The sequence below is a fragment of the Pongo pygmaeus genome, chromosome 2, assembly GCF_028885625.2.
Source record: "Pongo pygmaeus isolate AG05252 chromosome 2, NHGRI_mPonPyg2-v2.0_pri, whole genome shotgun sequence".
Taxonomy (NCBI): Eukaryota; Metazoa; Chordata; class Mammalia; order Primates; family Hominidae; genus Pongo; species Pongo pygmaeus.
In genome coordinates this window covers 196332230-196404318 of record NC_085930.1, presented here as the reverse complement: position 1 = coordinate 196404318, position 72089 = coordinate 196332230, and the positions used below count along the sequence as shown (strand labels likewise).

Genomic DNA, 72089 nt, shown 5'->3' with positions numbered 1-72089 from the left:
CCTGCCTGTAAGTGTCCAGCCCTTGAAACCCCTCCTGTCAGCCGGTTTAGGAGCTTCACATTTTCATTCTCTTCTTGTTCACTCACATCTTTTGGGGACTGTTTCCTCCTCTCAGGAACCAGACTACAAAACCTGGATTGAAAAATGTCATAACTAGAGGGACCTGGAAATCAGCTAATTAATCTTTTGTTTTATGCTGAGACAAAGAGAGTGAGAGAGGCATCCATGTACACACAGCTAGAGGCAGAGCCGGCACCCAGCACAAAACAGGTGCCCAGTAATGTTTCCTGAATTGAAGTGAATTGGCTGAACCAGGGCAGGCAGGAAGGCCTTGCTTCTGACTTCCAGGCTGCACCACTCAGCCTCCCCATCTTACGTCTCAAAGGTAAGCCCCTACACTCTGGACCCATGAACAAGAGTGCTAGAAATTCATCTCAGATAGTTTTTACATACTAATCAGCTAGAACTCTTCTTGAAATCAGATTCTGATTCAGGTCTAAAAGGGGCCCAAGATTCTGCTTTCCTAACAAATTCCAGGTGATGCCGATCCTGCTGCTCTGTCGACCACAGGCTAACCTCTCACTGTACAAAAGGAGAAAGCCAGGTCCAAGAAGAAAATCGAGTTCCTCAAGAGCCATGGAGCCAATGGTAGAGCCAGTTTCTGGCACATCTCATGTATTCAATATTTTAAGTGAAATTAAGTTGAGTTAAATAGATTTAAACTGGTCCCAGGACCAGAGCACAGACGTCTCGACCCCCAGGGGGCCTCAAACCCTTCTTCTCTGGTTTTAAACAACTTTTTAAGAGATTGTTAAAATAGAAAATATGTAAAATGTCAGTGTGTAGGGCTCATACGTATATTCTATGTCTTTATTTTCCAGATGGAAAAATTGTGACTCAGAGAGTAGAAGAGCTGAAATCCAACTCAAGTGTCTTAGTTCCCAGTTAGGGACTCTTTCTCTGACTTCCAGTCTATGCCAGCCTAATAGTGAGATTGAAGCTAAACACTTGGGTTCTACGTAATCTTCCTCTCCTTGGAAGGTGCCCCAGAGCTAGGGACCTAGAGGCGGCCTGCAGGAATCCACCTTCCTGGGCTACTCACCTGCCTGAAGCATGCAACTCCAGGTACTGCTTCCAACCAGGGCTCAGCACATTGTGCTTGAGGTTGGGGTCTATGATGAGGTCCCAGCTGTCAGCCGGCTTTGCCTCCTCCATCTTCTCATAGAAGACTTTCTTCCACTCGTCTGTGGTCACACTTTTACACATGGTCTCGTCAGTAGTGAGGGAAGGCAATTTCCACCTTAGTGAGAACACGGAGAGTGAGGGTAGGTGCAGGGCAGGGCAGCGCAGTCTCCACGGTCTAAAAATCCTCATCGACAAGACCAGGAGGAAGCAGGACCCAGCTCCCTCCTTTGTCCGCAGTGGAACCTGTTTCCACGGCAACCAGGCAGGGCGCCAGAAGACAGAGCTTGGGGAGGAGGGAGTCTCTGAAGAGGTGTTTCAAGGCCCTGAACTGAGACTGCAGAGGCAGAGTTTGTGGGTCTAAATGATCCAAGACAGAGTGGGGGACCTGACCAGAGATTGAGCTTCAGACCATCTCACCCTGGCCTGGAAAGAGTATGGGGAGGTGAGGACTTGGGAACTGGCTCAGTTTCACCTTGCTGCCCCCTGGAGGCATCATCAGCATCTGGCTGCTATGGTAACCATGATGCCTTAGGCAGCCAAGGAGAAATGAGGGATGGGGAGATGTAAATTTGTTAGTAGATGGAGCAATAATAATAAACTCTCTCTCGGCTTCTCCAGCCATCTTGTGACCAGCACTTTGCCATTTTCAAAACACAATTGGAGGTCTCTTAAGTTATGATTACTATTGCTGCAGTACAGATCAGGAGCCTGGGACTCACCCAGCCTATAAATGGCAGAGCCTGTATACAAATAAATTCAAGCTGTTGACCCCAGACCAGTTCATTAATTCATTCATTTCAAACATATCCGAGCATGTGCGTAGGGTTTGCAGACATGTGCCAAGCTCTATGTCAGTGCTTGTAGCTGACTGTGTACTGAATAACTGTGCAATAGGATCCATGCTGCAATGGCCTTGTGCAAGAACAGTCACCTGTGCACAAAGGTAGGAGCATTGCATCAGCCAGGCAGGAGCAGACAAGATTATTTCCAAGCTGATTATAGAAGTGCAGAAGAGGAGCACCACCCACAGGCAAAACAGCCTTTACTATACATGCCTCTGCTGCTATGTTTAATAAATTATTTTTCCTTTTAAAAAATCATATGGGTTTATTCTAGAAAAAATACAAAATATAGATGAAAGAAAAGACTCTTCCATAATACCCCACCCGAGATGACTACTGTTAACATTATGATATGTACATCCGGCTTACCATTTTTCTGTACATGTACATGTGTATATGTGTGTGTATACACACACATTCTGCACACCACATATATTCTATATACCAATTTGTGACACTTTAAGAAAATAATATATCATGAATATTTTTCTAGGTCATGTTCCGTAATAGTACATTATAGGCTACCTATATTCTGTTATATGGATAGGCATAATTTATTTAGCCCATCCTGTCTTTTAGGACATTTTGGTTTTATTTCAGTTTCTCACATTACACTCTTGCCATCTATTTGTATAAAACTTGTTGACGAAGCTCATTGCAAGCATTAGAGACAACACTTCCTACAATTGGAAAACACATATCTTGACTCCACTCTCTCCAAAAGCTTGGTGTGGCTAGCAGAATCTGAGCAGGCTCTTCAAACAGTATGAATTTTGGACAGCCAGCAGATCTTGAAGTTTAGTGATGAAAAAGAAGGACCTAAAAATCACCCATCTGATACCAGAAACCATCTTCCAAGTGCTTCTCCTGCTGCTTCATGAATGTTTGATGCCTTGATTTACACTGTTTTAACCTCAGTTTATTCATCTTCTCAGTGGGATAATAACAAAACAGTATCTGCTGTGATTAAAAGCAGTGAGTGGCTTTAGAATGGCTTGCCTGGTTGTTTTGTTGTTGTTGTTGTTGTTGAGACAGAGTCTCGCTCTGTTGCCCAGGCTGGAGTGCAATGGCACAATCTCGACTCACGGCAACCTCCACCTCCCGGGTTCAAGTGATTCTCTTGCCTCAACCTCCCAAGTAACTGGGATTACAGGCATGCGTCACCACACCTGTCTGATTTTGTATTTTCAGTAGAGATGGGATTTCACCATGTTGGCCAGACTGATCTCAAACTCCTGACCTCAGGTGATCTGCCTGCCTTGGCATCCCAAAGTGCTGGGATTACAGACATGAGTCACCGTGCCTGGCCGCTTTTAAAAAAAAAATTTCCATATAGCCTCATAGGTAGCAATTCTAATATATGTAATCTGTATCTTTTCATCCTAGCAAAAATACATGTTAATGTTTTATGTGAATATATTTTTAATTTGCATAGTAACAGCAATCACTATACAGCACTTACTATATAGCAATCACTATATAGCACTTACCTGGTAAGTGCTTAGAAAGCATTGTTCTGGTGGTTTATAAATATTAACTTATTTCAGTCAGTAACAATCTTGACAGGTAGGTAATATCAGCAGCAGCTCCATTTTACAGATATGTAAGCTAAAGTCTAGAGGTTAGATAACTTGCGCAAGATTTAATAGCTAATAACTAGTTGAACTGGGACTTGAACCTATATGACTGTCTACAAAGCCCCAGCTTTGACCATTGTGATGCTCCGCATGGAATCTAGAACATAACATCTGCTAACTAAATGTGTGTTTCATCATTTACATGGCCATTACAGACCCGAAGAATTGCAAATGAAGTTTATATCATTTCAGCAAATGGTTCACTGGGCCCCCCCACACTGAGGCCACATCTCCCCAGAAGAGGAGTGAGTTGTACTTGACCCACCAGGCTCCCTGCTACTGCTGGGGATGCTGCCTCTGCTGCCAAACTTAATGAAGCAATGGTGTCCACAGGCCCCTGATACTCAGTGTAAATATTTTAGAGCTGAGAGAGATATTTAGCTTGAAATCTTACCAAAGAAAATATGGTACAGAAAGTCATCTCTAGGCACAGCAACGCTGTAAAGCCTCAATCATTTAATGCCAGGCATCTTGGCTCAATGGAGAGAGCACTGAACTGGGAGTCAGAAGACACATAGCCCAGCTCTGCTCCTGGCTAACATTGTGACCTTGGGCAAGTCACTAATTTCCCTTGGCCTCAGTTTGTCCGTCTGTTCAATGAATAATTAGGGTAGATGACAAAGGTAAGGTCCCCTCTAACTTTAGTCATATATGGTTTCAAACAGCTTTATACTTAGAAAACTGAATCCTGGGAGGGCAGGAGGTAGGATGGAGGCCACTGGTTGGAAGAGGGAAGCTTCTAAAGAGGCATGGCAGGTAATGCCTGGAGCCAGACTCTGTCTCTTGGGACCTGCTATATAGTTGATGATCTCTGGGGAGGTGCCTCTACTAGATTTGTACTGAACACAGCAAGAAGGACAGAAATTAAATATGTCAAGCCACTGAACATTAACATTGGAAAACCCATTTTTTATGTAGAGACGGGGTCTTGCTGTGTTGCCCAGGCTGGTCTCAAACTCCTGGGCTTAAGCAAACCTCCTGCCTCCGCCTCCCAAAGTGCTAAGATCACAGGCATGAGCCATCTCACCTGGCTGGCATTGGGAAAAACTTTTAAGTTCTTCAGGACCCTTCATTAAACTTTTAGTCCTTCAAGTCAGTATTCTTACCTCTGAATTAAGGCAACCAACACCTAAATAAGTAAACTCGTTTAACTAACCTCACAGATATGATGGGAACTGCCACAGGTGGGAGCTACTGGCCAAAATGAGAATGGGGGCTGTGGACCTTCCCAGAAAATACGTGAAGCTGAGAGGAGCTTATAACAAACAGTGCTACCCAGAACAAATCCTCTAGAAGTATTTTGCAGGTGTTGCTACAATAAACACTATGATGACAGAAGACAAAGTAAGAATCACCAGAGGGGTGTGTGTGTGTGTGTGTGTGTGTGTGTGTGTAACCAGCTGATGCAATCCCCATTGGCACAAATTAAGTTTTATTTAGAACCCAAGCTTGCTGTGCAGAGGCCAATATAATGCATCCTTCTGGATAGCAGAGTATTTTCTCTAATAAAAATTTCTATCAAGACAGAAAAAAATACTGTGGTATTGCAATTTGCTCTCTATCAAATGATCTCTGACACCATGGAATCTACAATTTAGAGAATGCCAATTCAGACATCTCTAAAGCTGTTGGCCTCACCCTGACCAATTTCTTAAAGTTTGTGATCATGTTTTAAGTGGATAAAATGCTTTAAATTAAGTTCCCAACTAGAAAATAGAGCGATGAAAAGAAAAAACAAGCCTCTAATTTTTTTTCTTGAAATGATGCACTCATGAAAAATTCTCAGCTATGTGCAATTTTCTATCCCTAAATGGCATTTGAGAAGAAGGAGGGGTGTGTTTTAGGGCTGGACCCATGATTGGAAGTTTCTACTGGTATCCTGTACCAAAGATCTAAATGTGCCTCACAGTCCCAAAACAAAGACTGTTTCTTTCCAGAATGCCCCAACATTGCTGGGCCAGAACAGTAAGCCCCTCCATCTGTTGATTTCATGATATTAAGAGCCCATGTAGTGGTCTCAACTTTAAAGGAATTTTTAATTTTCTTCTCTAACAGAAACATTTTTTTTCCTTGGGAACTAAGATTTCTAAAATAGCAGAGCTCAAAGTTGTGGGTATAGAAAGAAAAGAAAACAAAACTAGTTTACCATTAGGGGTAATTTTGAGAGAGCCACTCCATTCTACCCTTTAATTCTTAGAACTAAACACTATATCATCGTGGTTGCTAATTTTGAGCATATACCACATCCTGGAGAACATTATCCTAGCCCTGCAAGGTCCTGTCCCCCAGCTGTTTCTATAACTGAGTCTTCCAAAGATCACCACATTGTTCAATCAGGCCAACTGCTTCAGGATTATGGGTGATATAGTTAAGACTAATGAATTTCATGAGTGTGAGCTCATTGCCAGATTTCCTTTATGTTGAAATGAGTTGCCAGGCAAAAGCAATGCTATATGGAATATCACAATGGTATATAAGGAATTCTCTAAATCCACTGCTGAGGGTCTGATATGCTTTGGATTTGTGTCCCCACCCAAATCTCATGTCGAATTGTAATCCCCAATGTTGGAAGAGGGTCCTGGTGGGAGGTGATTGGATTATAGGGGCGGATTTCCCCCTTGCTGTTCTGGTGATAGTGAGTTCTCATGAAATCTTGTTGTTTAAATGAGTGTAGCACCTCCCGCTTCACTCTCTCTTCCTCCTGCTCCGGCCACGTAAGACAAGCCTGCTTTGCTTCACCTTCCATCATGATTGTAAGTTTCCTAAGGCCTCCTCAGCTATGCTACCTGTACAGCCTATGGAACCCTGAGCCAATTAAACCTCTTTTCTTTATATTAATAAATTACCCAGTCTCAGGTATTTCTTTTCAGCAGTGCAAGAATGGACTAATACAATGCTCAAATTCCAAGAACAGAGAGAGATCAACACTGAACCATTGATTGGGGCATGATTCCTTGGGGAACCAACCAATGACCTGGTGGCAAGTTGATTACACTGGACAATTTCCATCAAGGAAGGGGTAGACTTTTGTTTTCACTGGAAGAAACAATTACCGTGAATATGGACTTCCCTTCCCTCTCCACAATGCCTCTGCCATTTGTGAACTTTCATAATGCCTTATTCACTATTATGGTATTTCTCCACTTGGGTCTTTCCTTTTAGCTGCTTAGGCTTCTTCACTACATGGTAGTTTGTTTCCAAGAAGATTCATTCTAGGAAGAATAAATGGAAGCTTCCAGTCCTCCTTAAGGCTAGCATCAGAAGTCCCAGAACATCACTCCTGTCATATTCTGTTGATGAAAGCAATCACAGGGCCAGCCTGACTTCAGGGAATGGGAAATAAACTTCAGCTCTTGGTGGGGAAATTGCCTGTGCCTATAGGAAGGGAAGTAATTTGTGGCAGTCATCTTTGGAGACTTTCTACCACAGTACCTGATTATTTTTCTTCATCCTTCAAAGAGCTTAGTGCCTTGAGAACGCTATGTCAAATTCTGTGATGTAGATAGAGGTAGACATTATATTGCAAAAAAAAAAAAAAAAAAAAAAAGCAAACTAAGGATCAAAAAGTCAAAGTAGCCAAAGAGTAAACTAATCCAGCAAGTCCAATCCGAAAACATAGCCAGATAGGAACAGCAGGGCTGCTCCCTTTGGAACAAAGCAAAGGAAAGCATTACAGGTACCCAGCCTGCCAGTACCACCCACCTCTGCATGCCCAGTCATGATTTATAAGAATCTCTTCCTCTGATTCCCCTCCACCCCGACAGCAACCATTGAACTTCTTTTCCAAGCTCCTGCTCAATTTTGTGAGGCATATGTGCCTGTCATCAGCGAGGGCCCTTCAGAGATATACAACCCAAAATCCAAAGTCCCCCAATCTTCATTCTCTTGAAGTTTTATCCCCATAAAACTCTGTGCTTTTTTTTCAGAGATGGGGTCTCTCTGTGTTGCCCAGGTAACTCTTGAACTCTCAGGCTCAAGCAATCCTCCTTTTCAGCCTCCTGAGTAGCTGGAATTACGGGCACACACCACTGTGCCCAGTCTATGTGCTTTGTTTTTTCTATGTTTTTTGAGACAGGTTCTCACTCTGTCACTCAGACTGGAGTGCAGTGGTTCAATCATGGTTCACTGCAGCCTTGATCCCCTGGGCTCAAGTGATCCTCCCAAGTCAGCCTCCCAAATAACTGGGACTACAGGCATGCACCATCATGATCAGCTGATTATTTATTTATTTATTTATTTATTTATTTATTTTTGTAGAGGTAGGGTCTCACTATGTTGCCTAGGCTGGTCTCAAACTCCTGGGCTCACGTGATCTTCCCACCTCAGCCTCCCAAAGTTCTAAGACTACAGGCATGCACCACTGTGCCCAGTCTCTGTGCTTTTTTTTTTTTTTTCAAGTGCAAGATCTTGTCTTTGAGAAAAGCGTTCATCAGAAAATGGTCTGTGGATATTACCAAGGGAACAGTGCCATGGTCCAGGAAGTGAAGAAGGGCACACTTGAGAGAAATCATCAAGTCCTCAAAAACTAATTTCCCTATTTTCAGGATATTTGATCTAAAATAAAAGACAGCTCCCTTCCCCTTATTCTGAAGAAGGGGCAAGGCAACGTTACATGTGGGGAAGCAAAAATTTTATTCATTTATTTGTTTTTTAAAAAACTCTGAATTATCAACTACCATGTGCCAGGCTCTATACTGTACACATGGGATATAGAGATAAATAAGTCTCACTCATTTCATATCCAGTGAATGTCAATAACCAGGTGACCCACACTAACCCCGAGCCTTTGGCTTAGGACATGAAGACTGAGCCTTAAGCATGTTCCTGTTGCCAAGCAGCCACTACTATGGGAATGTATCTTCAGATTATACCCCCAAGAGATTCTTCCTGAAGCAGTTTTGGAAAGATATGCAACTGTTCAACCCTAATAACAGTTCATGGAAGGTCTAGTAGGAAATGAAGTCACCGTACATTATCAGACCATCTTACTGTAGTTGAATGGCATACTCATGGAGTTCAGAGGACAGGATACAACTTTCCTTTACTCTTCCATCAAGTCTCTAATAGGTCCACTGAGAGTCCACCTAGAATGCATGTCCAGAACTTCCCATTATTTTTCTGGTCTCCTTTCTAGGTCTTCTCTTTGATCTCTTCTGCTCTTCTACTTTCTCTTCAGGACTTTGCTTCAACCTTCAGTGTAGAGTATCTGTAAGCTAATAACCTTTCTCCCACTAACACTGACCACATTCCATTGCATAGCTGTCACTTCTTACTATGCTAACAAAGTTTATGTCCCTTCATTCTATTATATCAAAGACCTCTACTCACTAGGGTAAAAAGGAAGAAAGAAAGTAGAGGAAGGAGGAGAAAAAAAAAATCCATTCTGATATACACTTGCCCTCCCTCTGAGCGTGACCTTTCCAAGAAAAGCAATAAAACAAGACAACTTAGTCCTCTGTTTTGGAAATGAGAGGAAACTGCTCTGGACAGCAGATGTGTATTTCACAGTGGCCACAGAATAAACCTGAATCATATTTGCACTCAGTCACTTTGGCTGAGTCTCTACCACATGACCTGAAAATACAAAGATGTATAGAACAGAATTATGGAGTAAAAGGAATCTTGGAAATTATCTAGTCTAGTCCTGATCAGATGTGCCATTGACTCTGACACATTTCATGTGAAGACATAAATAGGCATAAAATAATCAGATTTTAATTTAGTGAGAAGGTGGTTCTTCATATAGAATGGGGAGACTTCACTGTCTATCTTTAGACAGACCCAGTGATCTGGGATTAGGGTTGCCTCTGAAATCCAAGTAATAACCAATGCCTATTGAGAGCCAAGCAGTTACCCAGCCTGAATGTGAATATTTCCAGTGACATGGAGCTCATTATCCAGTGGTAGCAGCACTCTCTAACCCCTGGCTACTAAGAAGCTCTTCTTTACTGAGTGCCACCATCTCACTTTCTAAAACCTTGACTCTCTGTGCCTTTCAATAGAAAGCACTTAACAACATTCCAGCCCACAGTAAGCAGGCAGTTAATATTGACTACTTTCGGGGAGTAAAAGGGGTGTTGTAGCTTTATTGTTACCACTATTAAAGCCTATGTTTATAAGTTGTAAAATTCTGCATTGCCAGAACACCACTGGCTTGTTTTAGTCTTTAAACATGAAAGCTTTTTTAAAGAATACCTTGTAATGAGCTGAAATGCAACTTCAGGAGAAAGACGGAGCACTATTTATTCTATTCTTTGACATAATTTTCCATAATGGCAAAACAATCTCTATTTGTTAATCTGAATATTATGAAAACTTTCAAGCACATAGAAAAGCGAAACAGACAATGAAACTCCATGTGCCCATCACCCAGCTTCAGTAACCATCAGTTATATGTCTTCTAAAACATTTTCTTTAACCCAATATCTGAGATTTCCTTCAAATAATACAGGTAGAGGTGTAGATGAAATATGATTGACCATGAGTTGGTAATGTTGAGGCTGAGTAGTAGATACATGGACATTTATTATACTATTCTATGTATTTTTTGTATATTGAAATTTTCCATAATAGAAAGTAAATAAATAAATAAGCATTTTTCTTTTGCTTACTGCATTAGTCAGAATTCTCCAGAGAAACAGAACCAATAGGAAAAAGGGATAAAGAGAGAGAGAGAGTATAAGCGATTGGCTCACATAATTATAAGGACTGAAAAGCCCATGATTTCCCCTCTGTGAGCTGAAGACCTAGGAAAGCTGGTGGTGTAGCTACAGTTCAAGTCCAAAAGCTTGAGAACCCAGAGGACCAATGGTGTAGGTTACAGTTCAAGAGATGCCCCAGTTCAGGTAGTCAGGCAAGAGAGTGAATTCTCCCTTCCTCTGCCATTTTGTTCTATTCTATCCCTCAACAGATTGGATGATGCCCCACGTACACTGAGAAGGGCAATCTACTTTCCTCAGTCTACAGATTCAAATGCTAATCTCATTTGGAAACACTTCACAGAGACACACCAGAAATAATGTTTAACCAAATATCTGCACCCCATGGACCTGTCAAAGTAACACATAAAATTAACCATCATTGTTCTCTCCTAAATTTTTGCTTTCAAAACAGTGTTTTGAAACAAGAACTCATGTTCTTGTTCCTTGTAGCTGTGGCCTTCTAGTTTAATCTTCTGTGGTCTGAATTTTTCCATACTGTTCCTATCATTGTAATGATAACCTTATATATGTAGAACAGTTCAAAAATGTTCCTCTTACAGCCTCACATATGCTTACCAATGAATGTCTATATTTGAAATACTCAGGGCACACATAAGAGTAGGTAATTAGCATAGTAAGTAGGTCTATTATCCAGAAGCCTGGCTTCTCAGGCCAAAAGAATTGTCATTTTTCTAAGGCCTCAACTTTTGATTGGCTTTGCTTTGGAGGTTAATTTATAAGTTTACATGGAATTTGGGGGTTGTGATAATTTGACATAGATGAATGAAATTAGAAAGTCATGTACATCAGGCAAACAGGACAAAAGACAGTGAAACAACCAGGTGCATCCTTCACTACCAGTCACATCAGCTGTGAAGTCCATTTCTTTATCAAAAACTGTTCTCACTTTCTCTTGAAAGCCAGCATTGGTCTCTCAAGGATCTAAGTTAATTCCTTTGTAGACCTCATTCAGGAGAAGAGGGTTAAGGGAGTCCTCACTTGTTAGCCACTAAGGAACCAAGAATCCTCAAACTGCAGATTCTCTCTTTGGTGTCCCAGAGCAGATATTTACTTCCCGGGGACCCAATTCTTGACCTAGATTAACTCCTGTAAGGATCACAGAGAGAAGTTCCAGTGAGAAAGAGCCCTGATCTATATATCCTGGAGGGAGGCCCTTCCCTTGAGCTGGGTATAGGCCACGCCTCACCTTGTGGTTAGGGGTGGCAGGATGGTTAGTGCCAGACACAGCCTGAAAGAGAAGTAGGAAAGGTGAGCCTTGAGGCTAGAATGGGCAATGTCCCAGGACTAATAGGCTGGCCAGCAGGGCAGGTGTGAGGTCAGTCTTATTGCAGACTGTCTGAGGCAGCAGCTCCAGGAGGTGCACCTCTCTCAGCTTCCAGGAGCCAAGCCCTGCTCAGGAAGAGAGATGGCTTTCATACCAAGTAGGAGGCCAAGGGGCCTAAAGCTCCTTATCTGTAAACCCATGGGGAACAGATTCAGAAGGCCCAATCAAATAAACACTCCAGCCCAGAACTGGCCAAGTCTGCACCAGAATAAACTCATGAGTCATACTGACCCTGGTGTTGCCTTACATGGCAGCAAAAAGGCTTTGGCATCCATAGCCTTTTTGGTTTAGCACTACCTTTACTATTTTAACTTCTTGCCGTTGTTTGATTGACTGGTATTTCAGGCATCTTGGACCCATGCTTCTGAAAGCAACTGACATCTGCTGTGATAAAACGGTGGCTTATACCCCTGTGTATCTATGCAGCTCTGTCTCAGGCGTAAATATGAAACTCAGTTAATACATTCTACATTGATAACGCTCAGAAACTACAGGAGAGAGATAGTATTAGCAAGACCTGTATGGAAAGAACAAGAAAGGGAGAAATCACAGGTCCGCATTCTGTCACTGCTATGAGACTTGCCATGTGAACAAAGAACGTGGCCTCTCTGCTTCTACATTTCTGTGTACTTAAAATCAGTAGAACCGTATTACCTGATCTCAAAGTTTCCTTCCTGCTCTAGCAATTTGTGGGTCACAATTACATGAAACACCTATAGCTTTGGTAAAGGCAAATTAACCCTCCCAAACCTCTTAGATACTCAGAAACATATATCAGGAGCTACTTTCTATTTTCCCCATGAAGGAGTATTGCTGTGTTCATAAATTTTCCTTATTAAATATTTTCAGAATAAATATGAAATGATGGCTATCTAGAAGCCTCCCCCAATTTTTTAATGTCCAAAGTTATAAACACTCCCTGATCTAGACAGTTCTTTTCTATACCTTTACCCAAATCTATATGTCCTCCAATATTTTCTGATTCCAAGTAAACTCAGCAGGACCTACACACACACACACACACAAAGGCATGTAACCATGGAAATCAAGCCCTGCTCTCACACTGTAGGGCTGCCCCACTGGGTGAACTGCTTAGCGAGGCACTCAAGTTCCAACCCATGATCTGGTCTCATTTAACTTGCAAAGCACAGTTCCTACCACCTGACCGTTTCTCAACAGAGATAGCGGATGCTTTTCCTTTCCCACAAAAGGATGCATAATCCCACCTCCATTTCCTTGTTCTTGCTCTTTCTTCTACCTAAAATGTCTTGTTCCCCTCTTCATGGAGCACTCTTTTATCCAGCCTGGTGTGCTTCTCTCCTATACTTGGGCCGAGGAGGAGGCAAGTTTCTATACTCTCTTTAGCAGCCCACATTTTCCATACCACAGCATTTATAAGGATTGCTAGCACTTAATGAGCACTTACTATACGCCAAGAAGGCACCCTGCTAAACACTTACATTTTCTTCTGATATCAACCCTATGATAGGCGCTTGTTTTTCCACCTTTCATGGGTGACTCAAATAAGCCTTGAAATAATTCCATAACTTGCCCTGGGTCGCTTGGCCAGCAAGGGATTAAAGGAGAGATTTGAACTGAGCAGCCTGGTGGCAGCGCCCACTCTCTTAATCACTGGGCATTGTGATGGCAGGATTAATTATTTGTCTTCTCCAACAAAAAGGTTAGCTCTCAGAGGCTCCACACCTGGCTTACTCACTGATGCAACCCCAGCATCAAGTAGAGCACCAAAGAAAGTTGGAGATGAATGAATGAATTAAATCCTGCCTGCACTGGGAAAAGATTCCCCCGACTGCTCCCACTGGGAAATATGCTCTGTCTTCTCTGACCACTAAAAACTCTTTCTGGTACTTCTATTACATTTCCCATGTATTTTCGTTATGAGTGAGTTCTAAGGTGACAACAGCTCTAATAGTTCACAAGCTCCTTAAGATCAGGTGCTGTGTCTGCCAGAACTACATGGGCTTAGCGTACTTGTTTGTGAACCCAAGGTGACTTGTAGAGGAAGAGGAGAAATTTGTTGCACTTAAAGAAACACAGCTACACTTCCTGCTCTCAGGCACTCTGTGATCAGATTGGATCATGCATTCATAATGCCCCTCTAACTTCACAAAAGAAGCAAAGAGGCCAGGCGCCGTGGCTCACGCCTGTAATCCCAGCACTTTGGGAGGCCGAGGCAGGCGGATCACGAGGTCAGGAGATCAAGACCATCCTGGCTTACATGGTGAAACCCTGTCTCTACTAAAACCACAAAAATTTAGCCGGGCGCGGTGGCGGGCGCCTGTAGTCCCAGCTACTCCAGAGGCTGAGGCAGGGGAATGGCGTGAACCCGGCAGGCGGAGCCTGCAGTGAGCCGAGATCGCGTCACTGCAGTCCCATCTGGGAGAAAGAGCGAGACTCCGTCTCAAAAAAAAAAAGAAGCAAAGAAACACATCTGCAAATTTACACATGCTGATTCACCACTGCTCAGAGACTATCTGTCAAGGGCATGATTATCTTATTCTCTGAGGCAATAGGCAGTGATATGTCCCTTGGGTAATAGTATTTGTAGACATTTCAAATGTCAGATTACTGAGCTAAGGAACTCACTAACAGGATGCAGAATTTGGTAACACATAAGAGTCCATCACTGTTGTTCCTGGGCTCTTTCTAATGATTGTCTTAGTGTCACACTGTTGTGCAATAATACCTCAGGTTCAGACACTCTGATCTTACAAGAGATGAAGATTATAAATTCTGCCATCAGCCTGTCTGCACCTGTCTTCAAATCCTGTCTTCACCACTTACTGGCTGTGTGACAATTGACCAAGTGACTTGATTTCCCTGGGTCTCAATCTCCTATCTTTAAAATGAACAAAATAATGGTATTCATCTTACAAATTTGTGAGAGCTAAATGGTGTCATATGTTAAGAGTTCTTAGAATAGTATTTATTATTCATAGAAATGTTGCAGAATTTCACCCCTTAGTTCAGCTAAAACCTGGGTTCTTGTCACATGACTAGAAAAATTTAGGCACGCAAACACATTGAAGGGTGAGTAGAGCAGGGTTTTATTGGGCGAAAAGGAAGAAAAGAAAGAAAACTCAGCGAAGTGAGATGGAGTTCTGCTAACAGGCCCCTGACCTCACAGATTTAATCCCAGGCCACACACAGGAACTGAAGAGAGCAGGCTCCTCCTCTGCTTAAGTTGCAAATTCGCCATAATCCACCCACTTGCCCAGTGTGCGTGTTGGGCTCCAGTCGGCTGTGGGCATGCCCACACAAGCCCTGGGCAGGTTCCCTCATCTGTGCAAAAGCATCTGCTGCAAACACTTGTGGGACGTGTCAGAGATTCCCTGGGGATCACTTTTTATCTGCCTAGGCATTTGGCTGTCTCAGAATTGTATTTAACTAATATAGTAAATGTTGAATAAATGTTAGTCATTATTGTATTATTTCTGAGCTAGAATGAGCTTTGAAGATCATCTAGGTCAACTGCTCATTCCAGTGAAAGAATCCTCTTTGACCTTTTCTGCATTTCAAAACTCTGCTTGAATACCTCCAACTACACTTACTCACTACTTCATAACCTGCTGGATTTTGACAAAGCACTGCCTTTTGTTAAACTCTTTCTTGAGAGTTTAAAATAAAAATGGGCAAGCCACCTGTTTTCCTGTTCCATCCATACAGTGACCTTAGGTTTGCTTTTTGGACTCACGTTGACTACATGCTATCCTTCCCACAACTTCATGTCACGCTTCAGATATTTAAAGGCCGCAGCTATTATGATCTTTAGCGCTTTCCCAGCCCTCAACTCAAAACACAAGCCTCAGAAAATGGCTCTGTGACTAACTTCCATTACACACAGGATACTAAAGTCATGGGGGGAAGTAGAGAGGTTTCCAGGTGTCGACGAAAGGAGTCAAACTCTGTGAAATATTTGAAGAGATTTATTCTGATCCAAATATGAATGACCATGGCCCACGACACAGCCCTCAGGAGGTCCTGAGAACATGAGAACATGTGCCCAAGGTGGGCGGGGTGCAGCTTGGTTTTACACATTTTAGAGAGGCATGAGACGTCAATCAAATACATTTAAGAAATACATTGGTTTGGTGCGGAAAGGCAGAACAACTCAAAGCAGATGCTTCCAGGCCATAGGTGAATTTAAACATTTTCTAGACAACAATTGGTTGAGTTTGTCTAAAGACCTGGGATTCATAGAAAGAGAATGTTCAGGTTAAGATAAAGATTGTGAAGACCAAAGTTCTTTTAAAGTCTTATAGTGGCTGCCCTTAGAGACAACAGGTGACAAATGTTTCCTATTCAGATCTTAGTTAATCTGCTTAGGATTGGGAGGGTCTGGAAGAAAAAGATCTAGCTATGTTAGTAGAGACTCTTTACAGATGCAAATTTTCCCCCACAAAGAACAGCTTTGCATGGCTATTTCAAAACATGGCAAAGAAACGTGTTTTGGGGTAAAATACTTTGATTTTCTTGTCTCATAATGTTATGCCAGAGTCAGGTTGGAAAGCAAATCATGATATATAGGGTTCAATAAAACCCATCTGATGAGAATTTATGATTTGTAGGGCATGACTCCCCAGACCCCTTAGACAGGAATTCAGACAAGATAAACAAATCAGAGTTTAGTCCTCTGGGAATGCCTCCATACCTGCAGCTTCCAGCCGCATTCCAGGTATGAACACATGGAAGCACCTCCAGGGCAAGGCCTCTTGGGCTTCTCTTCCACTCTATCCTACTCATTCTAGGCTTTACTCCGGGTCTTTAAGGGATATTTATTTTAAGGAATCAGGACTTATTTCTTCACTATGATTTGCAGCTTGGAGGCCTGCACAGACTTCAGGGTACTGTCGTCACTCAGTATCCATGTGGGGGTTGGTTCCAGGATTGTCAATGGATACCAAAATTCAGAATGCTCAAGTCCCTGATATAAAATGGTATAGTACTTGTATATCACCCACACACATCCTCCTGTACACGTTAAATCATCTCTAGATTACTCATAATACCTAACGCAGTGTAAATGCTAGGTACATTGTGTTATACTGTGTTGTTTAGAGAATGACAAGAGAAAAGGTCTGTAATATTCAGTGTAGACCAACCATCATAGCCCTAACTACATTATCTGCAGGTGATATTGAGCAGCGCTGTCTCAAGAAACCAGCTCCCTGACCACTCCACCACCAGGCTTTAACTCTCTGCCTAGGCTGTTTTCACTTTTGTTTTGTTTTGTTTTTGTTTTGTTTTGTTTTGTTTGAGATGGAATCTCGTTCTGTCACCCAGGATGGAGTGCAGTGGTGCAATCTCAGCTCACTGCAACCTCCGCCTCCCGGGTTCAAGCAATTCTCCTGCCTCAGCCTCCTGAGTAGCTAGGACTACAGGCATGCGCCACCATGCTCGGCTGATTTTTGTATTCTTAGTAGAGACAGGGTTTCGCAATGTTGGTCAGGCTGGTTTCGAACTCCTGACCTCAGGTGATTCACCCGCCTCGGCCTCCCAAAGTGCTGGTATTTCAGGCATGAGCCACCACACCCAGCAATGCCTAGGCTGTTTTTACATGTCATGCTGGGAGGAAACTATCACAGACCCTACTGCTGTTTTCCTGCCACCCCAGACAACTGCTGTGTTCAGTGGATGTGGCGAGTTAGAAACCGGGGATGTCATGGCCTAGAGAGAGGAATAGGGGGAGGGGAGTGTTAAATCTGCTATTTGACATCCTCATGACCAGCCTTGCCATTTTGTTTCACAGGTCAAAGTGAGTGTTATCCACCAAAAGTTTGTCATTCAAAGCTCCTCCATGTCTCACTTAGTGAGAATTTTTCCAGACATTAGCAAGCGGTCTGTTGCCATCTTTAATTCTCAATGCTGTGGCAAAATGTGTTTTTATGGCCTGGTCTGGTGGCTCATGCCTGTAATCCTAGCACTTTGGGAGGCCGAGGTGGGTGGATTGCCTAAACTCAGGAGTTCGAGACCAGCCTGGGCAACATGCTGAAACCCCGTCTCTACTACAATACAAAAAGTTAGCCAGGCATGGTGGCATGCACCTGTAATCCCAGCTACTCGGGAGGCTGAGGCCGAAGAATTGCTAGAACCCGGGCGGTGGAGGTTGCAGTGAGTCGAGATCAGGCCACTGCACTCCAGCCTGGGTGACAGAGCGAGACTCCATCTCTTTAAAAAAAAAAAAAAAAAAATGTGCTTTTACGCATTTCAGTGGGAAGTAGAGATGGAATATCAAGGATGGCTAGAATGATGGTATATTCCCATATTTTAAAAAGAGACAGTTGGTTGGCAGCCCGAAGTCTGGACTGAAATGAGGAGAAACAGCAGAGTGGCTTTTTGAAGGTCATAGCTGAGGCAGGAGAATGGCTTGAACCCGGGAGGTGGAGGTTGCAGTGAGCCGAGATCACGCCACTGCACTCCAGCCAAGGCAAAAGAGCAAGACTCTGTCAAAAAAAAAAAAAAACATCCACTTTGGAGTGAGGCAGACAAAGCTGACTCCACCACTTAACTGGGCCTGTAACTTTCAAGGACTTTGTACCCTCTAACATCTTATTCCCTTTTTTGGCTGATGGAGGGAGGCAGGTAATTATTGCTATTTCACAGGGTTCTTATGAGGATAAAAGAGATAAATATATGGAAATTTTACATTTACTCTTAAAACCTTGAGGTGAAACCACAGCGGTGAGCAGGAAAAGAGGGAGCTGCCCTCAGGACAAATGCCAATATCAACACAATAATCCAGAGCTGGACTTTGAGCAGAGGGAGAGCAGAATCAGCTCGGGTTCCCAGATTATGCCTGACACAAGGAAAGGGACTAAAGGAATTGCAGGTCTGTAGCTGTCCAAGCCTGTTGCAAACACAAGCCTAAATCTTCTCTGGAAGAAAGAATCCTGAATTCAGCTCCTAGGTTTTCCACAGACTGAAATAAACTAAATCAAGGATTACAAAACCCTTCTCTCAGGGAATGCATTTCCAGTCAGCCCTCAGTGCCATCAGGGACTCGGCCCAGAAGGCTTCTTTCCAGTGAATGAATTCTGTGCATGGCAGGATCTGGCTTCTCCTCGGGCTTTGATCTGGGGCAACCTGACCTCAGTTTCTCCTTAGAGGGCAGCCATGCTTGCTAACATTTTGATGCCCCGGACTATTCTGTTTAGCTAATGCATTGGCTTTGCTAAGAATCAGATTTTACTTTCTGTTGCTATGGGGTTTTTTCTTCTTTTTTAGATATTTTGCCAGTGATCTATATAATTTTATGCCAGAAGACTTGGACTCAAGCATTAAGATGTAAGTGGACATCTGGTCTGACTCAGTCTTGCCTTATTGGTCTGCTTATAATTAGAAAGAGGCATACCTACATTGTAGGGATATGGGTGGGCTTCAGTTAGTACACAGGCTACAGCATTTATATTCGTGCATAACTTATTTCGCACTGACAGCCAACTTAAATCTCAGTATTGTATTATCTGTAAACTCTCAGGTGTTTACATTATGAAGACTTGATGCTCTATGGAAGTCACAGTCTATGTAGATCAGTCTCTATGTGGTGTCATGTTCAAGATACACCGCATAAGAGCCAGAAAAGTAATTATAGAAGAATTTTATTAACTTGCTTTTCCAAAAGAAGATGAGAGTGGATCAAACTCACAAGTTGTAGCAACACTTCTCATATTCGTATGTCTCTTCCCCTCTACTTCTTCCCTTCTGTGTCCCCCAGCACCTTTCATTTGCTGCCTCCACCACCCCACCACACTGTTCACCTTCAGCCTCCCTCGCCTCCACTTTTCTCTCCTCCTATCCCTCCAACTTTCTCCCTGGGTCATTCTCCCTGCCATAAAATCCTTCTTGATCCATTCTTACAAAAGTCTAGAGACTGGTCTGGCAATGACAAATATAGGGAGTGAGGGATGAGAAAAGCATGTGGAAGAGTGGGGAAAGGTCCATCCAGCAATTGCATTCACTTTGGTGGAGTGGGGGAAAAGGGAAATTTGTGGATAATCCCTGATGAATATTAATTTTTATAACAGAGTCTTATGCCTATAAAAGATAGATATTTATATAATTATAAATGTATGTTACTTAATGCTTCATATTATTATTATAATAAATATTAAAAGTAATTTATGCCTCAACGTTCTTTTTATAAAAAAGTTTAAAGTAGCTTTCAAAGATGCATACAACATAATAATATGTTCTATTTTTAAAACAGTCAAAAATATCTAACAAAATAATACATGCATTTCCCTTTGACCCAGCAATCCTATGTCTAGAAATTTATGCCTAACATATGTTGGCAAAAACGGAGAATGATATACAAAAATCGCTATTCATTACTATGTTGTTTGTAGCAGTTGGAATTGGAAACAACCTAAACTGTACGGCAGACCTTACCTATAGTAAGATATGAGAGGAATAAAATACGAAACACCACTCAGTGAAGAACTCTGGAGCTAAACAAAGGAATGAGGATTATCTCTATAAACCATTACGGGGTGATATCCAGGATAGCCTCTTCACTAAAAAACAAAAAAAGAAAAAGAAAAAAACCAAGGGGCAGAACTGCATATAAAGATTGCTACCTTTCCTCTAAGGATGAAAGATACATATTTGACTATATTGAAAATAAATGGAAAGATAAGTTAAAAACTAAGGAATATTATTGCTCACTGGGGAGGAGGGAACAGGGTAGAGGAAACACAGGTAGAATACAGATATTTCTAAATGTGCTTTATTGTGTTGTTTTGGTTTTGGTCCATGTTATTTTTTACATAATTATAAAACAAAAAATTGGATTTTTAAAAATTCTGAAAACTAGAGGAAAAAATTAACCTAACATTATGAAATCTGTGGCTTACTCGATGGTGAATTATTTCAAATGACTTTAAAACATAATAATTTGACTGTTTGCATATATCTCAAGGAGGTTGAAGTGTGGGGATGGGAAGTAATTACAGTGTTATTATTTTTATTTTAATAGAGTAAGTAACACATTGTATTAGTCCTTCCATTAGTATTACTGGGAATCAAGATTTTTATGGTAATCAAAAAGAGATTAGAAATACATAAAATCTAAGATGGTAAATAAAAATTCCTATTATCTGAATTTGAATTGGAAATATAAGTATTATATCATAATGAAATCGTATTGCCAATAAAAATTATGAACTTCCTAACTTTGTCTATTACACAGACCTGAAAGAAATAAATCATCAATCCATTAGCAACAGGTACCTCTCAGCACCTAGATCACCAAAAGCGATCAGAACTTTCTGGAAAAATAATTCCTTCAAATCTAAGTCAATAAATATATAAAATGAGCCTGGAATATTTTCTTGTACCAGATTTCAAAAATTCCTAGGGTCACATCAAAAGACAAAAGGCAAATGAAACTTACCTGGCCAAAAACAAAATAATTGCATCATCAAAAAGAATAATGACCGCAACTCATTGAAATACATCAAATATGCTAAAAATCCGTAAATTAATAATGATATTTTAAATAAAAAATACCAACTATTTATTTCAAAAATAGGCAGCCGGGCGCAGTGGCTCACGCCTGTAATCCCAGCACTTTGGGAGGCTGAGGCGGGTGAATCACAAGGTCAGGAGATCGAGACAATCCTGGCTAACATGGTGAAACCCCGTCTCTACTAAAAAATACACAAAATTAGCCGGGCGTGGTGGCAGGCGCCTGTAGTCCCAGCTACTTGGGAGGCTGAGGCAGGAGAATGGCGTGAACCCGGGAGGCAGAGCTTGCAGTGAGCCGAGATCGCGCCACTGCATTCCAGCCTGGGCAACAAAGCGAGACTCTGTTTCAAAAAAAAAAAAAAATAGGCAAGGGAAAAATATCACATATTTATCTTGGCTTTCTTATGTAATCTGCATTTTGTGATAACCAAATAATAGTTGAGGGAAAGCTGTTCTTTATGGAAGAATTACAACTAATAAAAGAAAAGGGGCCTGGGCGCAGTGGTTCACACCTGTAATCTCAGCACTTTGGGAGGCCAAGTAGGGAGATCACTTGAGGTCAGGAGTTTGAGATCAGCCTAGCCAATGTGGTGAAACCCCATCTCTACTAAAAATACAAAAAAAATTAGCTGGGCCTGGTGGCACACACCTGTAATCCCAGCTACTCGGGAGGCTGAGGCATGAGAATTGCTTGAACCAAGGTGGTGGAGGTTGCAGTGAGCTGAGATTGTGCCACTGAACTCCAGCCTGGGTGACAGAGCAAGACTCTGTCTCAAGAAATAAATAAATAATAAATAAAAGGGAACAATAGGATTAGAATATCACTGTTTTACAATCCTAATGAAATAATGATAAAGATAAAAACAATCTAAATCTGCTAAATTCATTAATTAAGATGTTGTGGAGAACTTTATAGTGGATGGGTCGGGCTGACACCATCTGATCTTACTGATCAATTCAGGAAAAAAAGGCAATCAGACATCACGTGTCTCCTAATATAACACTGCAGGAACTGTCCGACACTGGCACTTAAATATTCACATTAAAAAATCCAAATCTGGCTGGGTGCTGTGGCTCATGCCTATAATCCCAGCACTTTGAGAAGCCAAGGTAGGTGTATCACGAGGTAAGAAGTTCGAGACCAGCCTGACCAACATGATGAAACCCTGTCTCTACTAAAAATACAAAATTTCGCTGGGCATGGTGGCGTACGCCTGTAATCCCAGCTACTCAGGAGCCTGAGACAGGAGACTCGCTTAAACCCAGGAGGCGGAGGTTGCAGTGAGCCAAGATCGTGCCACTGCACTCCAGCCTGGATGGCAGAGTCAGATTTCGAAAAAAAAAAAAACATATCTGATCAGGCCTGTTGATAGTCTAGAGGAAATACGAAGTATGAGGAAACGTCTCAGACAAAAACCACAAGAATATATCAGCAAAGTCCAAAATGTGAGCAATTCTACAAGATACATGATTTTTTTTTCCAAATAAATAAATGGTAAAGAAGAAAAGAGGGAAGGATGACTGCTATAAAGTTAAAAAAAATTGAGATGCACAACACGATGTGATATGTGAACTTTCTGATTGAATCAAATCAACTATAAAAACACACGTTTGAGATAACACAATTTAATTATGTACTAAATTAGATGATTTTAAGGAATTCTTTTTGAAGAATTATGAGGAATTATGAAGAATGATTACGAAGAATTTCAAGGAGTTGCATTTGAAAATTTGAAATTAAAAAAATTTTTAATAGTAAGAACAAAAGCAGAAGGTAAAAGGGAATAAAACTGTAAATAAGATGGATCCAGGACTGGATTGGGTGCATAGATGTATACATGTGTTATAGGACTACCACAAAACAAGCTCTATGTTTGCAGCTACCAGTGTGAGAAGGGAGAGAAAAATAGTGAGAAAGTGCTGAGTACCTATTCAGCAAAAACAAACAAGATTTTCAGGTAGAGCATCATTCTAGTGCTAAGTCTTGAGCAAATCCTCTGCCCTGGATCATCACTTAAAAAAAACCCAGGACAGCTTCCCTTTTTAATTTGATTCGCCAAACATTTAAATCCTTTACTCCATACCCCAACCACTTGAACTATATAAGACCAAAAGATCCCTCATCATTTAAGAGACATTTGTTGAACTCTACTATATTTCAGTATGTATGGTAACAGTAAAGTATTTACAAAGAAGGCAGGCTCTGCTGTCAGTGAACTTAGAGTCTATAGTGATTTACTGGCATTCGTATAACCATCAGATCATGCCAAGATAGATAGGTCATAAGAGTGAATAACAAAGATCTCTGGAAGCAGGAAGGATTCCACTTCAAATTCTCAGGACAAGTTAAGGTTTCTTATAGAAACGCCATAACTGTGTGTTGTTAGCACAAGATGGGTTTTGCTGGGGGTGGCATTCCACATAAACCAAAGGCAGAGGTGGTCTGCACATCCTTCTGGGGTGCTTAGTACATGAGCTACCCCCTTATCCAAGGTTTTGCTATCCATGGTTTCAGTTACTCATGGTCAACCATGGTTTGAAAATAGGTGAACACAGAGCAATAAGATATTTTGAGAAAGAGACCACATTTACATAATTTTTATTACACTATATTGTAATCATTGTTCTATTTTATTATTGTTGTTAATTTCTTACTGTGTGTAAGTTTTGTTTGTTTGTTTGTTTTGCTTTTTGAGATGGAGTCTTGCTCTGTCACCCAGGCTGGAGTGCAGTGGCGTGATCTTGGCTCACTGAAACCTCCACCTCCCAGGTTCAAGCGATTCTCCTGCCTCAGCCTCCCAAGTAGAACTACAGGCATGCACCACCACGCCCAGCTAATTTTTGTATTTTTAGTAGAGATGGGGTTTCACCGTGTTGGTCAGGATGGTCTCAATCTCTTGACCTCGTGATCTGCCCGCCTTGGCTTCCCAAAGTGCTGGGATTGCAGGCGTAAGCCACCACACTCTGCCCACTCTGTGTAATTTATAAATTATCATATATCATATAATTTATCATAGGTATGTGTGTATAGGAAAAAACGTAGTATATATAGGTTTCAGTACTATCTGCAGTTTCATGTATCCACTGAGGATCTTGGAATGTATCTCCCATGTATAAGGGGGGACCACAGTACAGAGACAAGCATTAAATTAGTGTTTACAATTGACCATCAATCAGAAAAATTATACAAAAACTTTGATAGGCTCCCACAGTGGTAGAGATGTTTATAGGGTTCGAGGACCTTTAATGACTATTCTTCTCCTTCAAGTAAAACTGATAAGTTATTAGTTAGTAAGACAGCAGCAGGGGCTTTAGTTCATTTAGTAGTATTTGTCCAGCTCTTGAGGTGAATGTGGTCTCTGTATTGACTTTTAGAAATGTCAGATTTCTAGAAAGTCAAGTCTATATAGATTATTTTGTTTATGCTCACACATATAACATGTGAGTTATTTGATTAAATGCATATATGCCTAAAAAGGTATATCACATGCAAATATGTATTTATATGTATGTATGTATTATGTATAAGCACCTAATTTGTGTATACATCCATGGCGTTATTCTTTAAAACTTAATGAGATTGTCTATTCTCAGTGTCTAGAGAATTATTCAATATGAGCTCTGTAGCAACATATAAGTGATAAAGTCTATAATGTAATGGCATCTCTCGAAAGCCAGCCTTGGGCCCTGTCCAGGTAGCTGAAACATTTGGCTGCCCAGTGCTCTGGAGGATTGCTAAAATTAGCTAGAGAGAAAAGAGGCAAATATATCTTAAGGACGGCCGGGAGCTGAGTCTAACTTCACTTCCTTTCCAATAAAGTGACTGTCAAAACCAAAGATCTGGGCTAAAAAGGGCTTCAGAAAGCCATTTGATTTCAGTTCCAGCTGCTGTGTGAATTTCTTGTACAGCGTGAAATTAGTTATCTATTGCTACATAGAAAGTTGTCCTAAAACTTGGCTTAATTCACCCAAAGCAGTTATTATTTCATAAAGTTTTTGTGGGTCAGGAATTAACACATGGCTTAACTGAGTCAGCTGAGCTCAGGGTCTCTCATCAGGATGTGGTTAATATGTTGACCAGGGTCATAATGACCTGAGAGTTTGACTGGAGTTGGAAGATCCATTTCTAAAACAGCTCATTTGCATTGCTGGCTGTTGTTAAGAGGCCTCAGGTTTCTAATCTCATGGGCCTCTTCAAAAAGCTGCTAGAGCGTCCTCCTGACCTGATGACTGGTTTCTCCAGAGGCAATAATCCAAATACCAGGGAGGTAGAAACCACAATGTCTTTTATAACCTAGTACCAGAAGTAACACTGTCATTTCTGCAGTATCTTATTGGTTACATAGTTAATGCTATTCACTAAACAAGATATCAACACCAGGAGGCAAGGATCCCTGGGTGCCATCTGGGAGTCTGGCACACTCACCCATAGGCCTCCCACTGTTGCTTGAATGCTTGCAGTAATGGAACCTCATTCCACAAGGCAGCCTACCTTACCATTAGCCGCTCTGATGGAAATTACTCTCTTGCTTTGGGTTGTGATATGGTTTGCTTGTGTCCCCACCCAAATCTCACCTCGAATCATAATAATCCCCATGTGTCAAGGGTGGGGCAAGGTGGAGATAATTGAATCATGGAGATGGTTTCCCCCATATTACTGTCATGTAAATGAATAAGTCTCATGAGATCTGATGGTTCTATAAATGGGAGTTTCCCTGCACACGCTTTCTTGCCTGCTGCCATGTAAGACGTGCCATTGCTTCTCCTTTGCTTTCCGCCATGATTGTGAGGCCTCTCCAGCCATGTGGAACAGTGAGTCTATTAAACCTCTTTCCTTTATAAATTACCTGGTCTTGGGTATGTCTTTATTAGCAGTCTGAGAACAGACTAATACAGGTTGTAAATATTATCCCGCCTTTTTAATTCTTCTCTGTATTGGGAGGCTGAGAAAACAATGCTAATCCTTCCGTGAAGAAAAAAATAGTCCTTCGGATATCTGAAGATGGTAATTCTGTACCTTCTAGTCATCCTACTTCCACATCCTACTCCACCCCATTCTCCAGTTCCTTCACTTCTTTTTGTCTATGTGAGGAGCTTTAAGACAAGACTCCTTATCCCAAAATGTTTATTTAAGAATAGGTGAGGGCACTTGTCCCCTCCCCAGCTTTTCCTTCACCTGCTGTCCAGCCATTGTGTCAGTGTCCTCACCTCTCCTAGGCAGGTCATCTACCCTGGGGGAGTGCCCACATGCCATCTCATCAGCTACCAAAGCTCAATTTTCAACCAGGAGTTTCATCCTTCTTTAAAAAGGTCAACTGAATCCCATACAAATTTTATGTGGTAACAGGAGAAGGAAAAGAGAGACCTGGCCCAGTAGGGCTTCTCATCAACATCATGACCCACACTAACTCCAGTGATCACTAACCTAAGACACAAAGGTCTAAGCAATAAAGAACTCTGTCTTGGGGCAGTCTATATTCTAGGATGATGGAAATACTTCTGTCTGCAATAATTTTCTATTTTACCACCCTACTTCCCTTTTTGTCACCTACATTCATTTTTCTGCCCAGCAGTCAGAATGACAGCTTCGAAATATAATTTAAATCATACTGCTCCCTACTCAATTCTCCAATGGATTCACATCACTTTCAGAGTAATATCCAATTTTCTCATCGTACATACAAGGCCCTACCTATCTTTCCATCTCATCTCTCGCTACTTCAGCCTCCCTCACTCTGCTCTTACCATACTGACTTTCTCGCTGTTCTTCAAACATACCAGACTCTTTCCACCTCAACACTTTTGCCCTTGCAGTTTCTTTTACCTACACTCTTCCCTGGACCTTCCCATGTCTTGCTGTTACTTCATTCACATTTCTGCATGTCACCCTCTGAGTGGTTTCCATGAATCACCCTATTACTCTCTATTTATTTACCATTAGTTCATTTTCATGTTAGTACTTATCACTAACTAGCATTATATTGCAGTAGTTGTTTGCCTATTTGCTTATTGTATTTGTTCAGTTTTGTTTTCTAATGCCAAGAACGGTGTCTGGCACTCAGTAACATCAGGTAAATAAAAGAATGAAATGCCCATTAAAATGAATTTTACTAGCCTGCTTTCTGAGTAGCGCTTGGTATCTGAGTTAGTGATATTATAAAATACATCTTTTTTGGTACCTGAGTACCTGCTAACTGTATCTTGGTAAATCTGTTCCGTGCCAAATTTCTTTCTGTTCTGATGATTCAAACCTTAGCAGTCAGACAGAGCTGAACTTGGTGCTGGTAATAAAAGTCTTTCCCTTAGGAGAGCTCTTTGCAACTGAGAGATGTGGTCTCCTAAACCCCGAGGTGTCATTTGAGCAAGCAGGCCAGGTGAAACCCGAGCTGGTAAGGAGTAAGAAAGGATACAAATGATTATATTGTTATGGCTGTTCTAAGACACAAGGGGGCAGCAAAGCCAGCTCGTATTTATTTATTTAACCTGGTAAGACTCTTTTTTTTTTTTTTCAACTTTTATTTTAGATTCATGGGGGATATGTGCAGGTTTGTTACCTGGATATACTGTTTGATGCTGATGTTTGGAGTACAAATGATCCCATCATTCAGGTACTGAGCATAGTACCCAATAATTATTCAACCCTTGCCGCTGTCCCTCCCTCCCCGCTCTAGTAGTCCCCACTGGCTATTGTTTCAGCTCTTATTTTTAAAGGTAAAACAGGAAATTTGACAACTATCGTTAGTTATCAAAACTGATGGAGATGTTCAATAGATTAGATAAATCTATGGAGATTCAATTGATTAGATAAATCTCAGTATGTCCACACAATGAGTTTCTTCTGGAGGAATGCAGTAATAATTTTAGCTAAAATTTAAACCTTGGCCTAAGTTATAAAAGGACTGATAGGTCAAGGAGTGAGGGCTTAACTGTGACCAGGGAGACAGCCCATGTGTTCTCTAGGGCCACTGGGAACTTCGTGAGGAGGTGAGCCACAGGAGAACACGCTTTCTGAGCAGGAAGTGGGGCTTCTGTGGAAATCAGGATTGTCAGACGCTTAATCCTAATTGCCACCCCCTTGGGCCTACACATTGGGGCAGGAAACTTACCAAGTTGTCCTTGTGAAAATGTGCTTTGGAGCCCAGACTCTTAGCTCTTTTTCCACCCAAACTTTATAAATTACCAAAAAGTTCAAAAATATTGAGTAATCATCTGTAATACCCCGAACAACAAGGAATAGTGTCATGAACGGACCAGAAACTTAAAAACATTTTTTTCAGGAAACGATCCAGATGGGAAGAGATTGCACAAAGTCTTGACCGACTAGTCACGTGTGAAAAGAGGGCCTGAGAGAAAAGTAAATGAATAAACCCCTTCCCAGAACCTGATAAAACCATCAGAGTACAGCAGAAAGGCTCAGGTTGAGGGCGGGCACGGGCAGCTGAGGGGATCTGACCGAAGGAAGATGGGATAGAAAGAAAGTTGTCCCATTCCAGCAGGTATAGCTAAAAATAAAAATAAAAAAAATAGAAAGTCATGGAAAGCAACAATGTAATCATTGTAAACATAGTTATGAAACAATGTTAGGGTACTGTATAATTCCTGAGTCATAACGTAGGCTGCAAAAAAATCAATAATCTATATAACTTAATGCTAGATAAACTTTATTGAGCAACTGCTATGTACGGGCACCATGCTAAGTGCTTGACATGCATTATCTCATTTAATCTTAATATAATTACCTACATGGTAAATTCCATGGTTATAGCCACTTAAAGGATAAAGAAACAAACTCAAAGAGAACTTGACCAAACCCACACAGCACCAAAATGCTACGTAGGCTGGCGTGACTCTGAAGCCCATGCTTTTAATGACTACAGGCAAGCCACACCTTGGCATCTTACTCTGACATCACCATATTCTCACTGCAGCCCATTGCGACTAAACAAGCCACAACCTCGCCAAGTATTCCTACCTTCCAAGCACCTACAGATTTCTATCTTCAAGTTATGAGCCCAAAAATTCCCTTGGTACTTCATCCCTACTTCATATTACACATCTATTAATTTCATTCATTCTTTCTTTTTTTAAGAGAGGGTCTCGCTCTGTTGCCTAGGTTAGAGTGCAGCGGCATGATCATGGCTGACTACAGCGTCAACCTCCTGGATTCAGGCAACCCTCCCACCTCAGCCTCCCAAGAAGCTGGGACCACAGGTGTGCACCACCATGCCTGCTAATATTTTTTATTATTTTTGCAGTGACAATGTCTCCCTATGTGGCCCAGGCTGATCTTGAATTTCTGGGCTCAAGTGGTCCTTCCACTTTAGCCTCTCAAAGTGCTGGGATTACAGGCATGAGCCACTGTGCCCGGCCTATTAATTTCATGGATCAGAATTTTCCTATCCAGCAAAGCCTAGGATCTACTGACCAGCTTTAACAAAACCTCCAAGAGACCTCCACTGCTTCTCTCCCCATCTCTAACGGTTAAAGCAAATCCATCTTTCGGGGGCTAGCTCAAAAGCCATCTTTTCCCAGAAGCTTTCCTGATTCTCCCAGAAACAATTTTTCTCTCTCAACTCTGACTCCAGGAGTCAATTGTGGCTTTCCCTTGTAGCCTTCATTCATCTAGATAGAGGTGCAGCATCACACAATCCTAGCAGCATGCACAGAGCCTATCGGAGAAAGCGCTGGCTATAGGTTCAGGCTCAGCCATAGGTAGATTACTCATATGGTCCGAGACTTTGCCACTGTGTCCATCCTGATGGGCTCACATTAGTAATCATAATTTTTCTGGCTTAATGGGTACCTAACCCAAGAAGCAGCTATATCAGGAAGATCACGTCAGCTGAGACATGGGCAATGTGGGATACACAGCACAGGACCTACCCACAACAGGGCCTCCTCTCAGCCTCAGCTAAATATGTATTCGGAATGGAGAATACTCACTGACCACATACATAGTCACTCCCTAGAAGGAGGTATAAGCAAGAGTATTCAGGAATCATTGCAAAGAGAATGCAAGCAGACTCAAATCTTCTTGTTGCCTACATAAGGCCAAGCTAAAGGGTTCTTAGAGGCTGCCTGATCAGTAGTAGAACTGGGTAGCTCAAAGTTCCAGAGGCCTGAGAGACCATGACCATGGCAGCTGCTTCCTCATAAAATTCACCATTACCAGGATTTTTCAAGGGGGTGCCTTTGCACATGTGCGGGAGGAGAGAGGAGGAGTTAAGGGAAAAACAGTGTGCTCCACATGGACTCTGACTTCACGCAGCAAGCAGGCCCCACTCCGGATGCTCCTCAAGACAACCCGTCTCCCTGGGGGTGGGGTCCTGACTTCTTTGGCCTCTCTCAGCATTGTGAATATGACAGCCAAGGTCATCCCCCTGCAAGCCTGGACCTATTAACACTGCCCAGAGGGGAGCAGCCGAGGGAGAGGCCCTGGAACAGGAAAAAGTCCCAGCTTCATAAAACCCACAAGCCCAAAAGAAGGAGGTAGCAGCTACAAGACTTCACTGTTTTTCTTGGCTAGGGTGGCTGAAGGAGATGGCAGATCACAGCAGGGGAGAAAGTAAGATAGGAAAATGGGGAGAGGAAAGTGGATGGAGAGGAAGGAAGAAAATCTAATAGTGATAAATGGGCAAAAGGGAAGAAGAAAGGAAAGAGGAAAGGAGAGTCAAAAAAAGGAGCACAAATAAGAGGGAATCTTTAGAAAAAATAAAGCAGAGACTCAGAGAGAGAAACAGAGGGAGAAAGTGTAATAAAAAGAAGAGAAGCCAAGGAACAGTCAGAAACAAGAACAATAGGAAGAAATAAAAGGAGAGAGAGCAAAAAAAAAAGAAAGGACAGAACTTCACTGTCTTCTTGGCTAGGGTGGAAAGACCAAGGAACAGAAGAGCAAGAAGAAAGCCATTAGGGGAAGCAGAGGTAGGAAGAGCAGGAATGGAGAAAGAAGAAAGCAAGAGACAGAGTCAGGAAGATTGAGAGACAAAGAGAGACATGGGGAAGGGGGAGGGAGAGTCCTTGAGATAAGTGAGATAGAGTGGAATGAAGAAAGGAGAGAAGAAAAAAGACAGTCTAAAAATACCAAAAAGAACCAAAGGGAGAAAGGAAGAGAAAAGAAAGAGAGAAAAGGGCAGAGAGCATGAAATAGGAGGAGAGAATTCAGAATGTGGAGACAAAAGGCCAGGGAGAAACAGGAAGCTAGAGAAACAGAAGTACAGAGGGAGAATTTGAAAGGGAAAATTTCTTCCCTTAACGCTCTACCTACACACCTGGACATTATCCCCTCCCAAGGGACCTCTTAGGAGTCAGTTGCCTTGATGAACTAAAGGGGCTTGAAAAAGTGTAGATAACAGGAGTGGGTGTTAAGGAGAAGAAGGAAGCGGAATGGAAATAACAAACAGAAAAAAGAGAAGAGCAAATGAGAAAGGGTTGGGTTAGAAACAAGAGGCAGGGGATTTGTCCACCCATTGTCTAATTGCCATCCTGACTGAGCCTCAATTTTCTCATCCATTAAATGAAATGCTTACTTTACTAATTTTTTAGGACAATTAAACTCAAGAATGTACATAAAGCACCTGAAATGCCATACTGTCTTAGTGATTCTTTTTATTTTGTGGGTTGTAGTTCTGATGCCAACAATGAACTAGGTTACAGGAAAACAGGATCTCATTTTACTCACCTTTATATACCCATCACCTAACACACACCCTGTTACATAGATGCATCTAATGTGTGTCAAATGAATTGAACAAAGACAGAGAAGGGAAGATACAGAACTCTTAGAAGCAAAGAAGAAAAGAGAAATGGAGATAAGAGAGACAAAGAAGAAAAGATTTTTTTTTTTAATGGAGGAAGAGGAATAATGCAGAAGAAAGAGAAAAAAGAAGCAAGGAACTTTGCTTTGGTGACAACCAGGCAGCTCAGTACAGACCTCCCACTCACAGGGAAATCTGTAGTTCTGTGGATCTCACCCTGATGTAAAGCTTCCAGACTGACATCGAAGCCACCTTTGCAAAATTATGACTGAGACAGTGAAAGAGATCTAACTTAATCGACTCGGCTCCATCTTGCTTCTAACCTCCAAGCTGTCCTTGTTCATTCTTGGCTGTAGGCTGAACTAACTTTGGGAGAAACTTAGTTTATAATTTATAGTTTAAAACGAAAATGATAACAGCTCTTTCGCAAAGCAGATCTTCTTGCCTGGGGACTAGACTGCCTTTGTAGGACTAACATTAGCCACAAGATTAGAAATTATGGTTTGGGAGTCATGCAGCTGGAGGCTAAAAGATTCTGACCCTCCCTAAACTGCTCCTAAGGTCAGTGCTTGAGATGTTTTGCAGACCCTGCACGTGGTGGATCAGCTGGCACCACCCTGATCAATAAACTGGCTCATCCAATCTTGTGGCCCCCATCAAGGAACTGACTCAGTTCAAGAAGACAGTTTCGACTGCCTATTATTTCATCCCCGACCAATCAGCACTCCTGGCTCACTGGCTTCCCCTTACCTCCCAAGTTGTCCTTAAAAACTCTCTTCCCTGAATGTTCTAGGAGACTGATTTGTGTAATAATAAAAATCCAGTCTCCCACATAGCTAGCTCTGTGTGAATTACTCTTTCTCTATGGCAATTCTGCTGTCTTGAGAAATTGGCTCTGTCTAGGCAGCAGGCAAAGTGAACCCCTTGGGTGGTTACAACATGTCTGCCTGAGACCTGGATCTGCCATAAGTGCCAAGGCAGGAGGCAACACTGAGGAGGGTCACAGGGATGTGTGGAGGATTGAAGAGTAGCTCACAACCGTCTGTCACCTTTTGGGATGACATTAAAACAAAACCCTCTGCCTAGCCTGACTTCTTCAAGCTCCATCTCATTTCAGCACCTATTCCCAGGCAGTAAGCTCTGTTTGTCAGAGCCATGCCATCATCCTGCTGAGCACTAGAGAGCTCAGCCCATGGCCACCTTTAGCAGAAGGTGAAGTTACGAAGTTAGTGAGGGCTCAGCAACCATCCCACCAAACAGAGAAGTTTGTCCCAAACGACAGAAGAACCAGATGGGATTGATTAATGAACGAATCAGCCAAACACTTCCCTTAACTCTTTGCCTACACACCTGGTCATTATCCTCTCCCAAGTGACCTCTAAGGAGTCAGTTGCCTTGATGAACTAAAAATGGGGGCTTGGTATCAGAATCTATACCTTATGTTAGTAGATCTCTGGGTAAATAGTGATTGGCTAAACAAGCTCATTAAAAGCAGTGAGCATGAAAAACAGGGGAGAAGTTTGGGCAGAAGAACTTGATAACCCAGTGACATCAGATGGGAAGGGGCCATTCTGAGTATAACATGCTGTTTGTCATGTGTCCTGGGAACAGGGTTGGGATGGAAACTAGAATAAAAATTAAAGAACGATTTTGCTAGATACCATGTGGAACACTGAGGCACAACAACATGGTCATGGTGCCCAGTGGTCAAATACAACACCCAAAAGAGAGGGATGTTCTCTCCCATAGAATGCCAAGGAGTTCTGTCATGTGACAGCCCCACTGCATCATGGTCACCAATGCCAGTGGGAGTTGTGGCACCCAGAAGACCAGCAGCAATGCCCAGTGAGGCAAGGCGCTATCCAATGGGAAATGGTAGTTCCTGAAAACTACCATCAACAGCCAAAAAAGGATTTTTGCAAAGGAGCAATCTCTTCAGGACAGGCAGATTGCAGGGCTTTTCTTCCAATATCACCATGTAAAGTGTCTCTGTGTGGTTTCATTTCAGGTATTCCTAGAAGGTAGGAAACATTGAAGTCCATTGTTGGGCAAAGACTCAGCCTACATCAAGTGTGTTTCTAATAACAGGGAATTTTTAGGTGGCTCACAAATGAGATGGGATCTAGTGAGACAATAAAAGTTGTGATAATATGCATCACACAGGGAACAGGGAACACAGGAAAAAGACATCCTTTACCTAGGCTATAAGATAATACCACTTATCTGACTAGAAGTGCTCATTGCTAGCACAAAGGCCGGAGAAGAGTCACCATACTAGATATTCAACAGGAAATGTGCAGTAAGACAAATATCTACTGCTATAGCTTATATGTTTGTGTCCCCCACTCACCCCCAAAATTATGCTGAAACCTAATCCTCACTGTAAGGATACGAGATGGGGCTTTTAGGAGGTGATTAGGTCATGAGGGTAGAGTCCTTATAAATGGGATTAGTGCTCTTATAAAAGAGACTCCAGAGAGCTCATTTGCCCCTCCACCATGTGAGGATGTAGCAAGAAGATGCCATCTATGAACAAGGAAGTGAGCCCTTTCCAGACACCAAATGTGCTGGGGCCTTGACCCTGGACTTCCAGCCTGCAGAACTGTAGGGACTAAATTTTTGTTTTTTATAAGCCTGTCTGTATTAGTCTGTTGCTGCATTGATATTAGGAACTACCTGCGACTGAGTAGCTTATGAAGAAAAGAGGTTTAATTGACTCACAGTTCCACGGGCTGTACAGGAAGCATGGCTGGGGAAACCTCAGGAAACTTACAATCATGGCAGAAGGTAAAGGGAAAACAGGCACAACTTCACAAGGCAGAGCAGGAGAGAGAGAAAATGAAGGAGGAAGTGCTACATGCTTTGAAACAACCAGATCTTGTGAGAACTCGCTATCTCAAGAAGAGCAAGGGGGAAGTCTGCCCCATGATCCAGTCACCTCCTATGAGACTCTTCCTCCAACACTGAGGATTACAATTCAACATGAGATTTGAGTGGGGAGACAGACCCAAACCATATCATTCCACCCCTGACCCTTCCCATAGCTCATGTCCTTTTCACATTTCAAAACAAAATCATGCCTTCCCAACAGTCCCCCAGAATCTTAACTCATTCCAGCATTAACTCGAAAGTCCAAGTCCAAAGTCTCATCTGAGACAAGGCAAGTCCCTTCCGCCTATAAGCCTGTAAAATCAAAAACAGTTGCAGTTCTTTTTGGCGACCCCATTTTTTAATGAGGTGAGGTTTTCCTGCATCAGATATTTATACTGTATATAAGAGACTCTTAAAACAAAGGGGTCCAAAACTTTGAAAGTAAAATGGTGGGCAAACATATATATACTAGATAAGTGGAGGAAAAAAAGTGAAGAGAGATCATTCTCTGACATCAGATAAGATAAATTTAAGGAAAACAGTATCAAATGGGATGTCTCAAGAAGTGCTTTTATAGGCCAAGCACAGTGACTCACACCTGTAATCCCAGCACTTTGGGAGGCCGAGGCGGGCGGATCACCTGAGGTCAGGAGTTTGAAACCAGCCTGACTAACATAGTGAAACCCTGTCTCTACTAAAAATACAAAATTAGATGTGCATGGTGGCGCATGCCTGCAATCCCAGCTACTTGGGAGGCTGAGGCAGGAGAATTGCTTGAACCCGGGAGGCAGAGGTTGCAGTGAGCTGAGATCACGCTACTACACTCCAGCCTGGGTGGCAGAGTGAAAAAAAAAGCGCTTTAGACGGTTAAAGTATACGAATAGCAATTATAAATGGTAATTATGAATATTTATGCATCAATATCAATATCCATAAACAAAAATTGCAAGAGTTATAAGAAAAAACAGATTAAAAATATTTTAGTAGAAAGAGGCTTCATCACTCTTAGTCCAAGAAATTCCAAGTAAACAAAAATGAATAAATAAGGATACGGAGGACCTAAATAGCATAATAACTTGTTGATGCATTTTATACCAAATTACACACCTTGAGGGGGAAAACTCACCTTTCTTCTAAGAAACCATGGAAGGGAACAGTCATGAAACTTGATCACTGCCAGACAGTTGCCCAAGCCTATAATCCCAGCACTTTGGGAGGCCAGCGCAGATGGATCACTTAAGGCCAGGAGTTCAAGACCAGCCTGGCCAACATGGTGAAACCCCGTCCCTACTAAAAATACAAAAATTAGCCAGGAGTGGTGGTGCATGCATGTAGTCCCAGCTACTTGGGAGACTGAGGGCAGGAGAATAACTTGAACCCGGAAGGCGGAGGTTGTAGTGAGTCGAGATCTTACCACTGCACTCCAGCCTGGACAGCAGAGTGAGACTCCCTCACACACACAAAAAAAGCTGATCACCTATTAGGCCACAAGAAAGCATCAATAATTTTTTTAAGCAGAGAAATACTATTAATAGACAACTTTCTCTAATAATAAACATGAAAACTAGCAATATATAAGTTTTTAAAACAAAATTCTACCACCTGGAATTGTTTTCCCCATAAGTTATGGGGGTACAGGTGGTATTTGGTTGCATAAGTTCTTTAGTGGTGATTTGTGAGATTTTGGTGCACCCATCACCTGAGCTGTATACACTGAAGCATATTTGTAGTCTTTTATCCTTCGTCCCTCTTCCACTCTTCCCCTCAAGTCCCCAAAGTTCATTGTATCATTCTTATGCCTTTGCATCCTCATAGCTTAGCTCCCACATATCAGTGAGAACACACGATGTTTGGTTTTCCATTCCTGAGTTACTTCACTTAGAATAATAGTCCCCAATCCCATCTAGGTCACTGCAAATGCTGTTAATTCATTCCTTTTTATGGCTGCATAGTATTCCATCATATATATACACCACAGTTTCTTTATCCACTCTTTGATTGATGAGCATTTGAGTTGGTTCCATGATTTTGCAATTGTGAATTGTGCTGCTATAAACGTGAGTGTGTAAGTATCTTTTTCGAATAATGACTTCTTTTCCTCTGGGTAGATACCCAGTAGTGGGATTGCTGGATCAAACTGTAGTTCTACTTTTAGTTCTTTAAGGAATCTCCACACTGTTTTCCACAGTGGCTCTACTAGTTTACATTCCCACCAGCAGTGTAGAAGTGTTCCCTGTTCACTGCATTCACGCCAACATCTACTGTTTTTTGATTTTTTGATTATGGCCATTCTTGCAGGAGTAAGGTGGTATCATATTGTGGTTTTGATTTGCATTTCCCTGATCATTAGTGATGTTGAGCATTTTTTCATATGTTTGTTGGACATTTGTACATCTTCTTTTGAGAATTGACTATTCATGTCCTTAGCCCACTTTTTGGTGGGACTGTTTGTTTTTTTCTTACTGATTTGTTTGAGTTCATTGTAGATTCTTGTTATTAGTCCTTTGTCAGATGTATAGATTGTGAAGATTTTCTCCCACTCTGTGGGTTGTCTGTTTACTCTGCTGACTGTTCCTTTTGCCATGCAAAAGCTCTTTAGTTTAATTGGGTCCCAGCTATTTATCTTTGTTTTTTTTGCATTTGCTTTTGGGTTCTTGGTCAGGAAATCCTTGCCTAAGCCAGTGTCTAGAAGGGTTTTTCCAATGTTATTGTCTAGAATTTTTACACTTTCAGGTCTTAGGTTTAAGTCCTTAATCCATCTTGGGTTGATTTTTGTGCAAGGTGAGAGAGGAGGATCCAGTTTCACTCTCCTACATGCAGCGAGCCAATTATCCCGGCATCATTTGTTGAAAAGGGTGTCCTTTCCCCACTTTATATTTTTGTTTGCTTTGTCGAAGATCAGTTGGTTGGCTGTAAGTATTTGGGTTTATTTCTTAGTTCTCTATTCTGCTTCATTGGTCTATGTGCCTATTTTTATACCAGTACCATGCTATTTTGGTGACTATGGCCTTATAGTATAGTTTGAATTCAGGTAATGTGATGCCTCCAGATTTGTTCTTTTTGCTTAGTCTTGCTTTGGCTATGTGGGCTCTTTTTTGGTTCCATATGAATTTTAGAACTGTTTTTTCTAATTCTGTGAAGAATGATGGTATTTTGATGGTGATTGCATTGAATTTGTAGATTGCTTTTGGCAGTGTGGTCATTTTCACAATATTGATTCTACCCATCCATGAGCACGGGATGTGTTTCCATTTGTTTGTGTCCTCTATGATTTCTTTCAGCAGTGTTTCATAGTTTTCCTTGTAGAGGTCTTTCAACTCCTTTGTTAGGTATATTCCTAAGTATTTTTTTTTAAATAGCTATTGTAAAAGTGGTTGAGTTCTTGATTTGATTCTCTGCTTGGTCACTGTTGGTGTATAGAAGAGCTACTGATTTGTGTACATTAACCTTGTATCTGGAAACTTTGCTCAATTCATTTATCAGTACTAGGAGCTTTCTGGAGGAGTCCTTAGGGTTCTCAAGGTAAACCATCATATCATCAGAAAACAATGACAGTTTGACTGCCTCTTTACTGATTTGGATGTCTTTGATTTCTTTCTCTTGTCTGATTGCTCTGGCTAGCACTTCCAGTACTATGCTGAAGAGGAGTGGTGAGAGTGGACATCCTTGTCTTGTTCCAGTTCTCAGAGGGAATGCTTTCAACTTTTCCCCATTCAGTATTATGTTTTCTGTGGTTTTGTCATAGATGGCTTTTATTACTTTAAGGTATGTCCTTTGTATGTCGATTTTGCTAAGAGTTTTAATCATAAAGGATGCTGGATTTTGTCAAATACTTTTTCCACATCTATTGAGATAATCAAGTGATTTTTGTTTTTAATTCTGTTTATGTTGTGTATCACATTTATTGACTTGCATACTTTAAACCATCCCTGCATCCCTGGTGTGAAATCCACTTGATCATGGTAGATTATCTTTTTGATATATTGTTTGCTTAGCTTAGCTAGTATTTTGTTAAGGATTTTAGCATCTATGTTCATCAAGGATATTGGTCTGTAGTTTTCTTTTTTGGTTATATTCTTTCCTGGTTTCGTTATTAGGGGTGATGCTGGATTCAGAGAATGAACTAGGGAGGGTTCCTTCTTTCTCTCTCTCCTGGAATAGTTCAAAAGGATTGGTATCAATTCTTTGAATGTCTAGTAGAATTCTACTGTGAATCCATCTGGTTCTAACTTTTTTTGTTGGTAATATTTAAGTTACCATTTCAATCTCACTGCTTGTTACTGGTCTGCTCTAGGTATCTAATTCTTCCTGATTTAAGCTAGGAGGGTTGTATTTTTCTAGAATTCATCCATCTATTCTAGGTTTTCTAGTTTATGTGCATAAAGGTGTTCATAGTAGCCTTGAATGATCTTTTGTATTTCAGTGGTGTCAGTTGTAATATCTTCTGTTTCATTTCTTCATAAGGTTATTTGGATTTTCTCTCTTCTTTTCTTAGTTAGCCTTGCTAACAGTCTATCAATTTTATTTATGTTTTCAAAGAACCAGCTTTTTGTTTCATTTATCTTTTGTATTTTCTTTTGTTCCAGTTTCATTTAGTTCTGCTCTGATCTTGGTTATTTTCTTTCTTCTGCTGGATTTGGGTTCGGTTTGTTCTTGTTTCTCTAGTTCCTTGAGGTGTGACCTTAGATTGCCTGTTTGTGCTCTTTCAGACTTTTTGATGTAGGCGTTTAGGGCTATGAACTTTCCTCTTTAACACCTCCTTTGCTGTAGCTTAGAGGTTTTGATAGGTTGTGTCATTATTGTCATTCAGATCAAAGAATTTTTTAATTTCCATCTTGATTTCATTTTTGACCCAATGCTCATTCAGGAGCAGTTTATTTATTTTCCATGTATTTGCATGTTTTTGAAGGTTCCTTTTGGAATTGATTCAAGTTCTATTCCACTGTGGTGTGAGAGAGTGCTTGATATAATTTCAATTTTCTTACATTTATTGAGGCTCATTTTATGGCCTATCATATGGTCTATCTTGGAGAAAGTTCCATGCGCTGTTGAATAGAATGTGTATTCTGTGGTTGTTCCGTATATATCTGTTAAGTCCATTTGTTCCAAGGCATAGTTTAAATCCATTGTTTCTTTGTTGACTTTCTTGATGACCGGTCTAGTGCTGTCAATGGAGTATTGAAGTCCCCCACTACTATTGTGTTGCCGTCTATCTCATTTCTTAGGTCTGTTAGTAATTGTTTTATAAATTTGGGAGCTCCAACGTTTGTTAGGTGCATACATTTAGGATTGTGATATTTTCCTGTTGGACAAGACCTTTTATCATTTTATAATTTATCATTTTATAATGTCCCTCTTTGTCTCTTTTAATCACTGTTGCTTTAAAATTTATTTCATCTGATATAAGAATAGCTACCCCTGCTCACTTTTGGTGTCCATGTGCATGAAATGCCTTCTTCCACCTCTTTACTTTATGTGAGTCCTTATGTGTTAGGTGAGTCTCCTGAAGGCAGCAGATAGTTGGTTGGTGAGTTCTTATCCACTCTGTGTTTCTGTATCTTTTAAGTGGAGCATTTAGGCCATTTACATTAAATGTTAGTATTGAAATGTGAGGTACCATTGTTTTCAACGTGCTTTTTGTTGCTTGTGTACTTTGGGGTTTTTTGGTTTTTATTTTTGCTTTTTCACTTGTATTTTTGTCTTACAGGTCCTGCGTGATTTATGCTTTAAAGAGGTTCTGTTTTGATGTGTTTCCAGGATTTGTTTCAAGATTTAGAGCTCCTCTTAGCAGTTCTTATAATGGTGGCTTGGTAATGGCAAATTCTCTCAGCATTTGTTTGTCTGAAAATGACTGTATCTTTCCTTCATATGTGATGCTTAGTTTCACCGAATACAAAATTCTTGGCTGATCATTGTTATGTTTGAGGAGGCTGAAGATAGGTGCCCCATCCCTTCTAGCTTGTAGGGTTTCTGCGGAGAAATCTGCTGTTAATCTGATAGGTTTGCCTTTATAGGTTACCTGCTTCTTCTGTCTCACAGCTGTTAAGATTCTTTCCTTCATCTTAACTTTGGATAACCTGATAACAATGTGCCTAGGCAATGATCTTTTGCGATGAATTTACCAGGTGTTCTTTGTGCTTCTTGTATTTAGATATCTAGGTTTCTTGCAAGGCCAGGGAAGTTTTCCTCAATTATTCCCCCCAATATGTTTTCCAGGCTTTTAGAATTCTCTTCTTCCTCAGGAGCACTGATTATTCTTAGGTTTGGTCATTTAACATAACCCCAGACTTCTTGGAGGCTTTGTTCATATTTTCTTATTTTTTTCTTTGTTGGATTGGGTTAATTTGAAGACTTTGTCCTCAAGCTCTGAATTTCTTTCTTCTGTTTGTTCAATTCTATTGCGGAGACTTTCCAGAGCATTTTGCATTTCTAAAAGTGTGACTAAAGTTTCCTGAATTTTTTTTATTGTTTTTCCTTTAAGCTATCTACTTCCTTAAATATTTCTCCCTTCATTTCTTGTATCATTTTTTGGATTTCCTTGCATTGGGCTTCGCCTTTCTCTGATCCTTCCCTGATTAGCTTAATAACTAACCTCCTGAATTCTTTTTCAGGTAAATCAGGGATTTCTTCTTGGTTTGGATCCATTGCTGATGAAGTAGTGTGATTTTAGGGGGGTGTTGAAGGGCCTTGTTTTGTCATATTACCTGGGTTGGTTTTCTGGTTCCTTCTCATTTGGATAGGCTCTGTCAGAGGGAAGGTCTAGGGCTGAAGCCTTTTGTTCAGTTTCTTTTGTCCTACAGGGTGTTCCCTTGACTCTCCCCCTTTTCCTATGGATGTGGCTTCCTGTGAGACAAACTGCAGTGATATTTGTCTGGGTCTAGCCACCCAGCGAGTCTACCCAGCTCCGGGCTGATGCAGGTGGTTGTCTGCACAGAGTCCTGTGATTTGAACTGTCTGTGATTCTCTCAGCCATGGATACCAGCTCCTGTTCCAGTGGAGGTGGCCGATGGTGCAATGGACTCCATGAGGGTCTTTAGCTTTGGTGGTTTAATGCTCTACTTTTGTGCTGGATGGCCTCCTGCCAAGAGGTGGCGCTTTTCAGAAAGCATTAGCTATAGTAGTGTGGAGAGAGACTGGCAGTGGGCACGGCCCTAGAACTCTCAAGGTTATATGCCCTTTGTCTTCTGCTGCCTGGGTGGGTAGGGAAGGACCATCAGGTGGGGGCGGGCCTAGGCATGTCTGAGCTCAGACTCTCCTCGGGTGGGTCTTGCTGAAGCTGCTGTAGGGAATTGAGGTGAGATTCCCAGGTCATTGGAGTTGTGTACCTAGGAGGATTATGGCTGCCTCTGCTAAGTCATGCAGGTTGTCTGGGAAGTGGAGGAAAGCTGGTAGTCACAGGCCTCACCAGGCTCCCATGCAAACCAAAGGGCCAGTCTCACTCCTGCCATGCTCCCCTCAACAGCCCTGAGTCTGTTTCCAGGTGGAGGACGAGATGTGCTTGAAAACTTGCCCGAGGCTATCCGTCTCCCAGCTGCGAAAGAAAAGGGCTTCAGTTCTTCCCCCACCTGTGAAGTCTGCGGTCCAGATTCCAGCCCTCCCCTGAGTTCTGGCCAGGAGGCTTCTCACCCTGTTCAAGTTGTTACAAAATTCAGCTAGAGAATTCCTTCTTCCTGTGGAGTTTTACTCACTGGTCCTCTGGCCACCCTCCCTATGGTTCCCTGTGGTGCCAGGCAGGAATGGGCTGCCTGGGGACGCAGCAAGCTCCTGGGACCTTTCTGCTGCTACCTCTACCCCTGTATTTCACTTAGCTCTCTAACTTGACTCAGCTCCAGGTAAAGTTGGAAACTTCTGCAAACAGATCTTCAGCTTCTCCAGTGGGAGTGTGTGTTCGGGAGAAGAGGGTCTCCCTTTCCCTCTTCTGCAGTACAGTATTTGGGGTGTCTCCCAAGTCCTACAGGAGCAGTTCGCTTTCTTCCGAGGGTCCGTAGGTCCTCTCGGGATTGCCATTTCTTTCTTGCAGTTGATCTGGAGCTAAAATTCACAATGCAAGCCTCTGCATGCTGCTCTGTCCAGAACTTCAATCTAGTCCTGCCTCCCGTCCGCCATGATCCCCTCTACCTCCCACCTGGAAATTTTGATTTCACAATTTTTAAATAATTCTTGGATAAAATGGAAATTTATCAGAACCTGTGGGATATAACTATGGAAGTTGTTCAGAGGAAATTCTATGGCCTAAATTCTTACATTAATAAACAAAACTAAAATAATTGAAGTAAGTATCCAATGTTAGAATTTAGAAAAAGAGCAATAAAAATAAATAGAAGGAAAGTAGAGGGATGGTATTAATAAAGAAAAAGACAGATATTGAATAAATCCAAAATTTTTTTAAAAGTCAGATTTTTTTTTTTTTTTTTTTTTTTTTTTTTGAGACAGAGTCTTACTCTCTTGCCTAGGCTGGAGTGCAATGGTGCGATCTTGGCTCACTGAAACTTCTGCCTCCCAGTTTCAAGTGATTCTCCTGCTTCAGCCTCCGAGTAGCTGGGATTACAGGCGCCTGCCACTACGCCCAGCTAATTTTTGTATTTTTAGTAGAGATGGGGTTTCACCCTGTTGGTCAGGCTGTTCTCAAACTCCTGACCTCAGGCGATCCACCCACCTCGGCCTTCCAAAGTGCTGGGATTACAGGTGTGAGCCACTACACTCAGCCAGAAGTCAGAATATTTTTAAAGGGTCCAAAAGTTGGTTCTTTGCTGGGCAGTGTTCAAAGCAATAAACTTGCTGTTTTTCAAATTTTTTTTTTTTTTGACAGAGTCTTGCTCTGTCGCCCAGGCTGGAGTGCAGTGGCATGATCTTGGCTCACTGCAAGCTCTGCCTCCCAGGTTCATGCCATTCTCCTGCTTCAGGCCTCCCTAGTAGCTGGGACTACAGGCGCCCCCTACCACGCCCAGCTAGTTTTTTTCTTTGTATTTTTTAGTAGAGATGGGGTTTCACCCTGTTAGCCAGAATGGTCTCAATCTCCTGACCTTGTGATCCGCCTGCCTCGGCCTCCCAAAGTGCTGGGAGTACAGGCATGAGCCACCGCGCGTGGCCTGTTTTTCTAATTTTTAAAGAAAAAATTTAATTATATAAATGAGATATAATAAAAGAAATAATTACAGGTAGAGATTACCTTAACAAAACAATAAAATAATACTTTACTAAACCCTGTGCTACTAAATTTGAAAACCTGGATATAATATATAATGTTCTAATAAAACAATTTTATTAAAATATAACTTCCCACAATTGGTCTAAATAGCTCAGTTACTATAAACTTACTTAAAACTTTTTAAAGACTTGTCTTCCCCAAAAGACTATGTCAAGACAGTTTCACATGGAATTCTTTTTCCTTTTTTGAGACAGGGTCTCAGTATGTTACCCAGGCTAGAGTGCAGGGGCGTGGCATCCCTGCTCACTGCAACCTCTGACCTCCCAGGCTCAGGCGATCCTCTCACCTCAGCCTCCCCAGTAGCTGGGACTACAGGTGTATGCCATCACACCTGGCTAATTTTTGTATTTTTTGTAGAGACGAAGTTTTGCCATGTTGCCTAGACTGTTCTCAAACTCCTGGGCTCAAGCGATCCACCTGCCTGGGCCTCCCAATGTGCTGGGATTACAGTCATGAGCCACCATGCCCAGCTGGGACTATTTCTAAGCCTATAAAAAACAGATAATCCCGGCAGAGCACTGTAGCTCACTGTAATCCCAGCACTTTGGGAGACCCAGGCAGGCAGATCACTTGAGTTCGAGACCAGCCTGGCCAACATGGCAAAACTCTGTCTCTACTAAAAATAAAAAAATTAGCCAGGTGTGGTGGGCATGCCTGTGGTGCCAGCTACTCTGGAGGCTGAGGGAGGAGAATTGCTTAAACCTGGAGGTGGAGGTTGCAGTGAGCCGACATGGTGCCACTGTACCTCAGCCTGGGTGACAGAGCAACACTCTGTCTCAAAAACAAAAAACAAACAAACAAAAAAGACAGGTAGTCCCAATGCTATTTGGACTGTTCAAGAGCAGGTATCACAAATCCCCAGGCCACCAACCAGTACCCATCAGGGCCTGTTAGGAACTGGGCTGCACAGCAGGAGGTGAGTGGTGGGTGAGCAAGCATTAAGGCCAGAGATCTGCCTCCTGTCAGATCAGTGGCAGCATTAGATTCTCATAGGAGCACAAACCCTAATGTGAACTGTGCGTGTGAGGGATCTACGTTGCCCGCTCCTTATGGAAATCTAATGCCTGGTGATCTGAGGTGGAACAGTTTCATCCTGAAACCCTCCCCCCACCCCCCAGCCTGTCCCCAGTCTGTAGAAAATTTGTCTTCCATGAAACCAGTTCATGGTGCCAAAAAGGTTGGGGACTGCTGCTTTAGAGCATAAAAAACACAGTTTCCATTTTGGAACTACTTCTCCCAAGAAAAGATTCTATAGAGAAAAACATATACAGGAAATAGATATAAAATTCTAAAGAAAATATTAGCAAAGAATTATATTCAAAATCAATACTACATGACCAAACATGGTTTATTCTAGGAATAAAAGACTGGTTCAACATCAGGAAATCTGTTCGTATAAATTACTATATTAGATACTGATAGATAAGTATCATCTTAATTATCATTTCCTTAGATACTAAAAAACCATTAGATAAAATTCAATACTTGTTCTGGATAAAAACCTTGAACTATAAAATATATATAATATATTTTTAACTGTAAAATGATGTATGCTTAATATGATAAAAAAAATTTTCTCAATCCTCAAACTATCATTTATATTAAATAAGGGTAGATTAGAAGCATCCTCATTAAAGTCAAGAATAAGACACAAATGCGTATTTCACAGTACTAGATAACATTTCATCTTACAAGCTGCACAAAAGCATATCAGGGTAACAATGGAAAAAATAGAAGTTAAACATCTTATTCTATGCGTAATTATGTTTTTAAAAGAACCAATGACAGAGTAAAATGTGTCCAAAAATAAACTGCAATCAAACTAACTTTCATTACTATGCATGAACGCATCCTGTATGATAATACATGATAATGAAGCTTTGCTGTTCACCTGTTTAAGGTTTTAAGGGATTAAAAGATGTTAGAAGTCTTTTACCATCTTGGTGCTGGAGCAATTGCATATCTGCAGGTGATATGACTTGGCTCTGTGTCCCCACCCAAATCTCATCTTGAATTGTAATCTCCATGTGTCAAGGGAGGGACCTGGTGGGAGGTGATTGGATCATGGGCAGTTTCCCCCATGCTGTTCTCATGGCAGTGAGACAGTTCTCTCAAGATCTGGTTGTTTGATAAGTGTGTGGCAATTTCCCCTGCACTCACTCTTTCTCTCTCTCGTTCTCTCTCTCTCTTGCTGTCTCTTACCTGCTGCCATGTAAGACAAGCCTTGCTTCCCCTTCACCTTCCACCATGATTGTAAGTTTCCTGAGGTCCCCCCAGCCATGAAGAATTGTGAGTCAATTAAATCTCCTTTCTTTATAAATTACCTAGTCTCAGGTAGTACATTTACAGCAGTGTGAGAAAGAACTAATACAGAGAATTGGTACTGGGAGTGGGGCACTGCTATAAAAATAGCCTGAAAATGTGGAAGCAGCTTTGGGACTGGGTAACAGGCAGATGTTAGAATAAGTTTGGAGGTCTCAGAAGAAGACAGGGAAATGAGGGAAAGTTTGGAACTTCCTAGAGACTTGTTGAATGGTTTTGACCAAAATGCTGATAGTGAAATGGACAATGAAGTCCAGGCTGAGGTGGTCTCAGATGGAGATGTGGAACTTGTTGGGAACTGGAGCAAATGTTACTGTTGCTATGCTTTAGCAAAGAGACTGGCGACATTTTGCTCCTGTCCTAGAGATCTGTGGAACTTTGAACTTGAAAGAGATGATTTAGGGTATGTGACAGAGGAAATTTCTAAGCAGCAAAGCATTCAAGAGTTGATCTGTTTTTTCCTGAAAGCATACAGTTATATGTGTTCACAAAGAGATGATTTGAAATTGGAACTTCTGTTTAAAAGGGAAGCAGAGCATAAAAGTTTGGAAAATTTGTAGCCTGACCATGAGGTAGAAAAGAAAAACCCATTTTCTGGGGAGAAATTCAAGCCAGCTGCAGAAATTTGCATAAGTAACCAGGATCTGAATGTTCATAGCCAAGACAGTGGAGCAAATGTCTCCATTTCCATGTCACAGATCTTCAAGGCAGCCCCTCCCATCACAAGCCCAGAGGCCTAGGAGGGAAAAATTGTTTTGTGGGCCAAGCTCAGGATCCTGCTGCTCTGTGCAGCCTCACAACTTAGCGTCCTGTGTCCCAGCCGCCCTAGCTCCAGCTGTGACTAAAAGGGAGCAAGGTACAGTTTGGGCCATGTTTCAGAGGGTGCAGGCCCCAAGCCTTGCCAGCTTCCATGTGGTGTTGGGCCTGTGGGTGCACAGAAGACAAGAGTTGAGGTTTGGCAGCCTCTGCCTAGATTTCAGAGGATGTATGCAAATGCCTGCATGTCCAGGCGGAAGCCTGCTTCAGGGGTGGAGCCCTTATGGAGAACCTCTACTAGGGCAATGCAGAGGGGAAATATGGGGTTGGAGCCCCAACACAGAGTCCCCACTGGTGCACTGCCTAGTGCAGCTGTGAGAAGAGGGCCACATCCTCAGACCCCAGAATGATAAAGCCATCCACAGCTTGCACCTTGTGCCTGGAATAGCTGCAGACACTTAACACCAGCCCGTGAAAGCAGCCATGGGGGCTGTTTCCTGCAGTGTCACAGAGGTGGAGCTGCCAAAGGCCTCGGGAGCCTATATTTTGCATCAGCATGACCTGAATGTGAAATGCGGAATTAAAGGAGATCATTTTGAAGCTTTAAGATTTAATGACTGCTCTGTTTGGATTTTGGACTTGCATGGGGCCTGTAGCCCCTTTGTTTTGGACAATTTCTCCCATTTGGAATGGGAACATTTATCAAATACCTGTACACCCATGTATCTTGGAAGTACTAACTTGCATTTGATTTTACAGGCTCATTGGTGGAAGGGAGTTGCCTTGTCTCAGATGAGAGTTTGGAATTGGACTTTTGAGTTAATGATTGAATGAGTTAAGAATTTGGGGAACTGTTGGGAAGGCATGACTGGTTTTGAAATATGAAAAGAACATGAGATTTGGGAGGGGCTGGGGTGGAATGATATGGTCTGGGGCTGTGTCCCCACCCAAATCTCATCTTAAATTGTAATCCCCACATGTTGAGGGAGGGACCTGGTGGGAGGTGATTGGATCATGGGGGCAGTTTCCTCTATGCTGTTCTCATGATAGTGAGTGATTTCTCATGGGGGTGGTTTCTCCAATGCTGTTCTCATGATAGTAAGTGTTTTCACCTGAGATCTGGTTGTTTGCTAAGTCTGGCAATTTCTCTGAGCTCTCTCTCTCTTGCCTGTCTTCACCTTGTGAAGAAGGTACTTGCTTCCCCTTTGCCCTCTGCTATGATTGTAAGTTTCCTGAGGCCTCCTCAACCATGTGGAACTGTGAGTCAGTTAAACCTCCTTTCTTTATAAATTACCCAGTCTCAGGTAGTATCTTTATAGCAGTGTGAGAATAGACTAATACAGCAGGCAAAAAAGCACTCATACCTTATATAACAATTAACTAAAAATGGATCACAGACTTAAATGTAAAATGTCAAACTATAATACTTTTAGGAAAAAAAGAGAAAATCTTTAAGAGCTAGGGCTAGACAGAGTCTTAACACTAAAAACATCACTCATAAGAGAAAAGTTGATAAATGTAACTTCACCCATTAAAAACTTTTGCTCTGTGACAGACCCTGTTAAGAGAATGAAAAGATAAGCTACAGAATGGGAGAAAATAATTTGTAAAACACATATCTGACAAAGGCCTAGCATTTTGAATATATAAAGAGCTCTCAAAATTCAATAGTAAAAGGAAACAAACATGGTAATGAAAAGAGATTTTACTGAAGAGGATACACAAGATTGCAAATTGGCAAATGAAAAAAGATGTTCTATATCATTAGCTATTAGGGAAATGCAAATTAAAACTGCAATGAGATATTGATATATACCTAGCAAGATTACTAAAACAAAGAAGTGACAACATCAAATTCTGGTGAGGAGGCAAAGAATCACTCATAGTTTACTAGTGGGAAAAAATGATATGGCCATTCTGGGAATCAGTTTGTCAGATTCTGAAAAATTAAGCATGCAACTACCATATGGCTTAGGAATTGCACTTCTGGACATTTGTCTCAAAGAAATAAAGACTCATGTTCACACAAAAACCTAGACACAAATTTTATAGCAACTTTATTCATAATTAGCCCAGATGTTCTTCAACTGATAATGGTAAATACACTGTGGATATTATGGAATATTATTCAGCAATAAAAAGACACAAACTACTGATACAGGCAATAAACTGGATGAATCTCCAGAGAATTATGCTGAGCAAAAAAAAATGCCAATCCCAAAAGGTTACATGATATAGTTCTCCTTTATATTGCGATCTTGAAAGGACAAGTTTATAAAAATGGAGAACTAATGGCATATAGGAGGGGTGGAAGCAGGTGGAAAGTTGCTGTGCCTATTAAAGAGCACCATGAGGGATTCTTATGGTGATGGAAGTGTTCTATATCTTGACTGTAACAATGCCAATATCCTGATAGTAATATTATTGTAGAGTTTTGCAAGATTTTACCTTTTGGAGAAACTGGGCAAAGGGCACAAAGAGTCTCTGAACTATTTCTCTTTCTTTCTTTTTTTAGAGACAGGGTCTCACTCTGCCAACCAAGCTGGAGTGCAGTGATGTGATTGTAGCTCACTGCTGCCTGGAATTCCTGGACTCAAGCCACCCTCCCGCCTCAGCCTCCCAAGTAGCTGAATTACAGATGCACACCACCATGCCTGGTTAACTTTCAATTTTTTGTAGAGACAGGGTCTTGCTGTATTACCCAGACTGTCTTAAACTCCTGGGCTCAAGAGATCCTCCCACCTTGGCCTCCCAAAGCACTGGGATTATAAGCATAAGCCACCACATTCAGCCCCTATACTACTTCTTACAACTGCAGGCAAATCTGCAATTATCTCAAAATGAAAAGGGTAAGTTTTAAAAGGCTGATTGCTATACTTTGGACGTTCGTCCCCCAAACCGCATATTGAAATTTGATACCTAATGTTAGAGGTGGGGCCTGATGGGAAATATTTGGGTCCTGAGGTTTAAGGTGGATCCCTCATGAATACATTAATGCCCTCTCTGGGGGATGGTGACTTTGCACTCTTAGTTCTTTCGTGATAGGGTTTGGCTATGCCCAACTCAAATCTCATCTTGAATTGTAGTTCCCATAATCCCCATGTTGTGGGAGGGACCCAGTGGGAGATAATTTAATCATGGGGCAGTTAACCCTCATGCTGTTCTTGTTACAGCAATTGAGTTCTCACGAGGTCTGATAGTTTTATATGGAGTTTTTCCCCCTTTTGCTCAGCACTTCTCCTTGCTGCCGCCATGCGAAGAAGGACATGTTTACTCCCTCTTTCACCATGATTGTAAATTTTGTGTGGCCTCCCCAGCCATGGAGAACTGTGAGTCAACTAAACTGCTTTCCTTTACAAATTACCCAGTCTCCAGTATGTCTTTATTAGCAGTGTAAAAATGGACTCATACACCTTGAGTGCTGGTATTTAAAAAGAGCCTCCCTCTCCACTCTCTCTTGCCTCTTTTGCCATGTGATCTCTGCATAAGCTGCTCCCCTTTCCCTTGCACAAGCTGCTCCCCTTTCCCTTGCACCATGAGTGAAAGCAGTTTGAGGCACTCACTAGATGCAGATGTCGGCACCATGCTTCTTATACAGCCTGTGGAACATGAGCCAGATAAATCTTTCTTCATAAATCATCCAGCCTCAAGTGTTCCTTTATAGCAATGCAAATAGGCCAAAACATTGATATAAAGAGAAGGAGGTTTTTTGTTGTTGTTGTCTTCAAAATTACTGACAAGGAATACAATGGGGTGTTAAGATTTAACGCACACATTATTTCAGGAAAATAAATTTTAAAATCGTATCCCAATGTCATTATTTGAGCATCAGCTGTAGTTGGGTAGTAAAGTGTAACATCAGGCTTTTGGCAACTAGTTGCATTGTTCATCAACAACATTAAGTCACTAAGCTTAAAACATCACAACAATGAATTTAATCAATGAACAATGAAATGTTATCAAGACCATTCACAAAATTAAAAGCAGGCCTGGCGTAGTGGCTCACCCCGTAATCCCAACACTTTGGGAGGCCGAGGCAGGTGGATGACCAAAGGTCAGGAGTTCGAGACAAGCCTGGCCAACATGGTGAAACCCTGTATCTACCAAAAATACAAAAATTAGCCAGGCATGTTGGCATGCACCTGTAATCCCAGCTACTTGGGAAGCTAAAGCATGAGAATTATTTGAACCTGGGAGGCGGAGGTTACAGTAAAATCGCGCCACTGCACTCCAGCACCGGCGATAGAGAGAGACTCCTTCTCAAAGAAAAAAAAAACTATATGAATTAAATGTTACATTAACAACAAATAAGAGTTTGAATGTGTTTTCCTGCATATGGAAATCAGATAGGTCTTTGAAGAAAAACTGCAACCTCCGCCTCCCAGGTTCAAGTGCTTCTCCTGCCTCAGCTTTCCGAGTAGCTGGGACTACAGGCGCGTGCCACCATGTTTGACTAATTTTTGTATTTTTAGTAGAAACAGGGTTTCACCATGTTGGCCAGGATAGTCTCGATCTCCTAACCTGGTGATCCACCCGCTTCGGCCTTCCAAAGTGCTGGGATTATAAGCGTGAGCCACTGCATCCGGCCAGAAAAACATTTTAAAATACTTTGTACACTATTTGAAATGACTGTGGAATGCTTGTTTCAATCAATAAAAAAAAGAAATGTGAAATTGGCTTATCTTTTAGATACATTTAAAATGTCAAAGTCCTCCTTAAGCTTCAAGAAAATAAAATCAATCTCCTTAAAATGAACAAATTATGATGAATTCGTCAAAAATATTTATATTGTGTTAACCTCATTTACCAAGACATTTCAAATTTACATCTTAGCATCTGTTAAAGACAAATTTAGAAATACACTGATTTTATTCAAATACAGTTTTTAAAGTTATGATGATTAGATTTAAAGATATGTGTGATCGATCAGTTTATGATTATGTAGAATAACATGTCAATATTTACAGGATAATGCAGGTAGGTAAGACACCTGTTCTACTATTGCATGAGTTCATGATTTAACTGGTGTAATTAGGAAAGGTTTTAGATCTAATTTGAACTGTCATATCCACTTTTTTTTTTTTTTTGAGATGCAGTCTCACTCTGTTGCCCAGGCTGGAGTACAGCTCATTGCAACCTCTGCCTCCAGAGTTCAAGCGATTCTCGTGCCTCAGCCTCCTGAGCAGCTGGGATTACAGGCATCCGCCACCACGCCCGGCTAATTTCTGTATTTTTGTAGAGACACGGTTTCATCATGTTGGCCAGGCTGGTCTCGAACTCCTGACCTGAAGTAAACCATCCACCTTGGCCTCCCAAAATGCTGGGAAGATACACTTCTAATAACAGCATTTCCAACTACATATTTGGTTGAAACAGTTGAAACTGCCATTGCAGTTACAGTAAAGATAACAAGAGGTAAACTTCTAATATGTAACAGGAGATTTGACTTTTCAGAGTTAGAACCAAAATCGTTAAATTTGTATAGATATTTGCATTAGCAGAAATCCCATTTTGTTCATGTTGTTTTTAAATAAAGTGACTCATTTAAAATTTAGTTGCATTTTAAAAATCTGTGTTATGGGAGTGGTAATACTGACTCCAGGCAGGTAGATGAGACAATTGTTACAGAGGCAGGGATGGAGCTGAGAGGTCCTCCTGGTCTCCAATGGCCCGGCGGTGGCGCGATGGGAGGGAGAGCGCCCCCTGGAGGCCCTGGCCGTTCCTGGCTTCTGTGCTTGCGGGAACCCAAGCTGTGAGCCTCTGGCTCCGCCAGGGCGTAGGAATCCTTTCCTCGTTTATCCAGTATTAAGTCACGCTGTGTGCTAAGTACCGTGGCCAGGCAGCAGCTAGACAACGCGCTGAGGTAAAATAGAGAACTAAGGGAGAATGGGGGACCCCAAAGCCAACTTGGTGAGATCACACGCTGGAGTCGTACCCAGTGCCCCGCGGGCCACAGCTCAGCGGGGCGGGACCGCCCTGGCCTGGGCGGGGCCGGGGCGGGGCCTGTCACCAGGGAAATCGCCGCCCTAGCATCCGGGGAAATCGCCGCCCTAGCATCCGGGGAAATCGCCGCCCTAGCATCCGGGGAAATCGCCGCCCTAGCATCCGGGGAAATCACCGCCCTTGCATCCGGCGCGCGGCGGTTGAATTGGTGCGCGCAGCGAGGCAACCGCCTACGAACGCCAGTTGGGGGCGAGGCGTCTCGGATACTGAGAGACACCAAGGCCTCAGCGACAAAGTGGCTGCAGCTAGGCCGGGGGCGTCAGGACGACGGAGCGGGTTCGGGTCGGTGACACGCAGACCTGAGGGAGCTGGGCCCGCCTTTTCCGCCCGCGCCCCAGGCCCTTGCAGATCGAGATTTGCGTCCTAGAGTGGGAAAAAAGCAGAGGCCAGGGCGCCGGTAAGTAAAGGTCCCTCCTCACCCGCCGCCTGGGCCCGGTCCGCCCAGCGAGCAGGGCGGCGTGAGGGTCACGGGCTGGAAACAATGCCACAGCTCAAGCCGACTCCAACAGTAGTAGCGTTTTTGTTTGTTTGTTTTTTGAGACAGGGTCTCCCTCCGTCGCCCGGGCTGGAGTGCAGTGGTGTGATCTCGGCTCACTGCAACCTCCGCCTCCAGATTCAAGCGATTCTCCCGCCTTAGCCTCCTGAGTAGCTGGGGTTACAGGCGCGCGCCACCACACCTGGCTAATTTTTGTATTTTTAGTAAAGACGGGTTTCACCATATTGGTTAGACCAGTCTCGAACTCCCGACCTCAGGTGATCCGCCCGCCTCGGCCTCCCAAAGTGCTGGGATTACAGCCGTGAGGCACTGCTCCTGGCCTACAGTAGTGGCTTCTGGAGGCCACTCAGGCACCCCCTGTTTCTAGCTTAGAGAAGGAGGAAATCGACAATGAAGTAGCCTTAAAGGGATCCATGTTCCGCCCTGCCACCTCTTCAGATGTCAGCGTTGTCCAACTAGTGTCCCTAGAATTACCCAGGATGTGAGTGGCACTGATTCATCAGTGGTTTAATCAGCAAAACCAAGTGTCTTACCTATCAGCCTCATCTGCTCACTGCCTCTTTCCAAGGCGTTCTCACAGGCGCAAACACTTTCTCTTCCTCCATTAATTCCAGTAGGTAAGATTTTGCAGTCTCCTTTAAGGTCCCCGTTTCTCAAAGATAGCCCAAGGAATCTCGCCATTTCCTTGCCTTTTACACATCTGGATTCATCCAGAGACATAAACCCTGACCAGGACTAGCTTCAAAGGGGTCCCACCCGTGCAGTCACATAGGGCTCAGAAGGGCCCTGTACTTATTTTCGTGCTCTGCTATGGCAATCTTGAAATTCTTAATTTTTAAACCAGCACCCGCCTCCCCTCCCCGCCATCCCCACAACATTTTCATTTTGCACTGGGCCTGGCCTTAATTCTCAATTTTCTCAAAGGCTGCCATGTAACTATATAAAAATATAGTTAAAAGAGATTCTTCTCTAGACATGTCATTAGTCACTAGGACATCAAGAGACAGGACGGATGCTTCTATTAACTAAGAGTTATTGGAATCATAAAGGCTTTGTAATCCAATACCCACCCTCCACCCCTTCTCAATTTCAGAACCTAAGAGAGTTTGCTTAGAGAAACAACCTGAGAGGTTGTAAAGCTGAGCTGACCAGAGCTCATTGAATCACAAGTAGCTGTTCAGCACTTGAAATGTGGCTGGTCTGAAAAAAGATGTGCTACAAATGTTAAAATGCACACCAGCTTTTAAAGTCTCTTTTTTTCCTTTTTTTTTTTTTTTTGAGACGGAGTATCCTTATGTCGCTGGAGTGCAGTGGCGCAGTCCTGGCTCACTGCAACTTCTGCCCCCCGGGTTCAAGTGATTCGCCCGTCTCAGCCTCCCGAGCAGCTGGGATTGTGGTAGCTGTGCCTGCCACCACACCCGACTAATTTTTGTATTTTTAGTAAAGACGGGGTTTCACCATGTTGGCCATGGTTGGCCAGGCTGGTCTCGAATTCCTGACCTCAGGTGATCTGCCCGCATCAGCCTCCCAAAGTGCTGGGGATGCAGGCGTGAGCCACCGCACCCGGCCAATTTTTCTTTTTCTTTTTTGGAGACAGTTTTACTGTGTTGCCCAGGCTGGAGTGCAGTGGCGAAACCTCGGCTCACTACAGCCTCCGCCTCCCGGGTTCAAGTGATCCTCCTGCCTCACCTTCCCAAGTAGCTGGGACTACAGGCATGTGCCACCACGCTGGCTAATTATTTTGTATTTTTAGTAGAGATGGGGTTTCACCATGTTGGCCAGGCTGGTCTGGAACTCCTGACCTCAGGTGATCCACCTGCCTTGGCCTCCCAAAATGCTGGGATTACAGGTGTGAGCCACAGCGCCTGACCATTTTTTTTTTTTTTTTTTTTTTTGAGAAAGAGTGTTGTTCTGTTGCTCAAGCTGGAGTGCATTGACTCAATCATGACTCACTACAACCTCAATCTCCTCGGCTCAAGCCATCCTCTTGCCGCCTCAGCCTCCCGATCACAGGCATGCAGCACCATGCCCAGCTAATTTTTAAATTTTTTTGTAGAGATGAGGTCTCACTATGAGAAACATACTCACTGATCTCAAACTCCTGAGCTGAAGCAATGCTCTCGCCTCCCAAAATGTTAGGATTACAGGTGTGAGCCACTGCACTCAGCCTAAAGTCTCCTTTTTAATTTAAAATATTTTATCCACCTTTATATTAATTACATGCTTAAATGATATTTTAAATAAATCAGATTAAATAAAATATATTCAAATTAATTTTACCTGTTCCTATTTATTTTTTAACATGACTCAGAAAATTTTAAATTGTAACTATATATGGGGCTCACATTATATTTCTTCGGGAAAACACTATTACAAAAGTTTTGAGATATTGGAAACTTCTTATAATGTTCAGAAAAACTGCCTTTCCCGCCGCCCCCCCCCCACCCAAAAAACTACTCACTATGACTCTTATTATCTCCCAGAAAATACCACTACCTACTCTTATCCTATGTGATCCATATCAAACAACCTTACTAACCTTTCTAACCCAGCTTAACTCAAAGGCCTTGGCAGTTAAAGAACCACAGCCTAATTACAGATGATCTAGGACTGCAGAGAAAGGCTCAAACTTCCCTCAGCTGTTGCATTAGAACCAATTCAGTTGCTGGCAGACCTATTTCTACTGCTTTGGCTGTTTGATTGTCCAGTTTTGCATAAGTGAACTGTAAAGAAACTATAGAGAAAGGAAGAAAGATGTCATCAGGGAGGGTGGTCACCTCACCAGCTTTCACTCGTAATTATATTGTTACAAACTCTGACATTGCAGCATCCTTGGGCTGACTTCTTTTTGTCAGTCACACCACTTTAAAAAGTAATTAGCTTTAGTGAAGAAATTGCCGATGCTCTAGTCTGAAGTGTAGATAGGGACAGAAAATTTTCTGTAAATTTAAGCTTTCACTTGAGCAGTCTCCATTAGTTATGGAATATAAAATGGGTGGACTCCAATATCTCAGTCTTTAGTGTTTTGAATGGCTCTCAAAAGCAGTGTGATGAGGGAAGATGTTAGCTCTACATCAGTGTGTACTGGATGCAGTCCTAATCCAGTCCTCCTAGAGCCTCTAGTTCCATGGAAAGAGTTCTTACTCTGTTAGTTCAAAAGAACCTGGCATCTCTCTCTTGCTCTGTCTCGCGCCACGCAGCATGCCTGCTCCTCCTTTGCCTTCTACCAAGAGTTAAAGCGTCAGAAGCCTAGCAGATGCTGGTGCCATGCTTGTACCACCTGCAAAACCATAAGCCAAATAAAACTCCTTATAAGTTGCCCAGCCTCAGGTATTCCTTTATAGCAACGCAAAATGGATCAACACACTTGGTTTATGTCTTCCTTTGGAAAGATAAGGCTCTGTTTGTGAGCTACCTCACCCACGAGTGTGTTTTGCCTATTCACTGCTTACCCGTCTGTATTAGTCTTTCACGCTGCTGATAAAGACATACCCGAGACTGGGCAATTTACAAAAGAAAGAGGTTTATTGCGCTTACAGTACCACATGGCTGGGGAGGCCTCACAATCATGGCAGAAAGCAAGGAGGAGCACGTCACATCTTACATGGATGACAGTAGGCAAACAGCTTGTGCAGGGAGACTTCCATTTTTAAAGCCATCAGAGCTCATGAGACTTACTCACTATCACAAGAACAGCATGGGAAAGACCCGCCCCCATGATTCAATCACCTCCCACTGGGTTCCTCCCACGACGTGGGAATTGTGGAAGTTACAATCCAAGATGAGATTTGGGTGGGGACACAGCCAAACCATATTACCGTCCCATCATGAGGCTCAGTCTCAGCTATGCTTCTGAACTGCTTTGCCTCAGGAGCCACAGTATTTGACAAAGCCTTAGAAGCTGGATCTCCACCCCAGTAGACACCTGCAGGTGACTGAAATGAGATTGCCCCATCAGGGTGGGAGGATCTACCATCACACAGCCATGTAATTTCTTAAGAATTTAAGAAAGCTTTAAGCGAAAAAGCCTTGGCAAGTTGAGTTGGGAAAGAATGTCTACCACTGGCTCAAATTACTGCCTTTCTGAGGCTTCCCTTTCACCCAACATGCAAAGGTCAATCTTATGTGCAACAGCACCTTTCAACTGTGATCAGGTCAGCACTCTGAGAGAATTGAGGTGTGTACACCAGAGAATGCAAAATATTTGGGAATCCCTGGAAGCGTAACAGAGGTGGGAACTGGAAGTTGAAGCTCAAGCATTCCTCCTGGCACTGAGAAAGGCTTGGTCTTGTCCTGATCTCTGGCTTTTGGTAGTGAAGCCATTTGGGCCTGTAGTTTTGTTACAAGATTTTTAACTACACAATTCAACATTTTTAATAGACAGAACTACTTAGGTTATGCACTTACATGAGCTTTGGTGGTACCCATCTCTTAAGGAATTTGTCCATTTCCTTACAAGACTTTGATGACTAAGTTGACTTTATGGGCATACAATAATTTGTGATATTATTCTATCCATGTAATGTCCTGAGACCTGTAGCATTGTCCCCTTTTTCATTGCAGATGTTGGTAATTTGTGTTTTCTCTCTCTTTTTTTTTTTTAATCAGTCAGGCCAAAGTAGTTTGGGCACTACTGACATTTTGGGCTGGATAATTCTTTGTTGTATGAGGCTCACCTGTACATTGTAGGATGTTCAGCAGCATCCCTGGCCTCCACCCACTAGATCTAGCAGCACTCCTCCAGTGGTGACAACCAAAAATATCTCCAGGTATTGCCAAATGTCTCCAGAAAGGCAGAATTGCCCCTAGTTGTATACCACTGCTTTAGACTACTTATCTCTGTTACTGTGTTTTCTGTTTCAAGCATTTTCATTTAATGTATACGTTTTTTTCTGTGCTGAAATTCCCCTCTGGTCATTCATGTTGCTGTCTATTTCTTTCCACTAGAACCTTCAATATATATGATTAATATATTAATCAAATATATTTTAAGTTCCGTCTCTTTTAGTTCTAATACTTAGGTTATCTGAGAGTGTGCTTCTGTTGATTACTTTCCCTCTTCACAATGAGTTTTTTTCTTTTTCATGCTCATAATATTTTATCAAATGCCAAGCATCTTGTGTAGGACAGTAGGGGTTGAGATAATCTATGCCCCAAAATAAGCATGCTTTTTCTGCTAGGTCAGTAATGTGGGGTCTTGAATCAGCCTACTCAGTAGTTAAGCTGGGTTTGGGTTTTATTGGTCCATCTTTAGTACACTACCAGGTTCGATTTCCTCTAATATTACCTTTTGCTTAGGGTAGCATGCTAGAGGGATTTTCTCAATATCCTATTTCATTCTCAGCTTGCAGCCTTCCCAATGAGCCTATACCACACAGGAGTCTCTCTCCATGCTTTTGCCTTTCACCCTGCTTGTTACTTGGTGCTTGCTATCTTGGTAGAGGAGGCCAGAAGACTATTGGTCATCCTGGTCCAACCTCAGTCTTGGGTAAGGAATGGTCTGGGCAGATTTTTTGTCTTTTCCACAGTAAGAGCTTACGTCCCTGTATCAGTCTGTTTTCACACTGCTATAAAGAACTACCCAAGACTGGGTAATTTATAAATTACCAGTTCCACATGGCTGGGGAGGCCTCAGGATACTTACAATCTGGCAGAAGGCAAAGGGGAAGCAAAGCACGTCTTAGATGGTGGCAGGAAAGAGTGAAGGAGGAAGTGCCACTTTTAAACCATCAGATCTCATGAGAACTCCCTCACTGTCACAAGAACAGCACTGGGGAAACTGCCCACATGATCCAGTCACCTCCCACCAGGTCCCTCCCTCAACCGGTGGGGATTACAATTTGAGATGAGATTTGGGTGGGGATACAAAGCCGAACCATATCTTCCCCTAATAGATCTTCACCACCAAGGAGGCTCTCTCTAGTCTCCTGCCTTGTCCCGAGTCTTTTTCATCAGTACCCAGTAGAGATCATGGAAGAGAGACTGAAAGTGGAAGCAAACTGTCTTTATGTCTGAGGCTCCCAGGGGTTTTATACTCTTAAGCTAGTCCACACTTGACCTTTAGCAGTTCATTAACAATTTTAGCTGAATTCTTTTCAGTGTATGAGGTACTTGATGTCTCTTCTTCAGTGCTCATGTCCCTTTGCTCCTTTGCCAGGTCAGTCTTTCCTTGGATTTCAAGCTACTTTATTGGTCTGTGACCTTAGGTGGGGTGACCAGTTGTTCCAGTTTGCCTGGATCTGAGGAATTTCCCAGGATATGGGACTTTTAGTTCTCATACTGGGAAAGTCCAGTTGGTCTTCCTAACCTCAGTCCTCTGGGTTTCAGGAAAAATTATTTCATAGTTTTTCTGGTTGTTGGCATAGGAGTGATGCTCTTTCTAGGTTTCTACATCCTAGGCAGAAGACAAATTACTGAAATATTTATGCATGTTGAATATGGACAAAAGTGGCTCTTGAGATAGTGAGAAACCATACGGGGGAAACATCTGTTTCTTACTAAAGCAGGGAAGTTCTTGTGAAATCGTCCCAAAAATAGAGAATGAGGAAAATCATTTCAGCATCTGCCATTCTTTTGTCTGTCAGCATCAGATTTATCTGATTACCTAAATGAACTCTCGTTGAAGAGGTGGGTCCACACCTATTCCTTCTACATCTGTAGTCAGCATTCAACCAGCACCAGACTTATACTTTACCCCCAGCAACTGAGCATCTATCATAGATTTTTGAGCAAAACTTTTTTCAAAAAAAATCTGTATTCTCTCTTGTCAAAGGAAGATGGCTGAGTGTGGCAGTAATCTTTGAACATTAATATTGACCATCTCTGGGTGAATAAGCCTGTGTGTGACACATGTATGTATAATCTTGCTATCAGCTGCCTGGGGGCATATTTGGTTTATGTTACCATGGGCAGTACCTCTGGTATTGTGTTTTTTTATTTCAGATATTGTGAGAACCAGCAGTGTTTGTGACCCCTACAACCATCACTAATGGTTATGTGGTAGGCAGCCTCAAGGAAATGCTCTGTATCTGGTGTGACGATGAAAGCGTTATCATGTGCTCAATTACTCTTTTGAGCATCCTTGAGTATCCAAAAAAAATATAACCTCTTGAGGAGCTTATAGTCTGTGTATGTGATATCTTCCTATTAAATAGTCAAGATAGTGACATTAGTACAGCAGAATCAACACAGAAATCTTAAAACTGGGAATATTTATAATTTCAACAACTGTAGGCTTTATACAGCTGTAGATATTAACAGCTAAGACCTGTATTGTGTTTATTATGTGCCAAGCATTGTCCTAAATATTTTACACTCATTACTACACTAAATCCTCACCTACATAAGCTTCATAACAACCCTATGATGTTAGATGTTATTATCCACATATTACAGATTAGAAAAATAAGGAACAACATGGCTAAGAAATGTGTTCAAGGTCACACTAACAGCAAGTGGTGGCAGTGAGACTTGAGCCTGTGCAGTTTGTTTCCACAGTTCTTTTTGTTTGTTTGTTTGTTTGTTTTAAATGAGAAGGAGTCTCGCTGTGTCTCCCAGGCTGGAGTGCAGTGGTGTGATCTTGGCTCACTGCAACCTCCGCCTCCTAAGTTCAAGCAATTCTCCTGCCTCAGCCTCCCAAGTAGCTGGGATTACAGGCACCTGCCACCATGCCTGACTAATTTTTGTATTTTTAGTAGAGACAGGGTTTTACCATGTTGGTCAGGCTGGTCTTGAACTCCTGACCTCAGGTGATCTGCCTGCTTCGGCCTCCCAAAATGCTGGGATTAGAGGCATAAGCCACTGTGCCCGGCCCTCCAGAGTTCTTTTAACCACTGTGACAGTGGTCTCAAATACAGAAGAGATAAAATATTTCAACTTGCAGGATGATGTAGAGAAAGTGAGAGTTGTATATGTGAAAAAAACCTTTTAAATACCACTTTGATTTTAGGTCATGTGCCAACCAAGGATGTACAGAAAGCTGAAAGAGGACATGCTAAGGAAAGTAAGTTAGCAAGTGGTATAGTGATGCCCTGGGCTCATAAGTCAACAAACAGCATGAAATACACAGACAGTTGTGCCCATTTGATACAAATGTCATGTGGTGCAGATGACTCAGTAACAGTGGAAGTGCTACAAAAAGAAAAAAACTTGTAAGAACAGCCCTACCTCTGCATATAAAATACTGGAGTACTTTCAGTTTCAAAATTAAAGATTGCTCAGAAACCACCTGCCATACAGAAGAAATTTAGGATGAAAATTTTTGTCAAATGATTGAGAATGTGTTAGGCCATTCTTACATTGCTATAAGGAAATACCTGAGACTGGGTAATTTATAAAGAAGAGGTTTAATTGGCTTACGTTTCTACAGACTGTACAGGAAGCATAGCACTAGCATCTGCTCTGCTTCTGAGGAGGCCTCAGGGAGCTTTTACTCATGGCAGAAGGTGAAGTGGGAGCAGGAAAGCCACATGGCAAAAGCAAGAGTGAGAGAGAGAGTTGGGGAAAGGGAAGTACCACACACTTTTAAATGACCAGACTCACAAGAACTCACTGTCACGACGGCAGCACCAAGCCACAAAGGATCCAGTCCTACGACCCAAACACCTCCGGCTAGGCCCCACCTCCAGCATTGGGGATTACAATTCAACATGAGATTTGGGCGGGGACAAATATCCAAACTATTAGATTGGTGCAAAAGTAATTGTGGTTTAATATATCAGAGAATAAAACCAGTGAATGGAAAGTACAAAGAACTTTGCTTTGAAGGTGACATCGTGGATGTTATCAACTCATGTGAAGCAAAGTAGATTCACAAATGACTAGAATATCTCACAAACCCCGAGACTGGTTCTTGTAAGAGGATACATAGGAAAGACAGGACAGTCAACAAGAACATTCAAAGCATTTGGCAAGGGCTGTCTTGAAGGAGTAGGATGCTTTGAGAGTTCTATGATGGGTTTTTTAAGCCAACTGATTATTATAACAAAGTATATTAAAACTATGTATGAGATGAAGTATTTTAGCCTAGCCCAAGGGAAATCACTAATACCCTCTCTATACCTACTGGGTGACCTAGATGATACAATACAGCTCTCTTATTAAGTCGCACTTATTTATATGTGAGCCTGATATTCTCACAGAGGCAAAAAAGAAAAAAAAAAAAAGGTGGAGGGGAGGGTATAGTGGTGACCTGGGAGTAGGGAGGAAAACTCAGATTGTGTTGAAAAATATAATGCAGCAATTTTATAGGATGGTTTCTTAAGGTTAACTTTATGGTCCAAAAGGTATAGAGGGTTCATAATCCAGTACAATTTGTAGACATTAATGAAAAGATACTACATATTTTGTGCTTTACTGTAGCACATTTTATCCTTAAGACCAGGTAAACACCATTTAATATAACAAGCTCAGCTAAGTCTTGGATAATTTAGAATTTTCTACTCAAAAGAACTGAGTGAGGATGTCCTTTTGTAGAACAAATTATGTGTTTAAGGTATTGTTGTCAATGAGGAGGAGGAGCACTGCTCTCCTAAGATCAGCTCTATTCCGAGGCCATGGTTATGCTTTTGTTTAAAAAAATTATTGCTTTCTAAATCGAAGTGATCCCAGAGAAGACTGGGTTTGAGGCTTGGTGAAGGTTACATTATGAGTAAAGGACACAGAGGACATTGGATTGGCAGTGTTCAGTGTGTGTGGCTTTTCACGTCTCCCCAAATCCGCCTAGGAGATGTATTTAGACTATTAAAACCCATTGTTCTACCTGCTCAGGAAGCGAGCTTATCAAACCTCTTTTATCCTGAACTATATTATCTTGAAATTGCAGTGTATTAACTCACATGGTTGCAAAAACTGCCTTTCACTTGTCTGACCATCTGGATCTAACATTCAGTATTCAGGAACAATCCTTGCTAAGCTATCATCACTGTCTTGCCACATTGCCTGCAGTTGATATAATGATTAGGCATCATAACATATAGTCATTTTGCAACAGTGGAAGGAGAGGACGTTGTGAGGGATGGGTGCATACAGCTCTCTGCAAGCAAGAGGTATAATAGGGTCTGGCTAGGTGTTACCACATAAATGGATATTGGACGTGTCGTGATGTTCATAGGCATAATGAAACCCAGCTGCATATGTTTTTGCCATAGCCTCAGTCAGTACCTTGCCACAGGGAGGCATTACACACAGACCTTGCTGTGGGAACTATTTGGTTGTTCAGATACCTGTCTGGTACATCACAAGGCATAGACAGCTACTGCCTAGCTGCCAGAATCAGTAACTATAATAACTGTTATAGGCCAGGCGTGCTGGCACATGCCTGTAGTCCCAGCTACTCAGGAGACTGAGGCAGGAGGATCACTCAAGGCCAGGCATTTGAGGCTGCAGTGAACTAGGATCATGCTACTCTGCTCCAGCATGGACAACAGAATGAGACCCTGCTCAAAAAAGAGAGAAAGAAATGTATATTAAAAAAACTGTTATAATGGTTTCCTCACAGAGGAAAGGTGAGGAGGGCTTGTATAATAACTATGTTGATACCATGAATCAAAAAAACGGCAAATATTACTGTTTTTTGAAGTTTTTGGAAGAATCTAATCCCCCCAAAGAGCTTATTTTTCATAAACACAAGAAACAGGTGTACACATCCCAGATTTTATTAATGTTGTTTGAGGATTTGTGAGTGGGAATTCAAAAGCAAGCACAGGCTGCACTGATCAGTTTAATATTACATGTTTCGATTTTGTTGTCATTGCCTCTCTTTCTGCAAAAAGACTGCCTATATTTTCTCTTAAGGTTTTCACAAATTTCAAGCCAATTGATGAACATTACTTTCACCCATAGGTAAGGTTTAACTGAAAATAGTAGGATCTTACTGTTACCATACACACTGGATATTTTCTTTTCAGATTTTATTTGGAGAGAAGCAAGCATCTCTGCCTCTTTGGAGGAGGAAATTCAGACTTGAAAAAGGTAGGATTTTCTTCCTCTTTCTTTCAACTTGTGAAAAAAATTAAAGTGTAATTTTTAAAATTGTACACTTTGTTAAAAATTTAAGATAGTTTCTTTTTAGTTTTGTAGATATTTTTAAATTAGGGATGAAGGCTGTAGATAGTATATCTGAATTTTAAACAGTGTTTTAAATATGATTTTCAGAAACTTAGACTAAACTTTTCTCATCTTAATTTTCAAAGCTATTTTGTGAAGAATTACATTGCAAACTAAAGTGAAAGGAGTTATGTCTTGGAACTTCACAAACTTTTACATTTTATACTTTAGGCACTGATTATAAATGAAGGTGGTGGGATGATGGTAGACAGGATTTACGCCATGGCATTTGAACTGTATGATTGAATGGGAAAGGGAAACCAGTTATCTCATTATGCATTAAAATAGGCACTAAAGTATAAATGTGTGGTTTAATAATGACACCTGTGTAATAACTACCCAGGCTAAGAAATAGAAAACTACCAGCATGCTAGGAAATATACGTATATTGCTTCTAAGTAACAGCCCTTCTCCTCTACACAGGTGACCACTATCTTTACCTGTATACTAAAATTCCTTTTTTCATACCAGTGGTTCTCAAAGTGTGGTCTGGCATCAGCATCATCTGGGAATTTGTTAGAAATGCAAATTCTTGGGTCCATTCTCTGATCTATTACATTTATGTATTTTTTATGGGATGTATATTTATATGATAAAAATGTAAAGCAATGATTCTCAAACTTTAACATGCATCAGAATGACCTGGATGGGCTTTTAAAACACAGATGTTGGGTCCTACCTAGAGTTTCTAATGATCTCTTTCTTTTGTCTGTTTTAATCATTGATTCCAATTTTCTTATATGCTGGATATGTTTGACCCTCTGCTAGTCATTGCACTTGAAATGTCATTTTGTGGAAATAATTGTCTGGCCTATAATTAAGATACTTTGCCCCAAAGATCACACATATTTGCTTTTGTTGGGTACCTGCAGGTACCACAAGTTTGGGCCCACCTGTTCAAAGTTTGATATTTCCTGGACAACTCAGGAGTCTCATCGCATTCAGATTATTACAATTCTTGTTCACCTTCACTCTGAGATTTTGGATCCCAGATTGTTGTAGGAGAAGGTCTCCTGACAGACTCCCCAACTTATATGAACCCAGGGTTTTGTTTTCAATCTCCCCTGTACTCTGAAAGGCTGTCAAAATGGAGGTCCTAATGTTCTGGAATTAGCAGTGCTTTCAGTGGAAAAGTGGCTTCAGGCTTCTTTACTTCTCTTGATTCTTTGCTTCTCTTAACTTTTGGCCTGATAATTCCTTACTATTTTGTAATTTCTTTGAAGCTTTTAAAAATATTATTTGAAATATATTTTACCCAGTTTTTTAGTTGGTTTGTTTTCAGCTGGCAGACTGACCTAAATAACCTGGGCCACCATTACTAGAAATGGAAAATAAATTAATAAAGCACAGTATTTTTCAAAATACTGTGGTTTTTCAAAACATTAAAAAGCAATAGATGAGCTGGGCGTGGTAGCTCAAGCCTGTAATCCCAGCACTTTGGGAGGCCGAGGCGGGCAGATTGCCTGAGGTCAGGAGTTTGAGACCAGCCTGGCCAACATGGTGAAACCCCATCTCTACTAAAAATATAAAAAAATTAGCCGGGTGTAGTGGCAGGCGCCTGTAATCCCAGATACTCCTGCCAGGCTGAGGCAGGAGAATTGCTTGAACCCGGGAGGCAAAGGTTGCAGTGAGCCGAGATGGCGCCATTGCACTCCAGCCTGGGCAACAAGAGTGAAACTCCGTCTCAAAAAAAAAAAAAAAGAAACCAATAGATGTTTATATTTTTGGGAACAGAAAGTTCTTGTTTTTAGTCTACAAGTTTAATCAGACATGGGACATACAAGATGGTTTGGATACAAAAACTTTTTTGTCAAAAGATTCCCGGAGTTCCATATTTTAAAATATTTTATGACCTTTAACCTTATGACCTTAAATAGTAATATAACCTTTAACCACTCCCGAGTGCTCTGATATTTACTCAGTGGGTTCCAAGAAATCCTTCCCACAACTTCAGAAAGCCTCACAAAGTGCAGAGGTGTGCTTAATACAGATCCACTTCACGATTTGTGATAGTGATATCAAACACTAGGGGCTCAGTCTAGGTCCCATTGCTTACTGCGCAAAAAGAAGCAAGTATTGCCAGAGAAGACTTATTATTTTACAGTTGATGTCAACCAGAGAGACCAGAGCCAAACCTCAAATCCATCTCCTCGCTCCATCCAAAGTTAGGGGTTTATATAGTGGGGAAGGAAAACAGGAGAGGCAAGGAAGAGGAGTTGATCAACAGGCAGCAGGTGGTCGAATGGGGGATCTAGTATCTCACTGTAACCACATGTGGAAAGACAGTGATTAGGGATGGGTGAGGAAGAGGTAGTGGTCAGCAGGCAGCAGGTGCTTCTTATTGTCTGAGTGCGCGATTCAGAAAGCCACAAGATGCAGGAACTCTCCAGTTCCGAGCTACAAATAACGGAGGGTGCTTTTCACATCACATAGAGGCTCTCCAGCCATGATACTTCTTAAGTTACAAGGCAAGTTATGGCCAACCTCCATCCAACCCTTAGTTGATAACTTTTGTTTAAAACAACATATTGACCTTTAAACCAATATGATGCCACCATTATTTTCACACAACTTATCACTTAAAAATCAAAATATTGCTCTCACAAGTATAAAATTTCTTGGTATAAATTTCCATTTCTTATTATAAAATCCTACTTTATGAAAAGGTGTGGAGAGCCAGGACCACCATGAAGCCCACTCAGTTTAACCACTTCCTTATAGACATATCTTATTGCATCCCATGTGTTTTGTTGTCTGGGATATAGGTATTTGCCTTATTTAGTAGCACATGCTCCTCCTCCCTTCCCAGCTAGAATATGATCTAAAGACGTGGTTTTAGACCACATTTATTATGGCTACCATTTCTTTGGCATTACTTTTACATAGCTGGTCGTATATAATAGCTGTATCACTGATTGCTGAGGTTGCCCAGTCAACTGAACTTTGGAAATTATATAACGAATTCTGTTTCTGAGCCTAATAAGAATTTTGAGGAACCATTTAATGGCCCCAGCGGTCTAGTTATGCCCAAATAGCTGCCACTACTGTATTCCTCAGGCAGCCATTGGTGTGCACATGACCCCTATATCCAGTAAGTAGAAGAATGAGGAGTGGGCCTATACTTTTTGCCAAAATCCAGAGTCCAATTTTGATATTCAGTATAGATGTTAAAGAATGGGACCCTTATGAGCACCTTGATTTTACAAGCACTAGTGCCATGAACTCTCAGAATCACCTAGATATGGTTGAAGATTATGCTTAGGACAGCAAGGGGCAGGAAATGTATGTCTCGGGGTTTAGGGATATATCATCTTTCTTGAAGCGCCAGTTAAATGGCCAAGTATGATTGCATCTGATAGAGATTTAATAAATCTCATGAGCCTCCATCTCCACATGTGCTTTCTTTCAACTGCAGCAGGCCTTCCATTTATGATCACTTAATAAACTTTGCCTTTGCATAGGCTATCCAGGTTCTAGAATTTGCCCAGTTTTTTTACTTGGTACCATGATTTCCCATCTCTCAATTTTCTGGAATGAAGTGTGTATCTCCAGTACTTGGGATCTATATTATACTGTATTTGCAGCCTCTAGACTAATTAGATAACTTGGCATATAGCCAGAGGTATGTAATTCAGTATTTTCTTGAGAAAATTTAACTCCTGGAGGTCTTCTGAATCACCTGAGATGTGTAGGGCAATAAGTGTAATCATTCCTTTTAAGGTAAAACTGCCCTCATAACCATTACTATTCTACTAGAATGAGGACTACTGACTTACTGGCTATAAGCTTATTTCAGTTGGCATTATAGCCAGTTCTTTCAGTTCTTTCACTGTCTCCGGTGCAGATAGCAGATATCTCTTTGAGTTTCTTTTTAAAAGTTTCCATGAGAGTTAGTTCTAGCTAAGAGCTGTATGTCACTGGCATTGAGCTTTCAGGAAATACCTGGTCAGAGCTCCTAGCCCAAAGTGTCTCCAAAGGTGAGCACCCTATCATCCTCTTCATTGGAAACGAATACTTGGAATAGTACAGTAAACTCTTTGTCCTACTGTAGTTCTTTATCTTACTACAGTAAATTTTTCTTAGAGAAGACTTTCAAACAAGATTGGCTTCAAGAACCCTAACCAGTACAACCAGGGTTCCCAAGGGAGAGGGTGTTAAGACTCTGGGTTTATTGGCAACCCAGTCTAGTTCTTTCCCTGTATTCTTGAACACTTTTTTTCTGAAGTGGTTGGAGAATAGTCACTGATAGAGATTGTATAGAGGGAATTAATATACAAAGGGTAGAACAGGGTCTGCTAGATAGCTAGCTAAAGTCAGCATGTGGTCAATTTAAGATGAACTGTGATTGGTAGCGAAAGGTTCTTTGCTGCTAATGTATGGGAAGAAAATAAAAGGATTGGACAGAAATAGTAGTGTACTTTCCCTATCTTTATCACCCATTCGGCATTTTCAGGCCTATTTGTTATTCTCTTAACTTGTAAACTCCTACAAGGATACTTGTGGCTTAGTTTTCAATGTTTTATATTTCATGAAACATTTGTATCTCAACCACACCCCACACTATACCCCAACTTAGTTGCCTACTCATCTGTTACTTGCACATAAAGTCTCCTGCTCCTGAAAGTTCCCAGTGGGAAGGTGTACAAATCTGGGGACGTTGGCCTCCCCACTAGGGCAGTTGTCTCAGAAGTGTCTGAAGTTTGGATATTTGGGTTGAAGGGCAGACAGTATAATTAGCACTCTTCTTTCTTCTGGTATTTCCTTACCATGACATTTATGGGTTGCCCATCAATTTGGACTTTTTTCCCACCCCATTTTTCAATACCTAGACTAATAGGTATTTCTATTGAGAACTTCCTTTTTCTCTTTTTTAAATTTTCCTCTATTTTCTTTTGGTTATTTTGAGAGCTGAAATTCACAGAAGTATCCTAAATTATCTTTTCCAAAATTGTTATAGGAAAGACTGCTAGTTATCTACTCTGCTATTCATTCTTCTTCCTTTTTCTTTAGCAGAACCTGATTTGTGTGGGGTTGGGGGCATCATGTGCTCAGCTAAAAAACTATAGTGCCCATCCTTCATTACTGCTAAGGATGGCAGTGGAACACAGTTCTTGCCAATAAGGTGTAATCAAAAGTATTGAGAGAGATACCCAGTAAAGCTCCTTAAAAGCCGGTAACCTCACAGCATGTCCTCTTGTGCCTTTCTTTCTTTCTTTCTTTTCTTTCTTTTCTTTCTTTCTTTTCTTCCTGCCTGCATGTTAGGGGAGATGCCAGACATAGAATAAACATCTCACAACAGTGAGCCATAAGACAGAAGCCAAGATAATAGCTTGGGTCACATCTGAAAAGACTGGGTTAGACACTGTGCGTGAACTCAGGCAGTCAGAAACAGTCATACTTTTTGCACACTACCACTATCCCCATTATCTTAGGGTTAGAAAAAAATGCCTTTGTCATGACAGATCCATACTGTTTGTATAACTCCAACACTGTTTGCAGTAGGACTTTACTGCCGTCATGTAATTACTCTCACAATCTGAGATGTAGACGTTATTTTGCACCTGAATCATTAAAAATAACTACTGTGTCTCTGGCCCTAGGTTGATGTTCGTTAATTATGGAGGACCCAAGATCTTTAAACGGAGTGGTAGCATGCAATTCAGTAGATGGCGATGTGGTCAATTTTGATAATTAGATAAAAATACTAGTAGGCACAGCCAGTGGCTTTTAAAATAGTAGTAACATGAAAGTACCATGAGGTAGTTTTACAGCGAATCGCATGTTTTAAATGTATACATTCATATTTTAAGTGTTGTGGGGATGAATTACTTGTTTTATGGGTTTCTATTTTCAACCACGTTTTCCTGTTCTGTACTATTTGCCATAGCAGAACACTGGAAAAGATTTAAGACCTCCAAATGTAAAGGGTTATTGAGAAAGAGTTGCCAAAAAAGGGTCACATATTAGTTAGATAAGTTGTAGTTACAAAATAATACCTACAATATCTCAATTTATAGAAAGACAATATTCTACATGTACATCTGTCTTAACTGGAAGGCTCTTATAATATCAAGTTGTTAATATTGGGGCTTTTTCTAGCTAGATGGGATAATAGTTTTTTTTTAGTGTTCTATTGCTTTAATTTTTCTGTAATGAACTGGTATTGCCTGTTCGTAACTTTTTTAAAGTTGAAAATAATTCCTCTTGATGGACATTTAACAAGAGAAGCAGAAGTATGTTGCTGAGAAATGAGTAGCATCAAGTCAGGAACAGGAGGAACAAAGGGACTCCTGCCTTTGCTGCTCATCCACCAGAACAGCCTTCAGACTCCTCAGACTGCTGCTGGCTCCTGAGCTGCTCCTGAGCTGCCTGTGGAATCCTGAGTGGCAATGAGCCCTCACTGTGGCACCAAAGATGCTCTTTCTTGTCTTGTTATTTCTTCGTGTTACCTTATCCTATCCTATGGTAATATTGTCTCTGTCTCTCTCTCCCTTTCTCCACCATAGTGGTGTACGGTTGACTCTGTTTCTCGCCATGTCTTCTCACAAGACTTTCACCATTAAGCGATTCCTGGCCAAGAAACAAAAGCAAAATCGTCCCATCCCCCAGTGGATTCAGATGAAACCTGGTAATAAAATCAGGCACAACTCCAAAAGGAGGCATTGGAGAAGAACCAAGCTGGGTCTGTAAGGAATTGCACATGAGATGGCACACATATTTATGCTGTATCAAGGTCACGATCATCTTAACGATATCAAGCTGAAAATGTCACCACTATCTGGACAGTTGCACATGTTTTACTGGGAATATTTTTTTCTGTTTTTCTGTATGCTCTGTGCTAGTAGGGTGGATTCAGTAATAAATATGTGAAAGCTTTTGTTTCAAAAATGTCTCTGTCATCTTTAAAAACTGTCCCTTCATTTATTCAGTAAACATCAGGATCTGTGCTATATGCCAAACCCCTGGGTAATGCTGAGGATAAATGCTGAGCCAAATAGACCTTCAGCCTGTGGTGAGAGGGATAGATGCTACTCAGATCATGCAGATGTATAAATGGGACAAAATGAGATCAGGACTACAGAGGAAAATAAGATACAGACGAGGTAGAGTTCTGGGCAAGTGGGGAGACCCACTCTATGCCTTCAGTATGTGTTCAGAACTCAATATAAGTTAAAGACCTATAGGAGGCACGAGTCAAGTAAGTGAAGATTGTCATGGGGAGAACAAGTATTTTAGGCAGAGGAAACAGCATGTTTGAAGGCCTTGAGCAGCAATGAGCATTGTGTCCTTAGGGAAGTGAAAGGAGCATAGAAAGGAGCTGGCTAGAGCATAGAAAGCAGAGGGAATGACTAGGTGAGTGCAGAGCTAAGTAAAGGC

At 41.7% G+C, this 72089-nt stretch overlaps 2 protein-coding genes across 2 annotated transcripts in view; one reads left to right on the top strand and one right to left on the bottom strand.

The window, feature by feature from the left end:
- RTP1 (receptor transporter protein 1) overlaps positions 1 to 1404 on the bottom strand; it is a 3957-nt gene extending 2553 nt beyond the window's left edge. Inside the window, exon 1 of the mRNA XM_054483122.1 lies at positions 1103 to 1404. Within this exon, the coding sequence (XP_054339097.1) occupies positions 1103 to 1374 (272 nt within the window). The 5' untranslated portion in view covers positions 1375 to 1404. The remainder of the gene's footprint in view (positions 1 to 1102) is intronic.
- A 51749-nt stretch (positions 1405 to 53153) lies between these two features.
- RPL39L (ribosomal protein L39 like) lies at positions 53154 to 71600 on the top strand. The gene is made up of 3 exons (XM_054480239.2): positions 53154 to 53507; positions 64514 to 64577; positions 71219 to 71600. The coding sequence occupies exon 3, from the start codon at positions 71247 to 71249 to the stop codon at positions 71400 to 71402; it is 156 nt and encodes a 51-aa protein (XP_054336214.1). The 5' UTR covers positions 53154 to 53507; positions 64514 to 64577; positions 71219 to 71246; the 3' UTR covers positions 71403 to 71600.
- Positions 71601 to 72089: the final 489 nt, after the last annotated feature.

Bases quoted from the DNA above. Each gene is read 5' to 3' on its own strand.
- RPL39L (XM_054480239.2), top strand. From the start codon at position 71,247: ATGTCTTCTCACAAGACTTTCACCATTAAGCGATTCCTGGCCAAGAAA.